This window comes from Vidua macroura, chromosome 4 (assembly GCF_024509145.1).
Source record: "Vidua macroura isolate BioBank_ID:100142 chromosome 4, ASM2450914v1, whole genome shotgun sequence".
NCBI lineage: Eukaryota > Metazoa > Chordata > Aves > Passeriformes > Viduidae > Vidua > Vidua macroura.
In genome coordinates, this window is record NC_071574.1 from 38,962,171 (window position 1) to 39,034,259 (window position 72,089).

The following is a 72,089-nucleotide window of genomic DNA, read 5'->3' on the forward strand; positions in this document are numbered from 1 at the left end:
AAGTAATAAATATATGTATGGAAGGCATCCAGTTTTGTTTAATTCACTGGCATTGTCTGAGGAGCAATGAATCATGTCAGAGATTTAAAGGGATTACTGATAGAGAAGAGTGTAACCTTTCTTCCAATACAACAGCTGTTCTGAAAAATTTCCATAATAACAGTTGCTTTTAATTATATAAAGAATTGCAAAGCCTTTTTAGCTTCATATCAATAATGCAGCTTTGATTCAAAAGTTGCTAAAGAGATAATCCCCAGCCTTTTTTGTCAGGGCCAGTTTGTGAATAGTAATGATTTAAATCCCAATGTCATCTTTTTTTTTTTTTTTTTTTTTTCAAAAGAAGGAAAGAATGGTCTTTATTTCCTTGGAACTTGGACTGAAAAATTGCAAACAATGCTTGGAAAACATTATTCTCATAAGAGTTCTTCAAGAAATGCTACTGATGCATAAATAGACATATGTAAAATAAAAAGATCAAACGTATGGCACAGATATGAGAAAAAAAATATTCTAAAATATCTAGTCTAATATTTCTGGTAAGAATAAATCATAAATCTCTATATCTAGTATTGGTGTGTTTTACTAAAGAAGGATTATTTTTAGTAATTTTCAGGGCCCTGCAAAATCAGTAAAAATTGCATTTCTTTATCTTCCACTCTTCCTGCTTCTCTCTGTGATTAAGTACTGGCCTCTGACTGCTTAATGCTTATTCATTCCTCATTTTCTGGGCAGATCACTAGTTTGTGAAGATAATTAGAGACCCCTGCTATTCTTTCTAAGCCTTGAATCTTCAGACTAATTAAAATGGAGTGCTGCATATACACATGCAGCTGATGAAGGCTATAGCAAGGTACTAAAAATCATACTATTTGTGTCACAAAAAAAAGTAAAAACTCATTGCATCTGCTGAGATAGAGCAACATTTTTGCTATGGTTCTCTTTTGTGGTTTAAGAATAGTATCCTCTAATTTAGTACTCTCACTGAGACACTCCAGACCACATGCTACTCCCTCACTTTCCCTTGCCCTCCCTTCCTACTTTGCAGAGGGCTGGAGAGGAGAACTGGAGGCACAAAAGGCAAAGATCATGAATGGATTGAGATAACAATTTACTGGAAACAGCAATGAGATAAGAAAAAAAAAAATAAAAGCAACATTATTAAAAGCTTACAAGAAAGTGATTCACATGTAAAAATGCTCACTGTGGTGCTCAACTGACTGAAGCCATGCCACCTCCAACACTCCCTCTGGCTCGGGACTAGCGGCTCCCAACTGCTTCCTCCAGGAGGGACTGGCACCATGCTTACCCGAGCAGCGAGGGCACTTCTCCCTGGAAGAGTCCTTTTCTCCCACCCTTGGCAATGACCTGAGGTGGTACAGAATTGGTCCTAGCCATGCCACCTTTCAGCTACTGCAAAAATTAACCCTGTCCTGGCCAGAACGAGGACACTCTCACTGTATTTTGCCCAACTACTTCTCACTTTTTTTATTCTGTTATTACAGCTTCATGAACGTTCTGATGAGTCAAGGGGTTAAGTTAGAAATGGAGTTAGCAAAGATCATATACTGTGATTAGAGCTTAACAAGGAAATCAACTGATACCAGGTGGGGATAACTGAAACAAGGCTGGGAATGAGAGGTGATAATATGAAGTATTGTAAGAGTGCAAGAGCCATAAATACCACTGACTTCTAAGAATGAGAGGGGATTTGGACTGTGACCCGCAAGTCAAGGAGCCCTGCCATCTTGACACAGGTGAAGAGTTTACCATGAATAAGACATCTTACTTCCTCCCCAGAAGCCCACTGAAAGAAGGACAATTGCACAGCTGTAATGGATAGTCAGCGAATTATAATACCAGGCAAGAGCTAATACTTATGTAATAAGCATTGTAGAAACCATCCTGGAAACCATCTGAATATGTAAAACCTTTTTGGACAAATAGAGAGCAGGAGTTTGTGACTTTTTTGCACATGCTTTTGGAAATAATTCTGCTTGTGTCCGGTGCTGTAATAAACATATCACTTTTCAACTTTAATTAGTTGAAGAGTTTTCTGTCCGTGCTTCAATAACATCACCTATGCTTTTGAACGAATATTATAGTAATATTTTCCAATATGGCATTAAAGTATAACATTTAACACTGAAAAAAATATGGTAAATTCTTCATCAGGATCATATTCTCCTAACTTCTTTTGTTTTTCCTTGAGGTGTTAATCTTTCATGTAAAACATACACCATAAGTGAATACACTTCAGAGCAGTGCACACAAAATTGCAATATAGGCAAGAAGGCTACAAAGAATTTTTCTGCCTCTCTCCAGGTACCGATTTTCTCCTTTCATCTGTTTTAGCATGTAGATAGCCCACAGGCACTGGTGGACACTTTATCTTAAAGATCTTAAAGATTTTACCATTTGAATAAACTACTGCAAGTTCTAAATGTTTCTTTTTTCTCCTCCAGACAAGTGAAGTAACTTTTATTTAATTTGGGACAACCAATATCCATCAACAAAACAAGGGAAACTACTGGCCCTGAATTATGTCTCAAGATGCAGTAAAGTTATGAGCAGTGTTCATAAATTGCCAAGAAGGTTGTCTGTACTCATCCCATGAATATCCAGCTTCAGTAAGATCTGCTGTCCCCACCCTGAGGCAGTTGCACATTGCTGTCATATGGTTTCTTCAAATGAAGTTAAACTATGACTGTAAATTAGATTATGCAGTTCTGAATGGGTAGAGGCATCTACGCTGACAGACTTGAGTATCTAAAAGCAACAAGAGTATGTATCTGGGAAGGGAGTAAGAACCTTTAAGATACAAACTTATAAAGTAACGTTTTTCTTTTCAATTTTCCCCCAGACTTCTAAATTTAAGTAGGGTCTAAGTCAATTCTACTCCAATACTAATCTATAATTTAAGAATTGTAAAATATCTTTTCTCCTTTGGGTATAATATTCTGAGAAGAAATATTCAGGGAAGAAATTTGAAATGCATCATCTGTGTACTACAGCAAGCATCTTTGAACAAATTAATATATTTTTGGACCTTTCTTTTTCTCCAGTTTTGCTTTCTACCACAAAAAACCCTCACTTAACTAAACTCCCAGCTTCATATCATCAGTGAACTTGCTGAGGAGACATTCTAATTCTTCTGCCAAGTCTTTTCCTAGGAAGCTAACTGCTTTAGCCAATCATCTCCACCTAGAATGTGCTCACAAATCAAGAACTGATACCATTTTGTCTATACCTCATACATAGGTGGAATTGTTTAACTACCACTACACATCTTGTTTTTGGAGTGTGCTTCAAGAGATGTAGTTTCCTGTAATGGTCATGTGGTCAGCTCAAACAAAAACACGGTGAGGAGTGTAGTCTCACTTGGAGTGGTCTCTGTAAGTCTCTCTCCTGCTGGCTTAAAACAGTCATACAACAAGGAATATATCTAGGTTCAAAGTACTCCATATGATTTGAAGCAGCCTATGGACTGTTGATCTGCTGTCAACAAAGGAACTGTCATTTTCACTGGATTACTAGGTACACTGATGGAGAAAAGATGAGGAATCTTTTAGTAAAACATTTCAATAAAAAATAATAAAAAAGTAGATGGATACTGAATACTTAAGACTATAATTTATTAATAACACCATTAAGACACAGATTCACTTCCAACAAGCCAAAATTAAATTCATAATCTCAAAAGCCCCAGTCACAAATAATGGCAAGATCACAGCCTTAGATCAGAATATCCTTCCAGAGGTAATTCTATTACAAAACATGAAGTTTGAGGTGGCTACATTCAGAAGTCATATGTTGAAAATTATATTTGGTAATTCCAGGCTAAGGTAAATGATTAAATCAAATCTATCACCTTGGTGATAGTCATAGCTCTTGTGAAAACCAAAGCATGTTATGCAAAGAAAAAGCATTCTGATAGGAGGAACAGCTCAGAACAGTGTCTTTTCTAATCTACTGCATACTTTCCCAGGAATGCTCTAGGATCAATTTTCTCCACTTGCCAGGGGAAGTAGACACTACTGATTGGATTGCTCCAGCAGCTTGAAGCTGCCACATTCTCTTTTTTGAAAAAAAAAAAAAAAAAAAAAATTACTTTCCTGGGATTTCTAACCAAAGGAGCTGTTTCACTGCTATGAATCCAGACTGCAGAGGCATCTAGGAAATTCCATTGGCACTTCCTGGCTCAGCATACAACTGAGTCATATTCTCTGACATAACTCTCCCCTTACACTCTATAAGGGAAATAGGTGACTGCTTGAAGGTTCACAGCAGGGTATCCAACAGAAGGAACTGCTATTGTTCCCTGTGTGGCTAATGGAGAGAGAGACCTAATGAAGCCCCTGCTCTAAATCACTGTCTGGTGGGGTGTCTACCTATTGCCACTGATTACTTAGAGAGTTCACAGTTTCCATTACCTTAGATATATAGTATAGTTGATGGACCTCGATTATTATTGAATTTTAGGGAGTGTGAATAGCTTGCCTGTCTCTTTTTAATCCTAACTCCCTCTAGTGGATTTAACCCTTTGGTCTGAGCAGCAGAAAAAATCAAATTTAAGAGAGATTATTTCTGCTCCTGTGCCCCCCCCCCCCCAAGCAAAGTCCATGAAATTAATACAGTATGAAGATCTCTTTGGAAAGAAGTATGATCTTCGGTGCTTGAAAGCCATCCATATCTAATTCCTGACTGAAAATGGCAAAATTACTCTGCTGAAAACTAGCACATCAAACTAGCCCAGATTTTCAAAGGTGCTGCATTTTTTCTCTCTAGGGAAATCAAGGATTGCTATAGAGATAAAAAGCTATCGTTTCTAAAAGAGTGGTGTCTTGTTTACAGCCAAACAGTCATTGACATACTCTGAAACTGTCATACTCTTAATCACTACCCAAGGAAATTCTGGTAATATTGTGACAATATTGGAAAATAGTTATTTAAAAAAATATAATTGCACATGTAACTAAGCAGTTTAGGTTTTTTTGCATCCTCTATCTGTCTAATTTGAAAACATGTCCTCTCTGGAACTTCCGAGTACAATATATACTTCTATAATATTTTTCTTTCTTCTTTCTTCTTTCGTATATTAGTTGGAACCCTAAGAATATGCTTGTCTGTGACCAGTTTTCAATAAGTAGAAATTAGGACAGAACTACTAAGTTTCAACTATCCCTTTTACTTCCAAACCATTAATCCATTAATTACTCCATTTTGAACACATACCCATTGTTTAGTGAGAATGGTATGTATGCTGTAGCATTTTAGTATGGCTGCAACAATGAAATAAATGCAAAACTCTCATACTAAAGGTGATATTCACAATTGGGTTAATAATATTATATTGATACTTCACTGCAGTTCCCAAAGAACCTCCTTGATCTATATCTTTACAATAACTGCAGCTGTAAAAACAAAGCTATAATAGTGTAGGGTTTTTTTGTAAAGGAAAGTAAGACTTCTCTACTAATAAAAGAATCCAAACACTCAAGGCATTATTTATTTTCAGATAACTGACAAAAAAAAAATTGACTATGTGTCTGTATCAACTATGCGTGACCCTCAAAAATCACTGGCAGACCAGGAATTTATAACCAGAACACATTCCCTGGACAGTGCAACTATTTGGATTAATTGCATTAAGAGACTTAATTTTGAAGTACTTGGGAATGTTTTTACAAGGTTTAGGAAGGATTTCATTGGGATTACATGATGAAAAATTTTGAGTGTGCTTAACTGTTCACATTAACTCTCTAAGCAACCATGCAACGGATCAGTCATCACCGATTATTAATTCTTATCCAAGATTTTGTCACCATAAAGGGAATATCTTTGTATTTCAGTGTTTACTTCAACCAGCCAGTAGAAAAAAAAAAACCCTATGCTTTAGCAAGGATCTCAGTGCTGATGTTCTACGTACTGCTGGATTTGATGAGAGTGTACTTGTACTCTGCATATTTCTGTTCTCGTGTTGCCTTCAGAAAAAATGTAATTTTATTATTTGATCTAAAATGATATATAAGTTGGTCTTCATTTAAATTGATCTATATTTGGAATATGATAATATTACTTGCCAACACAACTTTCAAAGCTCAATTAATTGCAAATTTAACTTTTACCTAAAAACTATCCTGATTTAGAGTTCGGCACCGGTCATTTGCTACAGAATATAGAACAGTCAGACTGGTACATTACAGTGTTATTACCTCTCTTCCCTTTGTTTCAAAAATATTATTAAATGTTTTTATTATAGCAAAGAAATTCCCAAATGTTTGCCACCACCAAACACTTTAATATGAATCTTACCAACAACAGATTGTGCATACCTGCAATTCAGCTTTTAGTGGAATAAAAGTGCATGCAAAAGGTGAGTTAATGCAGAATCTCTGGTTAAAATTCATGTACGTAAGTGAAAAATAGCTAGAGAGCCTAATTAATAGTTACTATTGGAACTTCTGATTAATCTGCAGAATTAGATGTGGAATTGAAAATCCAATCTGCTGTAACATTCTGCAGAAACCATTGACTGAAAAATATCCAGCTATGAAATGAAATCCCTTATTATGAAAAACATTATATTTGACTGCCAAATGACAGGAAATATTGTCTGTGCTTTTAAAGTACTTCAAACATTAATATAGAAACCTGAGTTATGTATCAATTTCTAACTGCTTGAAAGAATAGTAAGGCAAAATTCTACAGCAGCAGAAAAATCACTTTTGCATGCCATTTTTTAACACTGCTGATTTCTGACTTGTGAGCTTAAGTCTCTGACTAAAAGTTGCCTTATTGTCTTGATATTAAAAGATCACAGCAAAAATGCCACCGAGAAAAAGAAAAAAGGCATTTGCAACAAGGGTAGAACACCCTAGCTTCAACCAAAAATGTGAATTATATTTTATTTCAACAAACATCATTTAGCCTGATTTATCCACTTCCCTTCATGTAAAAAAAAAAAATATATATATATATATATATATATATATATAAACACAATTTGATTGAACCAAGATAGAAGAGTGTATATGGACTGTGTATGTAAGAGATGACACTGAGAGTTTTTAACCAGGGTGAGTATTGACTCACGAGCTGGGCATTGGGAAATGGTGTCCAATGTTCTACCTTGCAATGCAAATTACCCCAATTTTCTTACAGCTCGCAGAGTTTATTATGCCTGATCGTACTTCAAATGTGGCGGGTAAAAAGAGCATTTTACTTCTGTAAACCTGGGCTGACTGCAGAAACCTAATAAATATCGACTTTTTAAAGCTGATATTAATTTCTGATTGTGCATTAAGTCTTGAAAGAAGATGCACTCGCGCGTGTTTTAGATAATACCAAGGAGCTTCCAGGAGCCAGCACGGCGGGAACAGCCACTCAGGAGGAAACAAACAGGAACTAGCGGGGCGGCGCCGGCCGCGGCCGCACCGCCCTCAGGCGAGCGGCACATTCGAAAGGCGGCGGCGGCTGCGGCCATGGTGGAGGGCCCGGGCTGCGCGCTCTGCGCCGAGCGCCTGCGGGCGCGCCTGCGCCGGGGACAGCGCGTGCGGGCCGCGCGGGGCGGCGGCGGCGCGGTGAGGGCACAGGGACAGGGACAGGGCGGGGAGCGGCGCTGCCGGCCCGGCCGCAGGGACAGGGCGGGGCAGCTGCCTGGGGCAGCGGGGCCCAGCGGTTTTGCTGGTGGGTGTCCGCGGTGGTAAATGCCGCCCGGTGTGGGTGAGCGCAAGCGGGCGGGCAGGAGCCACTGGGCTGCCAGGACACGGGGCTGACGGCAGGAGTCCGAGAGGGGTGGTGGGTGCCCCCTGTGCCGCGGCTGCCGTCGTCCGTGGGTGATGGTGGGTGTCATCCGCGAATACTGTCTTTATTCTTCCTTGAAGTTGTGAAATATTTCTTTCAGCAACATAATAGGTCTCGGCAGGTCAGATGTGTAAAGGCAATGCTGAAGCTGTAGCAACAGGAGATTTGAGAAGTAATGCGGGAAAGCTTTTAGAATTGCTCGTGTTCACTTAAGATAAATTTCAAAATAACATGTTGCTCGAGGAAACGTTAAGTACAAGGGAAATTATTGTTAATCTTCCTTCTTCATAATCTCCTCAGTCTAGGCATATTCTAGATGCTCTTTAGGGTCCCTTCTAAACCAAACCATGCTATGATTCTAATCTGTGAAACATGGGAAAGGTACACGTTGACCTTCTAAGGGGGTTTTTACTTCTATAATTATTTTTTAAGCAATTTTAATTAGACCAAGTATTTAAATCGTGAGTGAGTGAATGACTTTTGCTTTCAGTGTACACAGTATGTAATTTCCCTACTAGTTTGTAGCCTTTCATTGACAGCATAAAATAATTCACTAGTGTGAAGCTGCTGGGACTCATGAGACCTTGTAGGAGATGTGTCAGTAAGCAGGCCTTGGCTGATGAGTGTGTTGCTTCTGGCCTCTCTGGTTTTGATTACAGAGCTAGCTAAGGTATCTTTTTTTCCATGCCTCATTTTTGCTCATCTTTAAGAGATTATGTGTTGCTTGTATCACAAGTAAGTATATTGGATATCTCTAGGCAGAAAGTTGGGTAATTTTTACCCATTTTTAGTGTGTATAAAGCTGTGTAGGCGTTTGTGATTAAGGCACAGTGAGATAGTACTTCAGTGAAACAATTTAGGAAAGAATGTGGTTGAAAATACATCTGAGATATGTCTTAAGACTAGTCTTTATAGGTTAATATCTTTCAGGACAGATTTTTGAAGAAATGAGTTATTCTTTCAAAAAGAAATCTCACTCCCTCAAATAGATTTGTTACCATCATTTTGTGCAGTAAAAGGCACCTCAGGGCAGCCTCTATTCATTGGAAAATGACCAACCTAAGGGTCTTGGACTTTTTAGATTTCATAGAGGCTGCTAACCATGGCCAAAGCCTTACCCACTACTGAAGATTACAGTGTTTAGGAGAGTTTCTACTATGACAACTGTAAGGGTTTGCCTGATACCAAAGAGGTATGAATTTAACTTAAAATATTTGAAAAGACAAGTTAGTTTTCCATCTCAGTCATTTCTTATTCTGGTTTATTTTAAACAAACCTGAATAGCTTAAAGTTAAAATAAACTGTTGCACAGCAACAGACTCCAATACTTTTATTGGAAAGCATGAACTGCTTACATGGGAGCAAAATTTTGCTTTCTTCATATTTTGATAACAGACAAAATAAGTGATGTTATGCAAGAAATGTTTTTATTTTCTTACTTGACAGAATAATAACCATAAAACTCTCTAAATGTATATCATTTCAAGGTTATAATGCAGTGGGAAATTGCATAGAGAGTAGCTCTGAAATGTCACTAACTAGCAAAAGCCTGGCTGATTTGCCAGAGTTGCTTTCATACATATTTGCATTGAAATTGAGTGCTGCAATTGAAACACTGATATGTGTATCTGCCTTGCGGTCAGGGCTATGAGGACAGTGAATCTGCTGCTCGCAGATTCTCGTGCTAGTCAGGGGGACCTTCACAGGCTGAGAAGAATGGGCTGGTATAAAGTCAAGTTCAGCATTTGGAAAACTTGCAGAATCCTGCACTTGGAACAGAAGAGTGTCATGGAATAGCACAGTCCTGGCTGCTGCTCAGGTGGGAAATGGCTCTGCATCAAAAAAGGATTTTAGGGTCCTGTAAAAGCTGAGTCCATGTTGCAAGAAGAGGGACAGCCCCATGCTGAGCTCTGCAGGTTGAGGAGAGTGATGCTTACCTCTGAGCAGCAATTGCAAGGCTGCACCTGAGTTTCCAACTCCCCAGCAATAACAAGATAATAATATGCTAGAGTGAGTCCTCTGGTATGATTAGCAGGGTGAAGCACATGGTGCTCAAGGAGAAGTTGGCAGAACTGGGGTTTTATTGCTCTCCTCAGGTACCTGTAAGGAGGATATGGAGAAGACAGAGCTAGTCTCCTGTTGGCCGTGCACAGCAGATGTAGGTGACAACAGGAGAAGTTCTCATTAGGTATTAAAATTTTCTCATTAGGTGGAAAAATTTCCACCACAACAATAGTCAAGCCATGGAACAAGGGCCCAAAGAGGCTGGAGTGTCCATCCCTGGAGCTGCTCTGAATCTGACTGGACAAGGCCCTGAGCTCCCTGTCCTAAGTGTATTCTGCTTTGACCAGGCGTTTGGACTAGATCACCTGTAGGCATCTCTTATAATTTCAATGTATTTTCATGTGCTAAGCAAGAAAATATGACTGCTTTAATTTCACATTTATCTTGTCCTCTAGTAATGTCCTACCTGCTGCTCACCTGCTTCTGAGATTAGACTTTAAACTAGTAGGAAGAGAGATATCTCTGTGGGCTCAGTGGAGACTTTTCTGTAATACACAATGCACTATGCAAAATACTGAAAGGCTATTATTAACATTTGAAAAAGGATATAGATCTGCAAATGGCAGAATTGACACTGACATGTTTTTAATATTCGAACTGTACCTGTTTATTTTACACCAGTCTGAAACTCTTATTATAAATTCATGACTCGAAGCAAAAGGGATAAAATTCTCTGATAAAAAAAGATGTATTGTTTCAGTTAGGAAAAAATTGAGGTAAGTTATGATATGCTTCCTGGGTTAATAGTCCCATTGTTTTTGGTAGAATGCTTAAGGAGAAAATAGTTAATTTTGTCCGTGCTGGAAAATTAGTTTGTACAGCTGCTTGCTGAATATGTACTGGTGCTAGAATTTAAGCAGTATAAATTCTCTTTAATCTTTGTGTGTGTACTTATTTTTCAGACTGATGCAAATAGAGAGAGAATCTCTGGTCATGATTTCCTTGTTGGACATGTTTACAGGGGTGTGGAGACATTGGGAAAGGAACTTTTTATGTATTTTGATCAGAAAGCTTTGAGGTAAGTGAGAAAAAGACTTCCTATGCATTCAGACTGAATGTATTTGTGGGGGGGTCATCTTGATCTTGTTAATGGCACTTTCAGACATTTGAAAGTGTTAGAGAGAAACTTCTCATCAGCCTCTCTGCAGTACAGGTGTACTGGATATAGTCACATGTTTAGATAATTTACTGCTTTATTCCAAGATTCAGTGTAAAGGTATCTGAAAAGGACAGTTTTTTACTGACCTGCTTTTTTTCAAACAGGAAGTTGCATTTTCTGGAGACAAAACAGTTATGATACATGCAGTGCATTCAGATCCCTGCAATATTGTGTAGCACAAAATAATTCCAAAGTCTCACCTTTTTACTTTAAAACAAGAAATCATCAACTCTTCACTACTGCTTCTCATTGAATAACATTTCCTAGGTTTAATTAGCATGCCTTTTCTAGCTGTAATTAAAAAAATTTCTATTTTGCCGTATTTCAGGACATCAAAGGTAATGAGACACTTTAGAATTGAATTTTATAAGTTTCTTAATGCTTTTGAATGTAAACGTGTAGTGATGATTCATTTTTTTTTTCTAGTCATGAACTGAGAAGGCACTAGAATAGCTAATAGTTGTGATTCTTAAAGTTTCTTTCAAACACTATACTGGAGCTTGGTAAATGAAACCATCAGCTATTAAATTGAATGAAAAATAATTTTCTGGAAGCATTTAGTGCATCACCATTTGTTAGCGAGACACAAGAGTTTGGTTTAAAAATAAATTTGCCTAGGTTTAAAAATAAGTTTCACTAGTTAAGCCTGTGCAGTACTACTCATGGTACTTGAGAACTGAAAATGGCTTTTGAAGATAAAAGTGATTGAAACAATTATATCACCTCATCTGACTTGTAAGAAGACTTTTGGAAAGACACAGGTTTTTAAGTAATTCATGGCATTAATTTTTTCATGTTTTAAAGAGATAACTTTAAGAATAGGCTTAATGACATATTGTCTTAGCCCATCTGTAAATATTTAAAATGCTTGTCCTTCCTGAAATGTAAGAAGTCTGGGCTTACTGGAAATAGAGACATTGCATTTTTTGGTCATTTATGTAGCTTAATCTGTTAAATCTTCTTGTAACTACAAAATAATCCTCTTTTTCTGATATACTGTATATAGTAATAGGCATTCCTGCTATCTGATGGGTTTTAGGACCTGATTGTACCAGGTGAATTTGTAATAAATGTATGAGATAATATTCAGACTTGTCCTTTGCTCAAGCATAACTCCTTGCAGAATATTTGATAAAACTTAAGACCTCTTAGAGCATTACTAATCTGTAAAATGAATGCTTGAAAGGGTCTGTTCTTCTACTTTGCCATCTGTGCATTTTTCAGTTTATTTCTTTTATTAATTTTTAATTGACTTGCAGGTTTGGCTGTGGTTGTAGGCAAAGAAAAGCAGAAAACAACATATGGCAAATACTAATTACGTTTTTTGTGACGTTACTGGATTTAGCTGCAATGTGATAACAGTGGTGAGAATATGGGGACTAAATTATTTCTTTTCATACCAGGTGACTTCTGCCTGATTTAATAGAAAAATTTCTGGTCAAGTGGCCTCATTTTGTTCAGCCTTCCTGAAAATTTAAGAATGTGTTGGAAGATCAGCATGTCAAGTGAAGAAAAATTCTAAGTGCACCAGAAAATGGTGCTTCTTAATGATGAGGTTTGATTTCTATATAATGTATTATGAAGACTACAAAAAACCAGCTATGTTTTGGAGGTATTTTTTACTTGGGGAGAATTCTTTCTTCTTTGGGAACTGAGCATTCTGTAAGCTAAGTTTGTTGCTGTGTTGCTGGTAATGTCTAGAATTTATGTACACACATACTGACTTGGTTAGGTAAGGTTCACAGCTCTAAAAATAGACTGGTGTAGTGCTTGGAAATGATATTGAACTTAAAATACCTAAAAAATCTCTCTTTCTTTCCAAGGATTCACTTTGGTATGAATGGTTCCATGCACATTAATCCTGATGGAAGAAAAGACAGAAACGGAGCACAACCAATTTTGGAGATACAGCTTGTGGAGGATACTGTTTGTTTTTGGGATGTGACAGTAGAGTATAGGTAAAGCAGAAACTAATGAAACCATTTATTTCTTTTTATAACATTCTTTTAAGCTAAATGAAGAATCATGTGCAAATTAAGTGCTTGGATTCTATCAAGAAAAAACTTTTTAAACATATCATATTTATTGGTATGGTAATTTGAGTTTGTTACTTTTGTATCAGAGCTTACATACAGTTAAAATAGTTCTATGCTGTAGTGTCTTTAGGTAGTGTCAAGACTGGGAATGAAAGTTGGATTTAATTCTATCCTTAGATCTGTATGCTTAAACCCATTGCTCTGTTAATTTCTATCCAAGTCTCATTTCTTAACAAGAGTAACAAACAACCTGTCACAATTACTGGTTTCAAGTTTTTATGATCCCAAAGTTTGGGTTTAATTTTTTTCTTTTTGGAAGCAAATTTTTATAATTGTTCTAATTTACATTAAGCAGATGTTTATGCCCATTAGCACTGTACTTCACACTGCTAAAAAAAAAACCCCACCAGTAAGCTTGATTTTAAAGTGATTGAGGCTCTTGAGTGGAAATGGGCATGTAAATTCATGCAACATATATAAGTGTGCGTAAAATTACAAACCACAAAATCTCATGTAAGCCAAGACTTCTTGTATGGTATTATTTTCAAATGAATATGCTTATCCTAATAATACATATCTTAAGATATGAATATATATTTTTCTAAATTTTGTAACTACTGTTAATAATCTACTACTACATACATCTATTACATAATTATAATTTACTTGGTTGGTTAGAGCATGGTGCTAATAATGCCAGGATTGTGGGTTTGGTCCCCATTTGGAACATTTACTTAAGAACTGGACTTCATGATCCTTATGGGATCCTTCCAACTCAGAATATTCTATGATTCTTTGAAATATAATATATAAATATACTTTACATATATATTATATACACACGTATAAATGTCATGTTGTAACTAGTGGACCATGTAACCATACAATTAGGTATATTTGAGGGTCTAAACACATGGGCTTTCCATCTTGGAAGTAGTTTTAAAGAAAGGAGCTAGCAAATATTTTTCAAACTAATAGGACCAAAATGAGATTATTTCTTATATGTTGGCCTAGATGCATGTTCCATGCACATGTCATTGACCTGTTTTTGGAAGAGGTGTTTAATGGAATTTCTGTGCCACTTCTTGTCATTGTTATTTTCGTGGTTTCTGTTATCTGCATATAATGTTCTAATTTGTTGTGTTGGTTTTTTAAAACCACACTGCAGTATTATAATATATTTAAAATAAAAATTAATCAGCGTATTTTTCTCTTCCAGAAATGCAGCTGAGTGTGAGCAGAAAGTGAGGTTGATGGAAAGTTTGGATGTCTGTTCTCCAAAGTTTAGCTTCTCAAGAGCAGAACATGAGATTAAGCAGCAGAACACCCGTATGTTGTGTGATGTGTTACTGGATCAAGCAGTATTACCTGGAGTGGGAAATATCATAAAGAATGAAGCACTGTTTGATAGTGGCCTTCATCCAGCTCTTAAGGTGGGTGAATGTCTCAGATGGTTTTTAAGGACACCAAAATATTAAGAATTTAAATACATATTGATTTAATATTTTGCTATCTTCTTACCTTTGTCATCTGTAATTTCTTAAGTTATTCTTGGACACTAAATTAATGTTTTATCATTATAACAGGAGGTTTTTGTCTTGGCACTCCTTGGAGCTGATTAGCTTTCATATTTTAAGTCTGGCATCTTGTTACGGTACCATTAAACTGACATTCCATAAATAGGGGAAAGTGAAAAGAGCTCAGGTTTTTTTGTTCATTTACTACCCCAAAATAGTTTATGTGGTAGAGTTGATAATTTTTGCAGCTGCTTCTTCCACTTCTTATCCTGCTAGCTGGCATCAGTTGTTTTTTCTACCATTGCTTATCATACTTTTTCTGTTTTAAGATCCTCAGGCATGTGTTTTCAAACTTTGGTTGAGAAGATGATATTTGCAAAACAGAGATTACATAGGATGTAAATGGAAATTGGAGAAGATTAGTAACTGAAAAATTTTTTAAACATAGTATTTTGAAAATTGTGCATAGGATCAATCTGAATTTTAGTTTTATGTGATATGGCAAAGAAAAACAAAAATGTGATTTAAAAATTTGGATTATTAAAAAAAATAAATTTAGTTGATACGTCTCTCTAATTGTGATGCCTTTGACTTGCTTATTCTTCCTGACTACCTCTCAGAGCAAAGAGCCTCAGATGATAGATCCTATTATGATACATGAGGAAATTAGGAGGGATATGAGACTTGCTAGCTCTGTTATTCATGTGATCATGAACTCTTTGGTCAATATAGGGCAAGACAACTGAATTTTCTACCACATATTTTACGTGGTTGAGGCAAAGCATGCTATTTGGTATGCAAGCAGTGAGTTTTTGTATTATAGAATGTAAACGGGTACCGTTTTACTGAGATTATATGTATAATACAGCATCAGGGAATTATCACAACATGGAGAAAAGCAACTCCACATCAGTGTTCAAAGTGCATCTACCTCATATGTCTTTTTTTGCCATTGTCCCTTAGCATTCTTTTATTTCTTACAGGTTTGCCAGCTGACAGATGAGCATATACATCACTTGGTGAAAATGACACGTGATTTTACCCTGCTTTTTTATAAGGTATTGGCACACATTTCTGGAAAACTTTCAAAATGTTACACTGGCATTTTAGCTATGTGTGATCATCTGGTGAAAAAAGTATAAAGATGCAACAAAGCAAGTGTTCCCATAAATAGGAATGTTGGTTTGTGTGCTCTTTATTAATTGTGAATTGTCAGATGATGGAAAGGTAGGGAGAGTCAAGATTGTCAAAATATGCAGAGCTTGGCCCAAAAGACTTTCACAGATGCTGCCTGAGGGCCAGTTCAGTCTATCTGTGCATGTTCTGTTATGCCAGTCTGAACATGTCAGAATTGATGTAGGCTAAGGACAAAGTTACATGTAAGGTAACATAAAGATTGCTCTTCAAACTGGGAAATAGAGATTGTCCCAGGGAAGTATGAAGGTAGTTGATGTGGCTTCCTATATAAAACTTGAACTAGCAATTAAATTTATTTGACTAAATAGTTTGCAACTCCTAATAACTTTTTTTTCTCAACTGAAATAATGGTTTTGGTTGATAACGTGAAATAAATTACAATTTCTCCCTACTGCTATAACTTCAGTACGACTTGATTTCTTCCCATATAAACTCCATAATTCATGGTGCTCTTTAACTTTCCACCATAGAAAAAGAGTGAATTTTACCTAATTCTTCTATGTTTTGTTTCTTTAAGCTGCATACAAAAAAAATAACCAGCAGTAGTGACATTTTTGTCTTTTTCTCTTGATGTTCATGAAAGGCAAGGAGCTAGCAGTGCTAAAAAAGAATTTTTTTGGTAGGTGAGGGCACCTAACATTTCTAAAATCATAAAGGCTAAAACTAATTTAAGCCTGCTTAAATGTCTACTTTCCCTCAAACCACTAAAGAGTACTTTGGTTTGTTGGTAGGGAAATGTTTTCATTTCTCTGAACTTCATAGTGAAGTCTGCCAGTAAAGAGACACCTTCTAGTTCTGCAACAATGCTAATACTCAGAAATGTAAAGGCTTTTGGACTGATAATAAACAAGTTATACTTTCTGTCTAGCCAATTTGAAAACTTCTGTAGTCCACACTTAGCAAGTACTCACCAGTCAAGTACTTTTAAGAGGGCTAGCCTCTCCTTCCATCTTAAAGAGACATAATGAAAATATGTTAATGAGGGATAGTGCTTGAATTTTTTTAATAGACTGTTATAGATTGTTTGCCGTCATCATATTGTATCATTGCAGATGCAAAGATGAAGAATCTTTTTTGTGTAAAAAGCTGTTGCTTTTGTTTGTTTTTTGCATAATAGAATGGGAAAAAAGCTACTTATGAGAAACTGACTGAAAATCTTGAGGAGGCAGCTGTGAATATTTATGCAAATATATATTAGTAATTCGTTCTGATTGAATTAGTCCTTTGCACTGGCACAAGAATTCTCTTTCAGCAAGACTAATGAATAAGAGCACAGTAGAAGCAAATATACTGTGCTCAAAGACACCTGTGTTTTGGGAGAACTCCAAGGGTTTTCATATGTTACGGAGCTAGAGCTAGTGAACTCTGCCAGAGCTGTGCTGGTATTACTTGGCCAGCTGTGGTGTCATTTGAACTGAGCCCAAGGATTTGCAATTGTAGGGCAGAAACTTGGGTGGCTCTGTAGAGTTGGCTGCATCTCTACTGGGCAATTCTTGTTTGGCTTTTTTTTTTTTTTTTGCCACTTTTAGCTGTAGTGTGTCTATGCTGACTTCATGGGTGTTTTGGGAATTGTCTCATGAAATGTGCCTGCCAGCTGTCTGGAGGCTTTTCAGGTCACTGCCCCTGGGCTTGTACTATACTTAATTTAATACAGTTTTCTGCCAGAATCTGGGGTGCCCACCATAGTGCCAAGTGGCTTTTCATGAGCCAAGTTGTCTGGCATGGCCCGGGCCACAATGAAGCTGAGCAACTTTACTGGGCGCTATTCAACATTTACAAAATCTTGGGAATATTTCTGCATTGCACAGTTCTTTAGGTTTTGGGAAGGCTTATTAACCCAGATTGTAGCATCACATCTGGGCAGTGCTGTGTTTTTCGCTCTTTTGGGGGTGAGAGAAGGTGGTGTTTGTTTTGTGGTTTATGTTTGTTTTGTTTTCTGTGCTGCATTGATTGGAGCTCATTAGCTCTTCAAGAAGACTCCTGCAGGTGTCAGGTCAAAGACTACTGGTGCTGAATCAGAGCTAGCTGGTCCAGCTGAACTCAGAGTTTCCAGCATGTATTTTCTTGCGCCTTGCGCTTTTTTTTTCTGCCTTTTATTTCATTATGTGGAGAATTACAGACACTGTTATACCTGATTTGTCAATTCTTTACATAAAATAATGTGAAATAGAGGGATAGCCTTTATTAGTGTCTCTCTTAAATATCTTCATCTAGTCATTGAGTTGACAGTTTATGTAGGGGTTTTTATTTTCAGACTCTCGTAGAATTGATCCTGAGTCTCTAACTTGGATTTTAAACATGTTCTGTTTCAGTGCCGCAAAACGGGGTCTCCGCTATACCGACACTACAAAGTGTACAAGCGCCCAGCCTGCAGGGAGTGCAGTGGCAGCATCACTGTGTGTCGTTTGGGAGACCATAACAGGATGACTTACTTCTGCTCTCGATGTCAAAAGGCGGATCCCCAGCTTGTCAATCTTAGGTATGATGGTAACATGGTGACATTTCTAAGCACCTCAAACGGCTGTTACAGTAAGAGGACACCCCCTTTAAAATAGAATGGATCTCTGTGCATTTTATAACTAAATTAACTATGCCAGACAAAACCAGAACATCTTGCAAAAAAAAAAAAAAGTTTTGGCTATTGGTATTTAAAAATGGTTAGAAGCTTTGATTCTTTGCTACTATTCTTTTCAAAGGTGTCATCTATTATGAAGCAGCTATTACTCTAATCAAATGTAGGAATTACAAAACAATTCAGAGTACTGAGATTTATTCACTGAAACTAAGTCACTGGAAAAGTTGCCCTTTGTTGTTGATGTTATCAATATAAAGGGCATGGATGTTTCCACACAACTGAGTTGAATATCATGAAGTAGGTATTCATCTTTCTTTTTGCAGGATAGCCCCATCAGTCCTGGCATATCTAGATAGCTGTGCATCTGTGCAATTTTCTTCTGGATATAGACTTACACTGAGGATAAGTAAAACTTCAGTAAATTCAGAGTGCAGCAAATATTTTAGGGGCTTGGTACTTTTTCTTCCTCCTCATTGGATTTTAAAAGCTTTTGCTATAGGTGTGCTACAGAGGCACTTTCAGTTCCGCATAAATTGTGCTAGCAGCAGCTTTCCTCCTTTTATTTCAGGAAAACAGAAAGTGCATTTGATATCACAAAGGGTCAAAAGGTAAAAGTTGCAAAAGTACCTTATTCAGACTTAGGCATATGTTATTCTTGAAAATTTTCATCTGAGGCTTCAGAATTCTGCCTTTATACTCTGTCAGTCTAATGTAAGATGCTGTTTCACTTTGCTACTTTGCCTCGTTAGTGTGTATATATATATATAGATTAGATAAGATTTACAGAACACACGAATCCCTCTCCTACCTCCAAGCTTCTTTCAAGACTCAGATGGCTGAAGGGATTTTGCTTAAAGCTTAAAAAATTGCCTTTGAGTACAGATCAAATATCAAAATTTCCAGCATGGAAGATAAATATTTCACAAGCTGATAACCCAAATCTGCTGTATTTTCAGAAAGTAATAATGAGAAATATTTTGCAGAAGTGTAGGAAGACAGCATTCTTCTGTTGAGTCAGATAACTAGAAAACAATGTCAGGAAAAAATCTTTCTCTTTTCTAGAACAAGTAGTGATTTAGCATTTTGTTGTTGTACTTTTAAATAAACAATTAAAGAGTGCTGTATTTAAGTGAAAAACATGGTAATGGTAGCTATAAAATAAAAAGATGGTTTCTTGTCTTATCCTTATCCTAATGGTCAGTTGTTTGTTTTCTACTGCTCTCTTTTCAATTTTACAGTAACTGTTACCATATAAAATTATGTATAGCTCAAGTAATTTATTTGCCATTCCAGGCTTTTCACATTTAAGGACTGGAAGATTGCTACAGATCATAAACTGTAGAATTCAACCCAGTGGTTCTTGGGTCAAGTCAAATAGCTTATGATTTTGCTCAACTGAAAAAAAAATTAGAAAATACCCCATTACAAACTTAGCCCATCAAATTCAAATGTACCTTGAATTAAAAAAATAGACCTTTCCCTACATATTTCATAAATTGGGAAAGGGTGTGGAGGGTATAATGACAGGAGAGATGACACAGGGGAACAATGTAGAATTAAATTCCCAAACATGACACACTGAATATATTCACTCTAGTAATGCATTTTTTGATAACTGAGTAGAACAATTGATCTAATAATGTGAAAATACCCATTTTAACACTTGCAGTTCAGCTGTTTTGTTTGCTAGCCACAGTATTTTGGTGAATGCTGCTGTAATGTCTGTTCTACCTCTTAACAGCACAGACTCTTTGGTGTGTCAGCGGTTCTCATTATCCTCCTTAATTTTCGTGTTGTGGAAGATGTGGTAGGTAGTGGATATCTCTACCATCATCTTAGAACTCTAGCCTCTTACAGAAAGTGATCATTATGGAAAAAGTGATGGGTCAAAGGAGTGTCACAACAGTGCCCAACTACAGCATTTGCATTATTGATTGAAGTGCTTAAATTCTTAGGATTAATAAAAGCCTCAAAAAGTCCACAGTTCCACAACAACCATATAAAAAAACCACTTGACAACTTATCAACCATAAGTTGGATAATATCATAGCTCTTGGAAATATACATACATAACTTACTGAACAGGTAAGTTCAAGTTACATTTAACATGCTGTCAGTGTTTGGATACAATGACAGGAGTAGCCCCTGGTAACAGGAAGCTGTAAAAGGAGTAACTATGATTCTAAATGAGTCTATCAACATATGAGGTTATAATTTACAGGAAAATAAAAAAAACTAAATCTTTAGTGGTGTCTGGAGTACCTTTGTCTCAGAAGTCACAGCTAGGTTCCTTAATTCTGAACAGGTTCCTACATTTTAAAAGACTTTCCAGCAAATGGTGACTTTCTAACTTTTAAAGCTTTCAGTGCTTCTGGCTGTTACAATAAAAAAGTGAACTTATGTGTAGCATTCAAATGAGAACAAAAAAAAATTATTTGTTAGACTGTGTGATTTCTTCAGTTCATCTTCTAAACAGTTCTTCATCCAGTAATGCATTTGTTAGCAAGTGTTGTGTACAAGAGATGGGGGAAAGCTTTGAAACAGTCTCCCTTTCTCACCAAGCTTTTTGCTGCAGTACTTGGAAATAATAGGGGATCTGAGAGACTGGGGCATTGTCCTGGAGAGTACATCAGTTAATTATTAACTTTCTGTCAATTTCTGGTTTAAATATTTTTATTTGTATTACTTCTGCTACATTTGGAAAGATTTGCCCTTGAGGTAAAGAAAAGAAAATTCAAACTTGAACAGTGACATGATGTCCAAGCTCTGATAGGAGGCTTAACACTGCATACTGCTTGTTCTCTAGCCCCTGCCTCCCTGCACAGAGTGGTGTAAGGCAATTTGTAGAGGGAACGTCACAAAACACTAACATCATTCTTTTGTTTCACAGCAAACTGCCAGCTAGAAACAGCCTAATTGGCTGGGCATATGGCAGGGGGTCATGTTCTAATGAACATGTAGCTCAGAAATCTGAAGAGGAGTGGACATGTATGTGCTGCACCCTAATAAACAAGCCTTCTGCTGAGATTTGTGATGCTTGTTTGACTTCAAGACCTGAAGGTATTGAAGGGTTGTCTGGCATCTGTACTGGGAAAGAGGGGAGGTCTATGATTTCGGTGTAGTTTTTTGTAGAAGTGTCTCATTGTGAATCATATATATATAACTAGCTAACCTGAAGTCAGGTTTTGAGGAAATCTTACACAGACAATATGGAAACTGTCTTGTCTTAAACCCTATAAGTGTCATCTTCCAACCTGGTGTGCAGGTGGGATTCTATAGATAAGTGTCTTCAGTGACCTTTGTTTTTACTGGGGCAGTGAGAAAAATCTCCATTCTTTCAACTTTTCTTAAAATCCTTCAAAGTTTGCAATGTAACTCTGAATTAGAAATCACCAAAGGTCAGAAAATTAACTGTCATTCTTTCATGTGAACAAAAGCAGTATATTTTAGTACCCTTTTCTAAAAGGATGCCAGGTTTCTCTGGGGCTACTTTTTTCCCTTCAAGTTCAGAGTAAAAATGATTCTGAACTTCTTACCTCAATTTGTTGTTTGTCTCTTGTTGGAGCTTTTAATGCTGCTATCTACATGAAATATTACTTCATTGCATAATCATTTAATGACTGGTGTGATGTGAGGAAAACCCTTATTTGGCACTAGCTATAGTTCATTTTCTCAGGTCAGGAATCAATAAAAGTATGTCTTCATGCCTTACATGACAGTTGTTGGCAACACAGGCTAATCTTGCATAATTCTTCTGCCAAATCAGCACCAGAAACCTGAAAATTTTGATCTGTTCACAGAATAAGATTTACCAACTAACATTTATTGTGGAATTAATTCTGTCAGCTGGCCTTTATAATATATCATAATATATTATAAAGGCCAGCTGACAGTATGTGTACAAAGGTTTTAAGCTTTGAAACAAATTGTTCCTTCTCCAGTACTTCTGAGTTTTACTTATTTAGTTATATGCAATTACTGAAATCAGGTGTGGAATTTGAAGTTGTCTTGGACTTGATGGAATACTGTTGGGAAATATTTTTTTAAAAAAATAAGACTTTATTTCTGCATAGGAGTGGTATTTGAGATTTTTTTTTTTTCAAATATAGGTTTGCTTATCTCTTTTTTTTAATCCTTAAGAGTCTTTCCCCTCTCACTTGGTTCAGTGTTTGTTTTTTATGTTGTTTCTAAAATTACCTACTGTCAGCAGAAAAGTTTGAATTTTTGAGGATGGAATACTTTGTCTGTAAAATTAGCTGCTGGCTTTACAGCGAAATAATTCAGTCTGTAGACAGATAATTATTTACCATTACATTGCCATTTCTATGCTCCTTTGCTAAGTACAAGGCCAAGCTACTACTATTCTTTCTTAAAAAGTCTGAATGAAACGAGTATGTTTCACTGTGCAGTAGTAGCAAAATGGAAGTTGCTTGGAAACAAATAATGTTCCAAGTCAAATGTAGAGATTCTTATTTTGTTTTTGAGTGAGAATGCCTTTGGAGTGAGTGTGCCCTTGTGCATGTCTCATCTACCCATGTTCTGCTTAATTCCCTCTTCTTTGTATGGAATACACTGGATATAATAGAAAAGGAAGGACTCTCTCCTGGAACACTATGGTTTCACAGCTACCTAAAAAGACTGCAGATAAGATGCCATTAGGTTTTCACCCTTTTCTCATGAAAGGGATTACCTACAGACTGCTTATGTATTAAATTGGCATTAATAAAATATTCCCATTCTTTTGAAATTATTATTGCCCACTAGGAGGGCCTTTGATTCTGTGAAGAAACTGTTGTTTATACCACAAAGCAAATGTCTGAACTGCTTTCTTCTGAAAAGCCTCTTACAGTAACTAAATTTGGATGAACACAAAGTTGGGAAAGGATGGGAACTTTGAAAACATTGGAAACCCCAAAGTCTGAATATTCCTTTTTGTATCAATAGTAAGGTAATACTTCAAAAATGGATAATGTATTGCTGTTTGGATGTACTATACTCTGTGATCTCTCATTAATGGGGTTATGAAAGGTTATTTTGAATATTTTAAATACTTTAATCCTTATGTTTGGGCCAAATTAAATTTTTAATGGTTAATTGTCCAATAGCTTTCATTTGCGTAGTACTATTAACTGATCCTACTCAAGCAATAGTAATGCTATCTTGATACACGTTTTACATGATTCTAAGAGTGCATAATTTTTTTTATTGTAAGAAATCTTGTACTCTTGTCTAATTTGTGACAGGTTTTGAGATGGTACTGTAAATTTACTCTTTCATTCTCCACATGACAAATTACAAAGACATATCAGAAATATAATGTAGCATTCTATGCAGATGGATTATGACTAATAACTTTTTTTCCTCAGTTCCAAAGAAGGAGAGTTTTGAAGATTCTGCAGCCTTTAACACAAACTTAATGAAGTACCCTTGTAATGATTTCAGAAAACCAAGCACAGAAATAAAGATCAATAGGAAAACTGCATTTGGAACTACAACTCTTGTCTTAACAGATCTTGGTAACAAAACTGTTTTGAGAAATGATATCCAGGTATCTGGTGGACACTCTCAGTGTGTTTTTCCAAAAAGCAATTGTAAACAGATCCAAAGCAATGCCTGCCAGTCAGGGGGAAGAAAAGACAAGGACTGCTCATCACCTGTAACTGCCCTGGCTTTGTCCTCCTGTCAGCAGCCTGTCTCTTTCAAACACATACAGAAGAAACAGAAAACTGATCATGTACCTTCAGTTCACCCATATAATACAGCAATCAGGTATGTATTCTAAAATGAAAGCAAGTCTTTATAATCCCATAAACCAACTTTATCCTTAAAGATTAATTGAATACTGTGCTGTTTGGCTCAGACAGTGTTGTCTTTGGATTTCTGCCAGAGGTAACTTATTCTAGACTAACTATAATTTAATTCAGATTTCAAAAGCACTGAATTACCTAGGCTGTCACTAGAAAAGTCCTGATTTTGGCATCTAGCTGGTACTGCTGTAAGCTAAACAGCTGTTCATAGCTCAGCTATTCCCATTGAATAGGCCAGTCTTAATTTTAGTCTTAGTTTTAATAGGTCAAGCACATTTCTGCCTAAGGAGTTGTCTGATCTTAGCAATGTAGTTGCTATTTGCTTAGAGAAATCTTGAAATCAGTGTGAAAGATTACAAAAGGAAGCTATCTGGATGAATATATTCTAATTAAAGTTATTTGTCAACTACCAGGTTTCTGCATTCTTCCATGAGAGGAAGCTCTGTACAGTTACCTTGATGAGCTTCCCATCACTGTTTTTATTCTTAACTTTCCTCCTCATTCTGTATATAACCACTTAAATGCTCTACCCATACTTTTATTTACAGAGCCCTGTTCAGACACATCCATTGCCTAGTTAAGAGAAATGTGAGAATCTATGAGGGTTGTCACAGAAAAGTTGGGCATAGTAACAGCAGTAATGGGAGTGCAAGGTAGATGTCACTTACAATGGCAAATTATGCAGGCTGAATGTGAAATATTGATGATATGTTACAAAATTCTTCGTCATGTGTCTGTTCTGAAATACAGAAATTACTTCTTACATTGCTGAAACACCAGTTTTGAAATGATCTCGCTGACTAGCCAGGCTAGACAGAATGAATACAATTCCTCCTCATGCTTTCAGTACAGACTGAGGAACTGAGGCTGTGGGCAGGATAATTGAGAATACAGAGGACTGTGAACAGGAAATGAGATAGTATCAATCATGACAACAGGTTGTTGTAGCAAGTCATCAACTAAAATGCTTTTTTTTTTATAGTATTTTCTTAAGCAACCAAAACCAACAAAAAATCTGTTGGTTATTTTTATCTTGTGTTTTAATGAGGTGTTGGAATAAAACTGCTGGTGTCTGCAGGACTGCAGTCTTCCAGACATAGAAGACAACATAAAATTCCTAAGCTGATAACTTCACCAGAATGAATTAATATTTTCTCTTTTCATTAAGGTTCCATTACTGCTTTTCTGCTCTATAAATATATTGGAAAGATACATTTCAGAACATTAATCTTTTTCATGTTACTATTTTTAAATGAAACCTTGTGTATTGCAGATAGTCAGAAATAGTCTCAATCATGAAGAAGAAGGAACCTTTATCCCATTCAGAGAATTCTATTCTATCCCATCACCTGGATTATTTCTTGTCCAAATGTGATTTGGAGCATTATTGTAACTTTTCAGTAAAGAGGGTGGGAGTCTTTTCTGTGAAGCATACAAATGTCTTCAGACTGGAGTAATTAGTGGTACTGGTCTTTTTCCCACTGAGAGCAGAATACTATTTTAGAACATGTCAGAATTTGAGGTGGGCAGTATAACATTGGTAGTAATATTTATTTTGTTTCATACATGAATTTGAGTACTTCAAATTAATTTAAGACATGGTGGAGAAAACTGGTATAATACCTCAAGGAAAGCACACAGTTGTGTCTATTCACAACTTGCAATTGCTCAGCTTTAAATGCACAATAGGGTGCATTAGAGAAGCAAGTCCTTTGTCACTGTGTGCAAAAGTACGCTGGGTGAGCTATTGTAATGGTAGAAGAGAGTTCTTTGGCTGGTAATCCCTTTTAAATTACGCAGAAGTCATTTTGTAACCTGTTGTTACAGCGCACCTCAAACTAATGTGACAGATGATACTCGGATGTTGAGTATGGGGCATCCTCGGTGCAGTAAACACGGCCGTCTCTGCAGCCTCAGAGTTGTGAGAAAGGACGGAGAAAACAAGGGAAGGCAGTTTTACTGCTGCCCTCTCTCCAGGGAAACTCGGTGTGAATACTTTCAAGTATGTGTAAGACTTCAGGGTCTGTTTTTATAATCAGTGCTTGTTCCTGCAACTTCCTTGGCCCAGTGACCTGTCAGTCATGGACAGATATATTCCGTTTAAAGTTTGACATAAATACTCTTGCACACTGAATTGAAACTAAGAGCATAATAATAGCTTATTGAACTTAACAGTTTTAGTTACGTCTCTTAGTGTTGAAATGGCACCTGCTTGTGCAAATGCTCTTAATCTACTTCTGAGTGATGTGAAACACATGTATAAGAGAAATACGGGTTTGAGGGTACCTGTACAAGTTGTTTAGATCAACTTCTTCCTAAAAGGACTATAACAAACTAGATCAAATTGTCAGCCTTGTTTCTGGCTAACCACAATCCTGACAGCCTCTTAGGATGATGATTCTGTAATCTGCTTGGGCAAAGCCTCCCACTGCTGCACTAATACCTAACATGACCTTCCTAGCTGCAATTGGTGGCCTCTGCTCCTTGCTATGGATGTAGATGTCTTAAAAGAGTTTGACCTGAAAAGTGACTTGACAGTCATGACTGTGGTTAATAGATGAACTCAAGACAGTAATGCCTAAATTTGAAAAAAACCTACGTGCTAACATAATTTCAAGTTACACCAGTCAAAGTGCGTGCAGTTGCAGTTGATGTTAAAGAAAAATCTAAAAAGTGTTCACAAAAGAGATAAAATTAATCTAAGTACTAGGAAGAATTTCTTCCATAGCATCCCCTATAGATCTTTTTCTATTGTCAATTTTAAAATAAGGAATTTATAGCCATCACATGTGCCTGAAACCTGTTTCTTTGGCAGTGGGCTGACTTGGATTTTCCATTTTGTAACCATGGCAAGCGATGTGTTATGAAGACTGTGTTGAAGATCGGTCCCAATAATGGAAAGAACTTTTTTGTGTGCCCTCTTGGGAAGGAAAAACAGTGTGACTTCTTCCAATGGGCAGAAAATGGGCCAGGTATGCAGATTCTTCCATGATGCTCGTGTTACAATTACCTGTTCTTCAGGATGTCTTAAGTGCACACAACATTCGTAGTAATTTCAGTTTTGTTCTTTTTCCCTGTTCACTCATTAACTAGTAAAAGAGCTCCAATGTAAAGAACATATCTAGAAAAAGTAATTTTACACAGTCCTGTTAAAAATTAAACACTGCTTGTATGCAGCTTACAATTTTGAAATAAACATTTAGCTTTAAACATACTGTGACATACTATTGTATTTCTAATAAAAAATTGCACAGTTTCCTTTTCTCATGTATTGTTTTAAATTTTCATATATTGTTTAAAATTTTCTTAAGTGTAAACATGTATTTAACAAAAGTGAATAAAAATAATATACTTTATTAAATACCACTTTGTGCTTAAGATGCTACAGCAATGAACTGTAAAATTCAAATGTTACAACTGTTGATTGACCTTGCTTAGATTTGGAAAATGACAAAAAACTTCCCTAAAACAAATAATGTGACTCTTTGGTTTTCTAAATTATATATTCTAAATCCATGTCTTAATGTTTTCTTCTGGTTGCTACTGAACATTTTTTCACCCACTCCATATGTAATAGATAATAAAATCTTACCTCCAAGATACTTAAAACTCAGTTTATATTTGTTGGTTTTACCACGATTTGCTGAAGCAAGGGCTAAACAGAATACGCTAAGCTATCAAATCAGAAACAGAATTCTTCTAATCTTTAGAAAGTGTACTATAGATACCAAGGAAAATGAGACTAATGAAATGGTCATACATCATTCAGTTGCAACTAGTTTTTAATTGAAAATAATGGGAAATAGTTTTGCTTCCCAGCAAAGTATGTGGGATGAAGCACATTTAAAAGCACCTTACAAATGGTTCTTTCATCTGTGCAAATACTTGTGGTGTTATGTTTTGTGGAGGACTCCTTGATTTTCTTGAGAGCATTGTATAACTTTATTCCAGTTAAATCTTCCATTCCATCATGCAAGGGAAACTGTTTAATTCTTTTCCTAAGCAGCACAAATTCAGAGGCTTTTATTCTTCCTCTTTTCAGTAGCCTTTGATACCTTTTTGGAATCTTTCAAAACTTTCCTTACATGAAGGAAATGTTTTTTAATCAGATTGTAGAAACTATAATATTTATGTTGCTCAATGGCCTCTTTCCAAGTAACATATCTCTTTCATGGGGTACAGAACTCCACCTGAGAACAAAACAATCTCCTTCACATGGTGAGGACTTATTTTTCCATTACTGTCTCTTTCTATGATGCTTCTTGTTGCAATGATATGTTGCTGCTAGCTTGTGCTTATACATCTAAATCTTTAAAATTGCAATCTAACTTGTTCCTCACTTGTATTTGTACAATTCATTGTGGTGATAAAGTGCTTGATTATTTTTAAATTGTACACGCTTTTGGATGTTTGGCACAGGGATTAATCTTCAGCAGTTCAGTTAAACTTGAAAAATAAAAAAGAAATACAACCATTTCTTATTACTTGCCTTCTATGAATGTTAAGATTTCTCTGAAGCTGGAAGTTAAATGAATTTTTCAAACTTTAACACATGAAAAATAACAGTTGGGCTCTTACTTTTTTTTAGCTTAATAGCAAGACAAGAAGTGAATATCTGTTTAAATAAAATACATAAAAGTTTTAAAGGATTAAGTGCTTTTGTTAGCTACTGCAATCACTTTTTCTGTTCTTGTATTTCTTGAATATGTTGTATATGGTATATTTGTACCAGCCTAATTTTACTATATGCTGTTCCTCACCTTGTGACATTACAGAACTAGAGTAGACAGGGGAATCAAAGGGCAAGGACACCCTGAGTTTATCACAGTGAACTAGCATATGAAGGAATCTCACATGTTTACACTTAAAGAAAGTAGGAAACGAAACGAGAGACAATGAATTCTAGTTCATTAGATGCCTCTGCAAACCTTACTGCTTTTGCCAACGCTGCTTTTTAAATTTTTCTTTTTCCTTTTTTTCTTTTTTTTCCCCTTGGAGATGATGGCACTTTGTAGCTTGTTTAACAAGGTCTGGCTGATAGCTGGTTATAACAAGTTTTGTTGCCAGCTTTTTTTGGGGAAAACTTATCTTGGAATTGAACCTCACTCAACCTTTCAAAAAGAAACTGCAACCAAGGGTGCAAAACCAGATAGAAGTCCTGATTTTCAGCTTTTATTCTAGTAGTTTACAAATGTGTTTTTATTTTTTCACATTGATTCATCTATCAAAGTGCAAGTGATGGAACCCACTTCTTTCAGATTTGTATGTGGCTTACACATTTTAATGGCTTGTGTAGCACACAATGAACTGTGAAGGATAAAAAGAATAACAAGTTCTAAGTTAAAAGAGGGAGCTGTTTTTCACAAAGATTTTCTGTAATTTCTATTCCTAATGAAAGCAAATGTAAATCTTTTAGAAAAGAAATGTAAAGCTTTTAGAAAAATACAGCCCTTTCTAAAGGCCTTAGGGTTCTGACACCGTTTTGTTACTTTGGCCTTTACCCAAACACAACCAAGAGAAATGGGAGCATTACCTAACAGCCTACAGGAGGCTGTTAGGAATGACAGGCTCACATAAGCTCCTTTGACTGGATGATTTCTAAAATGAGGTGCTGATGACAGTTCTGTAATAAAAAGGAGACTTCCAGTAAAGCTGACTTCTAAGTACTCTTGTGTACAACTTTTAGAGAGCTTTTTTAGACATTAACACTACATGGTGATAGCATGACTCATAATAGAAACTGTCTTTCACCTTAAGCTGAAAACATGTTTTATATACCACAAAATAACCTCAAAAAGCCCCTGAACTCAGCTGAGATACTATACAAAACAGGTTCTAGAGGATCAAATCAAGGTCACACAAGTTGTGGAGTAAAAACTTTAAACTCAGAAAATACTAATGCCATATGCCATAACCAGTTTCTGCTTTATTAGTAGCACTTTCATTACTATTACAGTTTAAGTAAGTTTAGGCAGAGTATTCCCTTCAGACTGAAATTAATATTTATTTTCCAATTGGTCCCATTCAGTTTAGAATCCAACAGATTCTATGCCTGGTTTCATGCCTTTAAGCCCTTATTTAAAATACTTTTTTATCTAGGTACTTGTTAAAGACAGGCATGCCATTTGATGTCCGTACAAATTCAGCAAATAAATGAATAGAATACTACTTATTAATTCACTGAGGAACAATTAAATTTACACTGAAAATATGCACTCAAGTTTTGGGACATGACTATGTCACAACTGTGACTACAGACCTTTACAATTATACAGCTATTCTGTATCCACCTTCCTACATAAAAAGGTGTTAGTTCTCAATTGTTTTTCTGGAATGCTAACTTACATAAGAGTCATTTAGCTCAATGATGGAAAGAGACTTTCAGAGAAGCAGAGGATGCCTTCCTTAATATCTGTATGAATGCTGATCATTAGTGGCTAAGCATCTTTCACATGAAATCAAAAGATATTGTAAAGTCTCTAAGAGACTTCACAGCAACTGTGAACATTCTAGAAGATTTAAAATTCTTTGCAATGCCTCTTCTCATACCTTTTTGCACTTTCTGTAATTCAGCTTGCTGATGATAGGCAGAGTTCATCATCTAGTATAACTTAATATTCTGCATGTCTGTTTTTTATTTCTCTGATACCTGAAAGGTTGTTTATTATGTCAAATTTTTACTTGAATATTCAAAACATACAATCAAAATTAATTTAGAAGTGTGTGGGAATGCACTCTAATTTATATTAGTGGAACAAAAAAATAAAACCCAATCTAAGGAGAGAACCCAACAAATTATTTTCCATATTAAGCTTATTAAAAATGCATCAAGCACATTTATGGGTGAGCAGAATTCAGAGTGTACACAGTATTGTCTAAACATAGTTAGTGCTTTAGTTACTTAACTTACTGAATTGCCACTGCTACAGAAAGTGTGGGTCCCTGCAGAGTTTGTATGCTTTATAATTTTTTATTATAAAATCAATTTCAAACAACATTACTGTCTTTCAGTGATAGGGTTATACTATGAAAAGGTGGTAACACATCTTTTAATACTAAGGTTTTAGGTGAATCTTCTTAACAGAGAGATGGCAGAGTAATGAGCAGAGTCTCGACTCTGAGCAGCTGAGCCTGACTTAAAGGTGGGATGAACTGTGTAGTTAGGAACACTGAAGGGGAAATTGAAGCAAGATTTCCTCTGTTTTGGCAGAGGAGAAAGCCCATTTGACTGGTTCAACTACTTATGGAGCTGAAATCTAAGTCAACACTAAAAGCCTATGTGGTCTAAATAATCATCTACCCTAGACTTCTGTAGCAGACGAGGATTTAGAATTTTTTTATGGCTGTTTTCTTTACACATAACTTCTTTTGTTCTATCACAGTACTCATGCTGACAGTGACAGTAATCATTTGATGTGAAAAAAATCCTGCATCTTTTATTAGAAACAAGGACACTGCAGTACGGAAGAGACCACCTGAAATGGGGTAAACTGAGAAACAGATTTTAAGCTTTATTTAAAAAACAATGCAGCACAACACAGGGATCATCAGCTTTGTTACTCACCCCCAGTTATGCAGCATTTGCAAGGTGCTTTTGCTCCAGCTAAGTGACTTTTGAAAAGTACAATACTGGCTTAGGCTAACATGATTTCAAACCTAAGGCTATATCCATTAAGAACAACTAGAGAAAAAAATAATGCATAACCTCTCATAAAAATAATTCAGACTACATTTCTCAACTATAAATAATTCAATACCAGCAAAACTGCAAAGATTGACCTAAACATAAAAATGAAAATTTTGAAATGTCTTTAGAAAAACACTAAAGTTACAAGATCTCTATAAACAAACTAAAATTTAAATTTCAATTTTAAATCTAGACTACATTTGAAGAGCAACTCTGCAATATAAAAGTTAAACTCATTACAATAGCAATACTGCTGAGCCTATGGAAGTGAAAAATACATTTAACCAAAGTTCCACTCAAGGCAAAGATGGTGGGCTGTTGGGAAATTTCTTAAGGACTGTACTTGCACGTGAAGTGGTCTTGAATATAACAATGTAACTTGCTTTGATTATAACTGAGAAATAACATCTAAATCAATACTTGGCCTTGTAGAAGATAAAAGTAAAAAATACACTCAACACTAGAATGTACAAACAAGCTTAAAATCCATTTGTATGAACAAGAAATTAGAAAAACAATGCACTTGCTTTTTTCCTGACTGTACACATGGAATATATAATTTATCCTTTGCTTCTCAGGCAGCTTTTATTAGTTGCACTGTATTTGCCACTTCTCAGCTTCTTTCCAAGGTTCAATCATCACCTAGTGTTTTAATACCGTACAGTTTCATCTAGAAATCCAAGCAATGTCTCATGCTACACTTCACTAGGAAAACAGAATATACTTATTTTTAGTCAGTCCAAAGTCATTTAATGAGACAAGGCTTTACAATAAAAAAAAAAAAAAAAAAAAAACCCAAAAAATAAAGCAAAACAAAAAAACTTATATAAAAGTAGGCTTTCAGCAAATGCATTTCTTAAAAACATGAACTGACTTCAAGCAGACCAGAACAAATATATCTAATATTATCATATCCCATTCTTTTGTCATAAATTACTCAGGATTACTGTAAGTAATTTAAACCAGTGTCAGATGCTAAAAGTAGCAACAATGTTACACAAGAAGTTCTCAATAAGGACAGGAGGTTTCAGAAAGTTACCTTTGAAACTTTTATATCCTTGGGAGACATGGAACCACTGAAAAGGAATTAAAAGTCAAAAAAACCCCACCATCACATAAACACATCAGAAAATATGTTTTCCTTTTGCAGGAGAAATGCACCAAACACAAGGTCTTGACATTAGCTACTAAAGGTTCTTGGATTCCCACATTGCCCAACCCTGACAAAGATCAGGGGATCAAAGCAAGGTGTAATCACACAAAGTATCCCTCTACAGCCTGACTTGGCATTTTTGGACAGAGCAATGCAGAATGAGACATAAACATAGAAAAAACTTTTGCCATAAAACTATTCAGATATGCAGATATTACAGCACATACAGATGTTTCAACTATTTATATTTTACTAATTATAATTTGTTTTGATAAACGAGAACAGGATTGAAACAGAAGGAGAAAAGCAGTTACAGGACAAAATAGAAGGTGGAATTCAGGTGAGGGGAATAAACCCCTGAAACTATAATGCATACAAGGACTTTCCCCTCACCCCCAAAAAATTGGCATGATTACTAACCTAAAACTTTATTTAGCAGATCTCAGGTGATGCTAGTTTGAATGTAATACATTAGATACTACTGAATTCAGTCCCTGATAACAATTACCAGCTGCAATTCAAACAACTTTTTTTTCCTCCTCATTGCTCTGCACAAGCTACATTTGGGTGCTGCCTAAAACATATTACTTTCAAATTCAGTTTAAAGCCTTATTGATTGCACATGGTGGATTAACTTATTGTTATACTAACACATGAAGCACATGGAAAAATTCAAGCACTTTAACTTTGTTTCTAAAATCTCTGGAAGCCATATAAAGCCTATTTTTCATATATCCATTTAGCTGTATCTGTTGTGAAGTCTTAAAATATGGTATGCAGGACTGACAGCTTTAATGGTAATAAATATTAGAAAAAAAAAACATTCCTGAGATAGCACTATTAATCAAGTTACACTTTTTTATTTTGCCAAAAATACTAGTCGTGTTAATTGCAAGGTTTCAGGTGACAATCAGCTAACAGGCTCTGCTGATTGAGAGGCGTCTTTTAATGACAGTTAGGTGATTATATTCACGCTATATTTAGAGCTTGTTTGGGCTGCTGGATTGAAAAAATAACAGAAAAAAAACCCCTTGCAGCTGAGGTTGGAATTGTCTCCTAGGAGCAAGAATGCCGGGGGGGGGACATACAAAATCTGCAGCTCTTGGATTCTACTCCTTTAGTAGCAGAACTGCAGGCTCAGCCACCAACTGGCTGCAGGCTGCATTTGCTCATGATGAGTGAGTCAAGAACCAGCCATACTCAGTGTTAAGTGCTAAAAAAAGCACAACTACATCAACTTTGAAAATGAAAGTCTACCCAACTGAAACTATTTATTTAACATCAAGTGTATGTGTAATTACCTTGCTTTACTGAAAGCTGCTAAGTTAGAGAATACTGTACATATCCAGTGAAAATATTATTTCCTAGCTGTTGCAAATAATAAAAGGATTTTGCATTGCAAAAAACCAGGAAGGTCTGTTCCCGCCTTGGTGCCTTGTCCATCACTCGGCTCCCCATCCCTCTCTTCCAGATTCTTCCATCTTGTTAGTCGAGTGATTGGATGAGGGCCAGGGGCCCCCTCCCTTATTCCTCCCCCATTGGTTTTTGTACCCGTCTATTCCCCTTATCTTTCACTCCCCCAAATCCTCCCATTGGTCAATGGGCGTTCCCTTTTCCTGGTTACCACCCCCAGATTTAAACTGTTGCCAGAGTGCAGAGAGGGCTCTCGGCTATTGGATCACCTGGTGTTCGGAGCTCCTCGGAGCCTGGATTAAAACCAAATTTGCTTCCTTAGCCTTGAGTTGGCTCCTTTCTTCTCTCCTTGGATGCTGTGTCTCCTCCATACTGGACTGACAGCGAAGCGCTCAGTCCAAGCTGCTCCCTGACTCTCCCAGAGATACAGGGGAGTGTCCCCTGCAGCTGTCTGTGTCACAACTGGGCAGGTGAACCCAGGGGGCTTCAGGTGGACACGACAGCAAAGGTCAAAAGAAATCACCTTCAATGTCCATTCACATACGATTTTGCCACCATGGTAAATACATTATAGTAATGGTAATTTATTCTATAATTTCTTTGCAGGCCTGCCAGATGACCGTAACTCTCTTCTCTGGTACAAGAGCAAGTCCAGCAATTTGTTTGGGTCAGCTAGAACTATAATTTTTCCAGAAGTTTTGGAAGACTTAATAAAGGTGTGAGTTTGAGGCAGTCAAGATGCAGGAAAATATGTATTCAGATTGCAGAAGAAAATAAAATGATTCCCACTTAATTCCCTGCAATAAGAATTAATGAATGAATGAATGAATGAATGAATGTTGCTGTTTCAGTTATAAAATATCCTGAAACATAAATTTAATGTGCTTGGCCATATGATTTAAGACAGATGGCAGTCACAATCTCTCACGTAAATCAGTGTGCACTTTTCACTTCAGGCTGTAACACTGCTTTACCAGACTGCTCACCCTGAAGCATTGTTTCCAAACATGTTTCTGTAACCCTGTTAAGTAAGGCTGAAGTAAACATTCTTGGATGTAGGAAAGATATACTGATCTTTAATTAATTACTGAGATTACAGTGATAAATTGTTCTCCTGTGGACAGGCTGCTAACATTGCTAGAACATCATTACAAATACTGAAATTTGTTACCTGTAAATTTCACATATGGGATGGCAGACCTGAAACTGTAACTGTATAAAGAAAACGGTTGTGCTGGTAGTCTCACATATTTGGTTTGAGAATAAAATATACTCATTCTGGGAGGAAAGACACCAAGCTTGTAATTCTGAGGTGTGAGATATGAATGCTGTTAGTTGTTCACTATTAAGTCATAACATTATTGGGAACAGACACTTGTTAAAATGAAAATGTTGTAAGTGGGAAGTTAAAAGAACCACACTGACAGCAAATTCCTGTATTCAGAAGTTTTGCCAGAAAGTTGCCTTAATGCCTTATTATTGAACCATTCAGGAATTTGGTCTGTTTACTGAGCTCTGCAGGAATTCAAGGAATGCTTACCAGATGCTTACCACATACTGGTAAGGAATGGGAGGAAAGGGTTAAAGCCAGAAGATGTGGTGAGGAGGAGGGAATAGTTTTGCTCAAGGTGACCTTGCAGCTGGGATTGCTAAAAATGTCAGTGTGGGGAAAACTATGTTCATTATTATGTCTAGTGTGGTTTATCCTCTCCCTGTTTTAAGTGGAATTCCTGTGAACGTAACACACTCCCACAGAGATGCATAAAGCCTTCTGTAGTATTAAGGCAGGCAGAGACCCTCCCGGTGCCCACTAGGGTGAGCTAAGCCCAAGGAGCCTGTGCCCCATGTGTCTCTGCAGCCCTGTGTTGTGAACAATGTTCACAGTTAAATAAATCTACTCTGCATTTTAGATGTGGCTTGGCGGTTGCCTTTGTTACCGGTATGTGTTGATTCACACATTACCTAACCAGCACTGACAAGAACAGATAGGGGTCACGCTGTGTACCCTTACGGAATCACATGCTGTCTTCCTCATCATCTCATGTTTCTTACTGAGGCTGTTCCACCTAGTATAAATGAATTGCTACTTATTAAAGGAAAATGAGGAGAAAAAGATTCTTTGGCCTCAGCATTCTAGGATAATTAGGCAGGTTATTATTTGAACATGGATTTTCATGTTCCACACATAATAGCATGGTCATTAGGAAAAAATGCAACAAGCCACAGATGTACAAACTCCCGGCCTGCTGAACAGCACTCAGTGTGGTGCATCAGCAGGTCCATCCAACAAGGCCCTGGGGTTGAGCTTGAGGGCCTGTTATCTTAGTAGCAGTGGGAGCTACCAGTTTTATGCAATCTCACTAACAAAATCACATACAGATCTGGGATACTTACAAAGACAGAAAGCAGCAGCCGCTACGAAGTACTAAGGTCTTCACAGAGCTTAAAATGCTGGACTCCGGTGTCTAGGTCTCTTTTGGAATTTCCCAAGAAGAGGGAACTTTTCCCTTTTTGGAGCACTCTCAATGAATACTGAGACTAAAGGCTTCAGTAATACTGTATTATCCAGGGATTTTGGTATTTGCTGTGAGAAATAGTTCATATGTGTGAGAAATACTTTAGAGGCACTTACATGAGATAGTCTATTGGATGACCACATTATCTGAACTTCTAGTATGCATTTGAATTTTTTCCCAAATGCCAAACCTGGAAAAATTGTAGGTACAAAGCAGAACATAATGGATAAGTTCAACACTGGCATATTATGAATAGCTGCCTGACCAAAGTGCAAAAATTATAATTAAAAAAAATGACAGTTGGAATATTTATCTAGCATTAGCACTTGTATTTCTCATAGTGAGGCACAACATTATTGTTATAAAAGTACAACTTTATGCACGATCAAACTTCTATTCCCAAGTCTGAAAGAGTCTTGATTTTTCAAATTAAGTTACAGGGTTATGGCTCTATTCTTGAGTGTGCCTGCAGATGTTATCATAGCTCCACTGAGCATACTGGTGATTGTCTCTTCCCTAAAACTCTTTGTGATTCAGTAACCAGACATCCCCATGACAGAACTCCCCAAGAATCCAATCTCACAGTCTGTCCAAACACAGCCGTGTTAACACAAAGCACATCTCACAGTGACTTTCAATTAAATAGCCAGTCAAGGAGACTGAATTCATAGTGCTCACATTTTCATAAAGCATTGTAGTAGCAGCAGCTGTTCTGAAGTTGTAAAGCCTCCTCAGTCAGCAGAAATTCAAATTCATATTTTAACAAAGAGAAGGTGATCCGAAAGTTATATGGGACTCTGTACTTTCCCATCCTGAAAATGGGAAACCTATGGTAGATAATTAAGTATTTACATGACAGAAGAGAGAATAAGGAAAACATGACAACAGCCTGTTGATTAAAAAAAAAAAAAAAAAAAAAAAAAAAAAAAAAAAAAAAAAAAGAATAAAAGAATAGTAGATGCCCATCCAGATTTTTTGTATCTTTTCCTAAATTGTATTGGGGGAAAAAGAGTGGATGGGCCTCTAGCATGAGGGTTGAATCATGAAACCTGCAGAGAGACAGGCACCTTACTTCAATCTGCAGGAAAATTCAAGAGTCTTCCTTTGCCAAACTAAGAATGTGCTGTCACCAGCTGGATAGTTGCCTGTGCCTTACTGCGTATTCCTGCATTCTACCTTTTGTTAGTATTAGCAACTGAGTGGCCCTAAAGTAAAACAGAACAGCTTGCTTACATTCTGAAAAAGAAAAAATTACTTTTTTTTAGCCAGACAGCAAGCTGATCCATTTTGTGGAGCTGCACAGTTAGCAGAACCAACTGCATAACAAAAGAGAGAACACATACTCCCACATGTGGGTAGTATCCTACTCCTTTTGAGCAGCAAAATCTTTCTTCAGCTGAAACTACCCTTGAGAGATGGACAAATAAAACCTTGTCTTCAGCCCTTCATTATTAATTGTTAATTGTTATTAACACTTAATTCTTCCTTGTCCAATACAGCTGCTTTTGGTGGATTTTATTAGCACTGTTGTAACTATGATTCCTGGAGCTCAAAACAGGAATGATGATGGTATAATATACATACTTGATGCATGCTCCCCCAGCAAGCCCTGCAGCCTTTCCTTGCAGCTCCTAGATGGGAATTTAAGAGTTGATGGAATGGGGTGCAGGCAACTGCTATTCTCAGTGCAAAGTGCAGAGGGAGGTCAGAGAGGCTAAACTGTGGATCTGGAATGAAGCATCCACCAGTCTGCCAGTCCTGGTATATGAACAGTAACCTCCAGTGAAGAGACACAGTAAGCAAGGAGAAGTAGCACTGGAAAAATCAATTAAAGGCTGGTAACATTCTTAAGCTCAAGCAGCAAAGTGATGTTATCCCTAAAGACCCATTTTTGGGGCTAGCACTTTCACTAAGCACTAACAAGATCTGTCATAACCCTAGCTGAGAAGTGAGATCACAGGACTTTTCATGTTGGCAGATTTGTAAGAATGGATACAGACGGAATGTCAAAAGCTACAGTTCATTAACACTGTAGCTACTCCAGTGTAATTTATTTTATACCCTATAACATACAAATTAGTCTTCAGTAACAACTAGATTAACAAAACACACTAGACTGAATATTAATTAAACTTGTTTATAATATCTTTTACATCCACCCTTTTAAACTATAATATTTTGCTACATCTGTTACTATAAATCCTTCAGAAAAACCCCCACATATCTAAAGAAATGATTACACAAGGAAAGTAGGAAATTGTCAGTTCTACATTGCTACCCAATGCTCAGGAAAAATGCTGCAGATAAAAATACTAATTTATGGGAAGTTTCAGTTCCTTTGTACTTCTCTATGTATCAGCCTGCCAACCCAACCACAAATCTCACAGATGATCCATGATAATTTGTCCTGGAATTTTTCTTGTAACAATGTCTATCCAGGAGCAGCATTAAGCTAGCAGCATAACGGTTTTTGTTTTCAAAAAGCCTGTCACAATGTATTTAATAAATAACCACATATGCCATCAAGCATCTACTTATGAACAATAAGCATTCATGATCTTGCTAAGTATAATTCTAAACCTGTACTGCTGCAATACTGTAATCTACTGCTTCAGGAATTATGCCACCTTTAAAAGGTCATATCATATAGAACTGAATTCTCCCTGCCAAATACTGCATGACAAAATTATACTACAACACAGTCTACATCATGCATGAAATACACTTCAAAAAGCAAACTGAGCAACAGTTGAACCTGGATGGGTATAGGCAGAATGTGTCAAGAAAGCTGTTATGACAGGTCTGCTGGCAGCAAAGAAAGCAAAATTAATAAAGAGAAAACATTTATAAACTGACAAAATAGAGATCTGAAGAAAATATAAAGTACCAATAATGTCAGAACTGGAAAAACACCACTGGGATTCTTCTGATTATAGGAGAAAAAGCCTTTCTCCTATTTGGGAGGGTCAGGTCTATAACAATCTTTCTATACCTGTATTGAAAAAATAACAAGTTTGGGTCTTCCCATCTGTACATAAGAATATTCAAAAAAACAATGCCACAGGATTTCTCGCTTAATCAAATTTCTTGTTTCACCAGATCTTTAAATGAGAAATCTTTAGAAATATAAAACATAACCCAACTTTCCAACTACATTCAAGTGGCAAAGTCCACTGCTTTCTATGTAATTACACACCAGAAATCAAAATCATAACATAGCAACAAACAGAATTAGGGCTAAAATGTATTTGAGAGTCCAGCTGGCAAGTATGCAAAGGGTGAAAATATGAAACTTCTTGTTCATCTAACACATGACAGTTTTTTTTTTTTTTCTATGCAGCACACCAAAATCACAATTTCTAACCAATAAATCCCCCTGACATTTAGAATACAATTGCTTTTATAAAGCTCTACCTGGAAAAAGTATAATCAAAACTTCTTGTAAAGATTTTTCTCTATCATATTAGGAAAAAGGGGGAAAAAAAAAGTCACCAGTAGCAGGGATTCCCTGAACTGGCACCCTTTGAAGTTGCTATTGCTTTTATTTCACAGACCACCACCTGTCACTGTAAAGGTATGAGCTAATCACACCAAGACAGCACTGTAGCAGCAGCTGTATTTACTTACATTGATTCCAACTGCCAGGGGAAAAAAAGAAAATGAAAACATAGCTAAGGTTGTTAAATGCACAAACGTAAATGTTTGCTTCCGACTCAGCAGCTTAAACAGTAACAATATTAGTCACAAAATCCTGAGATTCATTCATTTCTGCTCCATGAACATTTCAGTTTTTGCTGTAAATTTAATGGAATTTATATGGAGGAATGAACACACCCTCCAGTGAAAACATTTATACTTCAGTGCTTAATATATAACATACCTGCTGTATATTAGAGCTGGAGCAAATTTAACAGTATTACTGATATTTCTTCATGCACAGACTATAGATAATAGCACAGAAATCCTGCACACATTCAGCATTCAGTGTTTCAAAACAAGAATGAACAGCACTGTTAATGAGTTACAACAGTCACGTGATAAACTGAACATTAGCAACAAATGGTAATAGATTCAATTCAGTTTATATAGCATTGTACATTCCATCTAAAAATCAATCTTGAAATCTCTAAAACTCTGAATTATTCCTAACTGAGGCAGGTCCAAATGAAAGAACGTGTTTCAGTGGTAACCTACAAATGGTGAAGTGACAGGGAAGCTTTATTCAGTAAGTGCATACAAAACATTGCCAGGGTACACAGAGATTGCTTTATTAAGGAACAATTTGATGCCATGCAGAAACAGAGCATTTCACTTTTAGTCAAACCGTTGAGCAAAGATTCTTTTTCTGTCCTTAGAAAAAAAATGGCTAAAAATAAGATAATGTACTTAAGAAAGCCACACAGCTCTACAGACAGATGCATTCAATTGAACCACTAAATCACAAACCCTCATATTCTGTGTTGTAAAAGCTAGATAGTAAAAACTGAAATCGAAAACAGTAAAATACTTTTTTGCAACCCCAAAAGAGATTGTCATAATTTTTGCTTACTTTTGACAGAAGTCTGTACTTGATATCTTTCCTAAAAGAATTGGTGTGTCTGCTAAGCATAACAGAACATCATTATCTGTTGTATTGTGTTTGTTTGTACCGATGTTGGTACCTGTGTTTGATGGATGGTTTATCCCTGTACTCCCTCTTTACCCCTATGGTCCAACCCATGTCACTCCTCACTAAGCCTGCCCCTTGACGCAGCATAACTGCTGAGTCATTCCTGTGTCCCCTCCCTGGTGCCTTGTCCATCACCCGGCATCCCATCCCAACAGTCTGGAAGCTTCCATCGAGGATGTTGAGTGATTGGATGAGGACCAGGGACCCCTTGTGGCGTTGTGTTCTTCTCCTTGGTCCCAAGTGGCTCGGGGAGCCCGGCTAGGCTCTGCATATCGTCCGGGAGTCCAGGGCTGCTGCTGCTTTGGAGGCTCTAGCGCTGAGCCTTCGCGTGGGCTGCCACGTTGTGTAACCGGTGCTGGGAGGAGGTGAAGAGGCGAAGGAAAGCACACCCAGCCTTGCGGTTGGCTGAAGAAGGTTTATTGGTTCATGGTTGCCGTGGTGGAGAGCAGCAACCGCTCTGAGCGTCCGCGCGGACAAGATGGCAAGGAAACAAAGGGCGCATGGGGTTTTATAGGGGGCGGGCAGATAAGGGCAGAAGCCCCCTCGCCCAACCAATGGGAACACGACAGGGGTGTGTACAGGATTCCAGGACGAACAGGGATACAGGGATGGGGTAACAGACACAGAACTCTCAGGAATGGACAGGGGGGTGGCCACAAGACTGGCATGGGAAGGCTGCAATGGTAAGTGACCCGGAGCGAACCATCACGGGGGATATGGGGGCACATAGAACCGGCTAACAAACATTTATCAGAACCCCTAACTAAACCAACCGGAATGCAACAGACCCCTCCCCTGACCTTCCCTAATATGTTAATACCCCCATCGGTCATCCCAAGAACCACTCCCCAAGCTTATCCCATTGGTTGTTAAGCCTTCCCCTCCCCTTTCCACTCCCCCGTTTATAAACTGCTGTCAAGTCCCCCTCGGGGCTCTTGCTGGTCAGTGTTACTGGAAGTAATTTGGGCTCGTAAGAGTTCCAAATAAACCTCTGGATTTTTACCCCCAACAAGAGTCAGCCTCTTTCTTTCTGTGGGTCTGTTGTCTGTCACTCCTCCGGAAGCATTCCTGGAAAAAACCTGAGGGATCCCAAAGGAGTGCCTTCCGCCACTGTCGTGCCTATCTAGCCGGGTCACTCAGGTGGACACTGAGTGGACATGACAACAATTATCAACCTTTAAAGAAATATTTTAAGACAAAATATCAAGCACATTATTTTTCTAATTCTGAATTTTGTCCACAATATCAGAATGGTACATTCTTAATATTATGATTTAATATATTTTCAAGTTAATGATTTATCAAAATAATTTACACAAACTAACTCATTTATAACTAATGCATCACCACAAAGCAATTCACATTATCAAGTCACATGTATTAGTGCCTATGTCTCATGGACACAAGTAATTTTCATAGAATAACAGACTCTGTGAGGTTGGAAAAGATTTCCAGGATCACCAAGTCCAACCTTTCACCAAACATCACCATACCAACAAAACCATATCACAAAGTGCCGTGTCCAGTCTTTTATGGAACACTTCCAGAGACAGTGACTTCACCATCTCCCTGGGCAGCCCATTCCTATGCTTGACTACCCTTCCATTGAAGAAATTCCTCCTGATATCCAGCCTGAACTTTCCTTGGCACAGCTTGAGGCCATTTCCCCTTGTCCTGTCACGGTAGTCTGTGTAAAAAGACTGTCTCCCACCGTTATACACCCTCCTTTCAGGCAGGTGTAAAGAGCAATAAGATCTGAGCCTCCTTTTCTCCAGGCTGAACAACTGCACTCCCTCACCTACTCCTAGGATTTACCCTCTAGAGCCTTCAATAGCTCCAATGCCCTTCTCTGGACTCACTCCAGCCCCTCAATGTCCCTTGTGTTGTGAGGAGCCCAGAACTGGACACAGGACTCAAAAGTGTGGTTTCACCAGTGCCGAGCACAGAGGGACAATCCCTGCCTTGGTCTCACTGACTACACTATTGCTGATACAGGCCAGGATGCCATTGCTGTCTTGGCCACCTGGACACAGCTGCTGGACACGTTCAGCTGCTGTCAGCCAGCAGAGATAAGCTGACTATGTAGGAAGTTAGCACTGTAACAGTGACTTTAAGATACTCTGCTATAGGGCACTCCTAAGGTTTACTGGCAAAGACTAGCTAGTACAGAGTGACAGAAGCACTCTAAAAAGCAAGCTATGGATGTTCCCAAACCTCTTTCAGAAATGAATCCTGGAGGATTCAGCTGCAACAATTTGAGACATTACTGCTCAGCTCCCAGTACAGAACCTTCTACATTCATAATCCATAATGCAGTCTTCGAAGTAGCAATCACTAGGATTTTATTAATCTATTTGCACTTGCCTGCCTGAGTTATCTGAAGATAGAGCAGCCATGGAAGTAGGATTGTAGGTAGCACAGGTAAAAAACTTATCTAAATCCATTACAGATGTATTCACTAGCAGCGTCTCTGACAAAAGCTTTCCGTGGCCTGCAGTGAATACTGCTTCAACAGGCTCTGAGGATCCAGTGACAGAAGTGAGTAAATCACTTTGTTGATGAAGTTCAATAGTAGGCCATTAAAGATAGCCATTCTAGTTTGAATGGTTTATTTCCAGCTTTTAAAGACACCAACTTGAAACAGAAAGCAACAATTAATCTAAGGCACAGTATGTTGTGGGTTGGTTTTATTTAGTCAGGTGTTTTATTAATGTTAGTTAGGTTTGTTCCTTGTACTCCCCCATTTTTCCCCTCACAGTGGTTTGCTCCAAGTTGTTCACCCCAAGAGTTCCCACCACTCAGATCTACAGTTACCTGTCAATCTCCTCACCTCTCCCAGTTTTCTCCTTGTTTGGTCCCATCAGTCAGGGTTTGTTCACTCCCTGTTGGTTGTCAATCCTGTAACAACCCCCAGCTTCTTCAAGAAAGTTCTGTATCAATCACCCCACCTTAGCCTTTCTATTTGTCCCCGGACTTTGTGCCCACCTCTGTTATGTTACCACTGGTTGTTATACCATCTCTCGTTTGTCCCCATTGGGCGAAACAGGTTTCCACCCCTGTCTGCCCACTCCCTATTTAATCTGCTGCCATCTTCTGTTTCACTGGCATTTGTCACTGCACCCACCCCGAGAGCACCTTTATTCCTGCCCCGCCTGGGGGAATAAAGACTCTTTGGGCTCACAAACAAGTGTCCTTCTCTTGTCTCTTCATCTCCTCTCAGCGTATGAAGCTACCAAATCTGCGTTACCCACGCCACAGCACTCAGCGCTACCAGGCTGGCAGATGCCATTACCCTGGAGTGCCCACCACACACATGGCGGCCACCCGGCCTCACACAGGCAGTGCTAGCCAGCGCTTCTCGACTGCTTGAGGTCATGGCAGAGGTAGCCGCCACAACAGTACACAAGCATCTAAACAACTTTACTAATACATTAATGTGTGCTTTTATTACCCAATGATTTTATTACCCAATGATTTTATTTTATTTAAATAGACAGAGAATAATTAAAGTGACAAGACACACTCTTTTTACTCACTTCCCCTTCTGCCATTTCCTAGCTCAAGTTTAGCAAAGATTCCATCAGATCAGCAAGCCAATAATTTAAGAGAATGATCAAACAGATCTTCAAATACCCGTGGAATAATCCTCATGATGCTAAAGTTCCATTACAAATGAATCCTGGTGTCTCTAGACACAGAAAGTGACAAAACCCAAAGCTGTAGATAACTGTCACACTCTAGGCATTCAACTGCTCCTCTGCAGAGGTTAATGTGCTGTAGGGCAGGGTGAGTGCACAGCCTTTTACTGACAAGGAAATCACCGTGGTTATGGTTCATAACTTAACTTTCACTATAAAAAACAGGCGTCAGGATGATTTCCAATTGTCTTCACATCCAGTCAGTCAACCAAAATTTTTTGAAGGTTTGTACTACCAGGGATGCTTGCATGTAATTTCTATTCAAATGTATTCCCAGCTGTTGTAGAACAAGTTAGAATGGTCCATAAGGACTTCTTATCTCTTCATTAAACCTTTGAAATAGTCTCCACTACTCCTCATGCCCCTTTCCTTGCATGCCAGCATTTTCATGCAATTTTCAAGAAAAAAGAAAACCTGGACTAAATCTTAGACAATTAAACATTTTCAACATAAGTTTTATGGAACTATGACTCTACAATTATATGTAGAGTCAAAGTTCCACTTCCAGCCTCTTATTCCAGATGTATGACAAATATATTTTTAAATGGCAAGCCAAAGGGCCTGTTCAATGGTTACTATTCATCACTTGTAGCTACTCACTTCTTAGGAAAACAAGCAGACCATAACAGCCATTAAATGCTAGAAACAACCATTTTTAAGAAGTAATAACTGGGGGAACTTAGCACCGTCCTCTTCTAAGTTGAGCTGCTAATAGGACAAAAGAAATTAAATGCAGTCTACTACTTGCTCAGTTGGTCGACTTAGCAAAGGGCTTGAAACCATGAAGTGAAACTTAGTGAATCCTGGAATTTTATTACATGCAGCACCTAGGAAAAAAAGAAAAAAATATTCTAATTTACTACATTTGGGATTAATCTCTCTGTCATTGTATTTTATCATCTAAAGATCCAGTTACTAATTCTACTACAGTGGTATGATTATTCTTTTACAAGCTGTTTAACCCAAGACATCTTGAAAGTATTTAATTTTTAAGTTAAAATACAATACAACTGGCTGTTGTAGTGCAATTAATGCCCTTATAGTACAATTCAAAACAGTAACACAAGTCAAGAAAATCACTCTCTCTTTCAATCCTGATTAATTTAATAAGTTCCTTCAATACTAATCTCAAACACAGAACTATAGGAAGTAAGAGATCAAAGAATAAGCAAAGCAGTCTAACTAAATAATCCACATTGATTAGTAAATTGTACTTCCTACTGATCACTAATTAGTTCACTAATGAGATGCCTGGCAAAATGACTATTCTTAGATCACTTTGAAGCTATGCTTAACATTCATATTCTCCCTTATGCCATGTCTAGGGAAGGCAAAACAGTCTTTTTTTTAAACCTTCAAATTAATCATATACAGTCCAGGAAACAAATGAAGGTTGTAAATATTTTTGGGTTTTGCTAAGACTTCCATAAATTTTGTCAAAGTCTAAGACATCAAAATGCAAAATTAAATTATCTCCAGTCTGCACTAGGACGCAGCTGCCCTGCTACCCAGCATTCCATACTGTGAATGGCCACTACTGCTGCAGTCTCCAAAGAATAATTAAAGACGTCTTTAAAATTTATGTTCAGTTTTGTACATCTGTGACCTAGTTAGGGTCAAGGACCTTTGTTTGCAAAACAAAATACATACCATAACTTCCAGTTGTATTGGCACAAATGATAGCACCAAAGAACTTAGGAGCATACTTCTGGATTCTGGAAATAACTTTTTGACAGGCTACTGTTGGGTCTGTTCCCATCCTCATATATTCCACAGCTTGATAACTAAAAAAAAAAAAAAACAAACCCCATACCCAGAAAATCAGTCATATTTAGGTTATATAACTTAAAATACCACAGAAGAGACCCTGGTTTCTTTGAATAATGGAAACACTTGATAATTTTTTAGAACAACTTCATATTGGCAATTATTACTCAAATTGTACACAAAAAGCAATTAAAAACAAGACTAAAAGTGACTACAAGATGACGTCTATACCATGGATCATTCTATGGCAGGCCAAACCAAGACAGAACTCTGATAATTTGCAGTAGAAGAGGCTAAGCAAAAGATAGTTTAGAACTGCAAGGAACAGTGGCTTAGAAGACTTAATGGCTTTTACTTTTCATCATATGATTGGGTTTAACATTAGAAGTAATTGCTGCTCTTCAGAAGGGCTAATGTCAAGATAATTTTTTGAGGAAAACTCAATATTACATTACTGATAAATTTTTGAGTTCAGTAAGCATTAAAAAAGTCTTCCAGAAAAAAAATTAAGTTTCTGAAAACATCAAAATTGACAGATTTGCTTTGCTTTATGAATATGAAGGTACCATGTTTTGATCAAGACTTTGAGCCACTTTCAAACTTTTTGCAAAGTGATTTAAAAAAACCCCTTATTCTAAGAGTAATCAAAATTAATTTCCTTTATATTTAAAGAAATTGCTTGAGATGAACCAGTTGCATTTCCAAAATGTCCTGAGGTAAAAAATTACTTATGTTGCCATTTTCTCTCAGAACCTGAAGATTAAATGATAACTCATGACATAAATTACAAGTAAACAACATTTTATCGCTTAGATGAAAGATGCATATACCAAGACAAACTCGTTACACTAACACATCTACAGATTGCATTAATTACAGATGTTATCAAAGTACCACAGAAAAGAAGAACTCTTGCATTTCGAGACTCCCTATTATCTTCATTTATTCTAACAATCAAATAGGTACAAGCTATCTAAAGATAACTATCTGAATATACAGCTGTATTTCACTCTTGACTAATCAAAAACTCAACAAGAAGTTACCACCTCAACAAAGGCATACGGAAAATATTAACAATTTTGCCCTTTATTTGACACTTCCTTCGCTTCCGGGAGGTTAATTCTTGTCTTTGTTTTCATGTGGGAATATATAAATATCATGGAATTAGTAAAAATCTTTATCTATAAGGAACCAGTAATTAACCACCTAGTCTGGTGATTAACCCACTGGTGCCAACATTAAATGTTTTAGGCATTACAGACAAACACTTCAGACTGCTTAAGTGCAATCTAAGCTTTTACTGACTAACCTTATGGTGGAGATCAACTCACTACTCATCTTGGTATCTTGTATGACAAGACAGATAATTCATGAAGTTGTCAACTGCCTTGTATTTGAAAGACCAACTCAGAACAGCTTGAAATTCACTGACAACATCTGTAAATATGCAACAGCTAGCAGGCTTTCTTGGCTGCCAGAATTTCAGAAAAGTTGCCTGAGCAATATGAAGGCCACTTTTGTATTATCCTTCAAGCATCAGTGCCCATTATGTTCAGCATGGACTTCCATAATTGATTCCAGCTGAGACCAACCCACGAGGATGCTCATGAAGAGAGCCATTTCTTACACAGTTTATGCAACCACTGTGACAACACTAGAACACCTCTTTCAGTTTCAAATTAGATGCAATTACAAAGGATTGCTGCAGTGATACCTCCTGAGTGAGCTGAGACCCACAACTCATCCTTTCTACAATTTATGATACTTTCCCACACAACAAAATGCTTTTGAGAAGAAAGCTAATCAGTTCTGCTAAAAAGCATACAGGTTGGACATATACTCATTACCTGCTGCCTGCTTGCTCACAGCTTGGCAGTATTAAAGGATCTGTCATCAAGATATTTAAGTCTCTTCTTTTAAGACAGATCATAAGGGTAACTTGGTTTCTGCTACTATTCTTTCCCCTTCCACTCCTTCCTTTACTCCCACTTCAGCAGCCACTAAGTCAGATCATATTTTTAATCAATTTCTTCATTTGCTGAGTCCACATTTTTCTCCAGAAATCTAGCAAAGTCTGTCCTAAGGACAAACCTGGGTAAGAAGCGCATCATGATGTCACCATCCCCAGTGGCTGCAGCTCCTCCGGCTGTACTATCTGCGTAGGATCCCGCTCCAGCTATCGGAGAATCTCCCACACGGCTGTAGTGAACAATGGAAAATAAAAACCAAACTTTGTCAGCCTTACTGCCTCCAGCTGACTTAGTATTAAACCCACAGGAGAGCAGAACAGGTAAAGAGGTCAATCCACTGCAGTCAAAAGTCTTGTCTTAAAACTATCTGTAAAAATGATCTGTGATAACCTGACTGACCTGAGGCTTAATCCACCACCAATGCATAACTGTCTGTTTTTATACTGACTATAGTTAAGCCAGTGAGCTTTAGCCTGTGGGCAACAGTAAGCAGCTAGGGACATTAATATGTTCAATAACTTGTTGCTAAATCCAGAAGTTGTCTGACTTGGTTGACAAATAATCCTAACAGTGTGGAAAAAGTATCTCAAAGACAAAACACAAGCCCGAGGCTCTGATTTTACGTACATTTCTTAGGAGACCATGCGCCTCTCCAAAATGCTTATTTGTCCCTGGTGCCTTGCCTTACAAGTTGTCTCACAACTGTGCCAGTTGTTTGTGTCTATATATGGTGAATTAAGCAAGTTGAAAAACAAGCATTCCCTCAAATGCAACATGTAGTTTTGCAACTGAATCAGTTTCTCAATATTAGGATTTATGGCAAGTGGACAAAAGAAAAAAACAAAGCCATTTTGTGATCTACAAGTTAACATTTTAAGCCCCAATGACAAGTTTAACATAGGAAACAAGGTGGGGAAAAAAAGCTTTTTTGTAAAATCAGAGATACTAACCCTGGAAGTTTGTGTATTGCACCATTAGTAGATGTCCCAGAAGCAACGGTTCCACTCTCACCAATTACAACCATACCTAAGATTTTTAACAGGGACAAAACATATTCAGGAACACTACTAGCATTATTTATTTAGTTGGGACTGCACTTATCAAACAGAACCACAATTCCCAGACTATTCAAATTACTGATATCCTGAAATACAAGAATTGTACTCTTTAGGAAAACAAGTTCTTTTTAAAAGATATTTGAAAATTTTTATGATCTATTACAAGAGCTCAAAAAAGAATGTGAAACAGTTGAGTGCCACACCGTTCAGAGCTATATATTACTGCTGCCCAAGCAGCCACTGCCTCCCGATACACACCTTTGTTAACCAGTAGAGAACAAATACCTGGTGTCACCACATCAAGCACCAATACCATCAGAGCAACGAAGCTTAGAAATTATAAATGGTACTTGAAGGCAATTAAAAAAAAGTCAGAAGCATGAGCTTAAATTTGGCAGAAGATGACATACTGCCTAACAAAGTAACTAGAATTACACGACGGACAACCAAATGTATGGACGAGCCTACCCCTTGCTAATTTTGTGCTGGTAAGAAAGCCACTGCCTCATACTAAAGAAGTTTAGACTGTCACTTGGAATCAGATTTGGGATCAGTTGCTTCTCCATAGAGCAAAAATTTACCTCCATAAAGCAGGAGGGGCATGAATTGCTGCTAGCATAAACTGAGAGCCGAGAAGCAGAATTTGATGAGCTGAATTCTTTTTCTCTGAACTCACTAAGCAGTATGTTCTTCTCACAGAAAAGCTTCCTAACCAGTAGGGGCTAAAGTCATAAAGGCACAGACCCAATGGCCTCTGCAAAAAGACTGGAAAGGCATCAGTTCCTACCAATGTCCTAAATGCATGCTGAATGAAGAGTCGTCTCAAAATGTGCTACTCACAGAATTATTTCATATGTAAAACAATGGGGTGGGAGAACTTGAAATACTAATACAAAATACCATAATTTACTACAAAACAGCTTAGGACTACTTAATGATAGATTAATTCTTGAATTGTATTTAGCAGATTCCTCTCACCTGATACTCCATAATTTCTAACTTTTCCAGCACTTACTGAATTATCCCAGTAAGTAAGCCAGCTATCAACTTAAGAATTTGGTAAGTCACCTCACTTCTGTAGGCAATTAATTGATTAGGATGAACTAGAAACAAAGAAGAAAGATTAACACTCGAAACAACTTGTTAATTCTTGATATTGTAAAGACCATCAGACAAAAAGTTATTGCTAAACTGAGAAAAATTCAAACTAAACCAAAAAGTGCAAGTTTCAAGACTACAAAGTATAGATATGAAAGACATGAACCTGTAACTGCTCTAGTGCTTTGTCTGATCTGCTCATTAATGAACTTATAGTCTTAGCAATTAACAATCCTCAATCAGTAAACTCTTAGAAGTTTTTGGGACTACTACTGCTAACTTGTTTTAATGTTAGTTTCTGTAGAAATTTACTTATTTAGAAAAAAGCCAGAATAGAAGAAAAATGAAAGCAAACTTTATTTTATAAGCTTAAAGAGCATGAAAAAGACTGCCTTTAGTTGGCAACAGCACTAATGGTATACTCATTTCTTCTACTACTGCAAGGCCTTTTAAGTTGGTCTGACAGGGCACTATAATCAAGACAAACATAATTATTTTTAACTTGTCAGTTTCCTAAGCATCCACAGCTGCCCAAGCAATTATGCCAAGGTATCTGTGGGAAAAGCAGCAGGGCAATGAACAAGAGTTAATGGCAAAAAAAGAAGCGTCTGTGCAGCCAGTGAACTTGAAAAAAACCAAAAACAAATCCTACTTTTATGCACTCCATCCTAGCACATAAGTAACCAAATCTTGAAACACTATAAACAGGAAATAATTCCTATATGAAATACTCTTCTTTAAATAAATATGATTTAATCCTTAGAGGAATGAGAAAAAAAAAAATATCAGCATCAGAGTTACCAAAAGTTGTTACCAATAGTATCATGGTTATGAATACTTCTTTGTGAGCTGGTGTGTTCTTCTTTGTAAGTTACTTCTTCACGCCGTTTATATGGTCCACAGGATTTTGAAGAGTCTGGCACCACATTCTGTAATCAGTTTGTGATTTGCATGAATAATATAACATATTCAAGACACATAAATTAAAAAATATGCCAATCAATACCTATAATCTACAATAAAGGCATTAGATGCCCAGTACTTAAACCACAGAGATGTACTGAGATCCCACAAATTGTTTTGCTTAATGAATGAAGACTGATTTCTGGTATTATACAGTAAAAAGGTTTTCCTGGAAAAGTTACATTGTTCACATTAAAGACTCTCTTTTGCTCAACTGACTGTTCAAAAAAGACCCCAAACCAGTGTACAAACACATAGAAATCTGTAAGACCCAAAGCAAAAAAAAAAGCCCCATTCAAACAACAAGCCAAGCTCACCACAACAAGCAAGTTTAACAGACATCTACACTAACCTGATGTACTCATAGGTCTGCATAAAGCCTCTCAACTAACTATTTAAAGACCTTAATTACTACTCTAAGATTTTCTTTCAGAAATTTATACATGCATCAAAAAATACATGCACTGCTTTGTTTATTTTGATAAGTCCTGTCCCTGTTAAGAACTAAAGAATAACTCCCACACCAAAACACTACTGCAGCAAGATCAAAAGAAGCAGGATCTAAGAAATAATAACTAGACATATACACTCCCAAGTCTAGCGAGTGCTTAGTAATACCAAGTTTTTTCTGTCTAATAAGCAAAACTTCTTTTTCTTCACAAGTAAAGTGTAACTTCAATATAAGCTGAAAGGAAGAGGCACGGCTGACTTTCTAAATCCCCCCTTCACTGCCATCAATGCACTGTACCTTCCAGTAGTTTGGCTGACAGCTTTGATTAAGCCACTCTGAATACAGCGAAAGGGATTTCTGGGTAGTTAAATCTTCATAAGGAAACCCCATTCTTACAGCAAACAGGGAGGCTTGAAAAGCAAGAATAATAAAGAAACATTGAATTATTCACAGTTTTCTGGGTTTTATGATAATGTATTAATGTTTTGTTTTTTTAGAAATCAAGAAATTCTACATCCTTTTTGGGGATGAGAAATACATCTTCAGGGAGCAGTATCAGCCATTAGAGTACTGTACAACTGCAGTAGCCAACTCTCACTTTCACAGGCAGTGACATAAAAGTTTTCCCATTGAAAGAGAAACAAATTCAACACTGTTAATCAACTGGACACAATTAAGAGTGTGAAGCAAGAATGGCCTAGGCTGTGTGGGTCACAGAAATAAATAAGTCCTACAAATATAAGTGTGTTTTCCTTAAAAAACAAGTTTTAATCAAATATAAATAACATAACAATATGTTTGCCCTTAAAACTGATACCGGAAGAAAGCAATCCACCAGCTTACATCACATTACACTTCGTCCTTGCAGCTTTAGAAGTGACTGCTTCCTTGTTTTGAAAATTAATAGAGTATATGGCAAGAGAGCAAAAGAAATACCAACACAAGCAATGAAAGAATGCGACACTTCTAAGAATGACTTATCATTAGGCAAAGGGAAAAGAAAAAAGATCACCTCTTCTGTCATCTTTTAGCTGTAGATACCTTTGATATTACCCAGTAACAGGTACTGTTGCTAGGTTCAGATGCTTGAATTTATATTATCAATCCTTGATAATAATATCACTATAGTACACAGCTGAACAAACTTATCCAGTCCAAAAATTAAGAGAAGCCTTCAATTATTTCTGGACTGCTTTTCTATGTTTTTCTTAAAAACTGACACAGGTATCAGCACTCAGAGGAAAAGAAAACGGACAGCTTGAATTAGATAAATATTTTCCCACTTATAGAACAAACAGGCAGAATTTGGTTGGTTTTTTTTTGTTTGTTTTTGTTTGTTTGTTTTTAAGATAAAATTGTGCTTGTGCATGTTTGTTAGGAATTCTTTCATATTTTTTGAAACATTGTTTCTATTCCAGGAAGCAGAGTTCCTAATTTTGCATCTTGAATAAAAAATGCCTGCAGAGATTAAATGCATTTATATGAAAAGATACTACTGTTCTAGCTATCTTTTCTGTAATATAAGTATTTCTATTTAGAAATACAAGCATTTCTATTTAGCTCTCTCACATGCCAGTTTGAAGGTTCATATGGATTTTCTTTTTATTCATCTTCATCTGGTGAAGACAATTAAGAGTTTCTCTTATCCAAGTTCCGATTTCCACAAAAAATACATTTCTTCAAAAGAAATAGTCTTTCTCAATTTCTCCACTGCTTTCATTAATTCATTAACATTAAATACCTTCTCAAATTTTTACTCAGATGAATGTTTAGCTTTCACATCTTTCTTTTGCCATTACTGCTAGATGCTTTCTTCTGACCAAGCTATCACTGACAGTAAGTATTCAACATAATAAACTTGTACACATGCCTCCACTAGGCAAATAGGTATGTTCTTAGGTTGGAAGATATATTTTAAATCAGCACTTTAATCCTTGTGTTTCTTCATTTTCCTTATCCTTTCTTTTATTCTCCTGATTAAAATTTAAAAATAATATGGTAACTAGCAATGAGGGGCCAATGAGTATTAGGAGTATTTTTCCCTCCACTATTCAACACCTGACCAATTTCTTTTTCTGCACTACATGTGAAATTTCTCTTAGAAAAGCCACTTATCATCATGGTCAATTGCCTTAAATTAAATAGGTTTTTCTGTTCAGACCTTGAGTCAAATTGTATCCTCACCTCCCAAAATTGTTCCACTTTACTCCATCAAAAAATTGCTTGTGCACTTACTTATTACTTCAAGAATATTTTATCTTTTCTTATCAATTTCAAAGCACTTGAATCAGCATTAATGCTCAGATGTCATTTTCCACACTAATCTGCATATTTCTTTCTGAGCAGCTACAGGCTCAGAGCAGGCTTCTTAAAAGCCAAGAAACCTGTTCACCACTCACACTCCTCTGGGGAATGAACAGCTCTTTTTGAAACTGGTACTATTCTACCAACATCAGCCTGTATTTAAAAAGCTCAACTAATCCTCCAATTTGCTATTGCTCTTTTGTTGTGCTTGGGAGCACAGTCTTTAATGAGCTTTTTTTACATTTAAGCTCTCACTAATACTTTTAAACTATGAAATACTCTAATCACACTCAATATATACCAAAATATTAGAATTTAACTCCAGTGTCTATAAATTCTGTCATTCCTTAGAATAAGTTACTTAATGGTTTAAATGCAACATTTACATCTAACCGTTTCTATAGTGTCTTTTAATAAATCATCTTTGGTAACTTGGGTATCAGTGATATTAGCCTTGAGATTACAAGTCAATATTTGCAGTTAAGCTGATGGAAAAAAAAACCATACAACTATTTTTTCTGTCTAAAAATAAACCTATTTCATGGACACAGAATGAAAGAATAAACACTTTTGAACTATTTGAGTAGATTGATTTGATTGTCAAGGAATTCTTCCACCTACATTACCATACATGGCAATTTTATTATGAACTGTTTTAAAATGAGGGTTTGACTTGGAAACAGTTAGAGGTATAATTACCTGACTCTCCCACTAGTAATGTATGCTTAGTGTATTCAATGACCTTTCGTGCTACACCAATTGCATTTTTCACACGCCTGAGATCCGCAACAGCCCCAACTTCCATAGTGTTGCTGGAAATAAGGAATATTTAAAACTTATTATAACTACAAGAATAATTGCACATTTTTTACTGGACAAAATCTGTTCTCATCTAAATCAAAAAGATTGCTCCTTTAACATAATGCTTTAACAGTTCTGTGCCACAGACAGATATCACTACATTTGTAGGGAAAGACTTCCTATATATATTGTTTCCTTTCACAGGCATGGAGTTGTTGCTCAAGAAATAGTACTTCCATTCACAGTAATATTTTCAGTAGAGTAACTATTTTGTTACATAAACTCATAACATGAGCCACACGTTTGCAATTACTTTTTAATCATGAAAGCTTTAAACAGCAAATAAATTATTGAAGACAATTGCTCCAGAAGTTAAATATTTATGGACTGAATGTAAAGGGAAAGCTAACAATGCTACAAACCATCTGTTTCAACTGCTATACCTAGAACTGGATTAATGCACTACAATTGAAGAGTCATTTCCTATTCTTCCAACAATCAGGTATGTTATTTTTCCTTGTTCCACAAGTTAGCTTGTCCCATAATCAGCCCCAAAGTACCAAGATCCTGTAACAACCCTTAAGTGTAATAAAAATGGCAGATGTGAGAAACAAGTTAATGGAAGTTGGCTTTCACTGGGTGTTGTATGAATTGATATTATTAATTATATTGGTGATTAAATATTATGATGTTGTCAATATTGATATAGTGATATGTGCTTTGGAGCGGCTGATGTTGTTGAAGTGGCCTAGTTGTCAGGTTAGTTTTCGTGAGGATGGTTTTGTGTGCTGTGGTGTGGGTTTGTGGGTTTACACTGGATGGACTGTTGCTGGCCAAACCTTTGAGACACAACCTTAAAAGGAGCGGAACTCATCCAGTGATGGCCCTGAGGACCACAGTGACGAAACTGTGTCGGCGCCCAGGAGAGTGACATGGGGCAAGACTATGTAAAATAAAAATAAATATGCAGCAAGCTGATGGAACATCAGGGGTATAAATCATGGAGCTGCCATTTTGTGGATGAGCCTCTGGCATTCAGCCACGCTCCCAATGCTATCCCTTTTGCCTTGTGAACTTTTTTATTGTTCTCAATTAAACTCATATAATGCATTCCCACTTGGGGTCTGAGTCACTTATAACAGAAGGGATCATTCTTTTCTCCATACAGTTTCCTTACCCATCCATAATCATTGCATCCAGAGTTGTTTCTCCACTTTCATCTGGGCTTCCTCCATATCCCACGCTTCCATCGCACTGATCGATCTCACACTGACTGCAGCCTCTCTCAACTGCATCCAGCTCTGAACCTCCCGACTCTAGTACTTTCCAAGCTGTAATCAACACAAATAATTAAAATGTCACCAGGGAAAAGAGTTTCCACTGCTCCTTAAAGATGGACATGATGCAGGTGCACTACATAAGTGGATAAAAACCAGTAAACTATAAATTACAGATTATGAAGTAAAAATATAAATAGAACCAGAAGAATTGGTTATATTTTCTAAATTCACTATTCACTTTTCTAAATATTCTTTTCCTTGTGTATCTAATTAGTGTTTCTGACTGAGAAACAGAGCTTTTCTTTTGACTGAGGTATTATTTATTAACAATTATCACAAGTTCTCTATATCAAATACCCTTCTCTGTCCAGAACCAATCATTACTTTATCACCACTTGTTAAAAGCCTTCTGGGAGAAGAAAGAGGGAAAAAAAAAAATCCTCCAACTCAAAAAATTAAAAAAAGGGCCAAAAAAAAAAGCTGCCCTCAAAAGCTTTGTATGAGAATATTAAGTGTCCAACTGCAGAATAAAAAGGTATAAACTTACATCAGTAACTATGTAAACACAAAAGCAAAGTGAAAATTACAGATAAGAACTTAAGTCTCCACATCCTCCTGTTCAACCCTAGGTGTTCCATTCATCAGAATCTAGATCATGGTGCAGCTTTGTAAGACATTGCAGACCTGTCAAACGACATGACTTGAATACACTGAGCCTGAAGGCATTGCACATAGGAGATTTCACAAGGATGGACCTCAGGCAAGATCTTCTAAGGTGCTCGAGCTTGCTGCCACTGACAATCACAGTCCTGCATACTCCTATTTGTGCTGGCACTGGCGCTCCATCACCTGACAGACCCAGCACAGGGGAAGCAGCATATGTCAAGAAGCCTAATCATCACAGATGCCTCACAACTACTACATGAAGGTGTCTGCACCAGGGAAAAAATAAGACTTAATACCATGCATCCAACTCCACATATGCTTGCCGCTATTACAAACTTCAGTATGAGAAGTATTGTCTGATTCCTATTACCTTTACTGCCGTGAGTAGCCTTAGCAGAGGTTTTCAGAAGCTGCAAAGCAAGGGCCTTGCAATTTTTATGAGTGTATTTCACTTCTGACCATTACAAGGGTTTACTGATAACTCATTTCACAGGCAAGCATTCTGTAGTAAGGGGTTATTTACAACTTGGCAGTAATAAAATAATCTGCAAGTCTTTTAAAATTACTATTCACAGCTAGTGTATGTAAGGAAAGCCTGCTCTGACTGTCAATAACACATCACAAAACAACAGAGTTTCAAAGAAATAATATAACTACCTAATTCTTTAGAGGAATCTCAAAACAAAGAAACAAACAAACCCAAACCGTTAAATAACACTGCACAAGAGTGCAAACCACACCATTAACAAAAGCATGTCTTTGATCTAGCTTTCCCGCAGTTCATAACTCCCTTCTTTAGTTTCTGTGGGTTTTGGTCGGGTTTTTTAGCGTTATTGCCCATCGTGGAAAGTGAAACCATTTGCTTGCAGGCTCCCAGCGGCAGAGAGGACGGGCAAGCTCCGGCGCGGGGCCCTTCCATAGGAAGGGTAAACCCTTTCTAAGCCGTCCCAGGCACCTCCCGCCGCCTCCCCGCCGGCAGCGGGGCTGCCTCTGAGCTGTGACGGGGCAGCGCGGCGAGCAGAGCCCGGGCCCTCCGCAGCCAGCGCCGCATGGCAGCCGGGTCACAGCCCGCTCCTTCTGGCCACCTTGAGCCCAGTGACGGCTCAGAGACTCGTTTTTCCTTAGCCAGCACCAACACCCAGGTCCGCCCAGCGGCCCCACAGCAGCAGGCTCTCCCGAATGGCACCGAGCGGCACGGCACGGCACGGCACGGCACGGCCGCACCCGCCCCGCTGCAGCCCAGGCCCCCGCCGGGACACCTGTCTCTGCGGCCGTCCTAAACGCCCAGGTGTTGATGACTAAAGGCAGAGCGGCAGCTGAGGCGGCGCTCGCCGGCGTCAGCGCAGCGAGCAAGAGAAGCGCGACCATCACTCCGTGCCGGCCCCCGCCGCGTCCCGCCGCCATCGCCGCCCGGCCCGGCCCCGCTCTGCCGCCTCCAAGCAGGCGGCGCAGGCGCGCATGGCCCGGCCGTGGCCGCGCTGGTCGCGGGCGGTGCGAACGTGGCTGGGCTCGGCGCTGACCGCCGCCCGGCGCTGACTAGAGGAACGGAATCACCTCCCTTAACCTGCTGGCCATGCTGCTTTCGATGCAGCTTTTTTATTGAGTCTGGATATGTGTTACAGCCAGCCTGCTTGTGCAGGGCCCCTACCTGCCGAGGAGATTGCCAGTGGTGCTGGAGTGCGGGAGCTGAGCTGTAGTGGTGTGGGAAGGCTGTGCTCTGGGAGCAATCTCCCCCTAAGCTCATGAGATCCACTTGCAGCATCTTCATGTGCTACCTACGGATGCTAACATGGACGTCTTTCTTTGTCAAAAGTGCCTTATGGCACAGAGACCTTTCTAAGAAGGGCTGTTTTGGGACCTACTACAACCAAATAGTTTATTAAAAAATTGTGAAAAACTTTGCTTTACAGAAATCATAAAACTTAGAAAAGTAATTTCTTAATTCTGCCCCTGCTATTCAAGCTTTTCATGATAAACAATTAGCACTTGTTTAAAGCCATTTGACCTATTGCCATAGCACTCTGATAGTTTGAGGTCTGAAAGCTTACCTGCTGTAAGCAGAATTCCGTGGCTTGTGTTCAAGGCTGATTAGGTTCAAGGAGTCACTCCTCATCAACCAGCTATTATATCTGAACAAAATGAAAAAAGGTGACTTTTGCTTCTATGTTGATATAAAATCAACTTTTTTTTTTTTTTTTTTTTTTTTTTTTTTATACTCTTAGCTGGTTCTCGTTGCTCCTTTTCAATATATAATGGGCCAAACTCAATTACACTTTAGCATCAATGTTGTTCGTCTTGTGTTTGTGCTAAGAGGGGATGCTTGGACTTCATGTGTGACAATCTTATGGCATATATAAATTGTGAGTGCACCCAAGCTGGTTTAAGAAGCCCAAAGCAATGTTATTTTTATTGTAACAAAACGTTCCACAGCCTTTGGAATTAAATGGTTACCACAAATGAATGTATTCTCCTTTATAACAGAAGTTGCAAAATAATGAAATATTTAAGTAATGGGTTTGACTTCAGTGATAGTCTGGCCTTGGTTTCAGCCATTTCCCAAAAGCAAAACTACAAGTAATCTAGAGAAACCTTTACTCAGGTAAATAATGTTAGCTGATTTATTTCTGCTATTACTGTTCTTATTTAATACTGTCTGCATTTCTGCGTAAAGCTGTTAGGCAAGGGAGATGGGCCAAAACACAGATCCAAATTAATGTTAGCTGAAGGGAAATAAAACAAAATATTTTCAGGAAATAACTTTAGTAATAAGTAAAAATAAAAATATAATCCAACATATTAATAAACTAGATACATTAATGATATTTTTCAAACACAGTTTTCTTTTAGTGAGATAAAATGAACTATTATGAAAGAAAACTACTTTAACATGGGTGTCATTCAAGTAAGTATTGACTGTGATGGTTTCATCTGCAGGCTGAGCCTGCACAGCTATGGAGAGAATGTTTTATATTACTTGAAACAGCATAACATTATGCTTTGAGGCTCATGCAGAAATTCAGTTGGTTTGATTTCTGTGGTATGCTTTCTAACTGGCATTCAAATGTGAATGACTCCTGCTAAAAATAAATGCAATCTTGAATCCTTGCTTTACTGTATACAATGCTATTTAATATATTTTTATACTGTATGTGAGCAAACAAAACAAACACTGCTTTCAGTTACAGTGTATAAAACCAACAGCAAGGTCAATAAAACTGTTCTACATGCTGAAAGCTAAGGAGAATTTGTGCAGTGTCTGTCCAAAAAAGCTCTGCAAGTCTGTTCTGCTACATCCACAGGCTCCTGATTTATGTTCAGTTTCTCACATAAAGTATTTTAAAATTTGTCTTATGATTTAAAAATTCTTTGTATTTTCTTAAAAGTTACCTGTTGTTTTATATCAGTCCTTGCTACATCAGCAGTGGAAATGCCCCTTTATCTGTTTGTCCCCAATACTTACTGTTATCTTAGAGACTGTAGCTAAGATAAATGGTGATACTAACAAGCTTTTGTCTCTGCTGCTAAAAAGCAAATCAGTGCTTCTACAAGGAGAAATTTTGTTCATATGTATAATGAAAGAATATTCTAGAGAAATGCTTGTCTGGACAAGGAATTAGTGAGAGGATCTACAGCAGACAACACTGTGACTGGATGGCACCGAGTAATTAATGAAAAACACAGGAAGAAATTCACCTCTTTCACTGAGAGGGTCTGTTCCTACAGTGGCCAAATTCTGACCTCAATTATATCTATGTGACCTAATCTAGCACCATCTGTTAAAAAATGCATGCCTAGCTCCTTTTTGCTGTCTCAAATTTTCTGTAAGTGTGCTTTGAAATCTAATTAAGTTTTGTAGTTATATATTTATATAATTTGTTTACATTTTTGTCTTCATTTTAGTTACATTTTCTAACACTAACATAAACACATGAACAGCAAATATGAGAATAATTTCCTTAATAAAAGTAATCAAGTTTGATTACCACTTGCTAATTAAAATATATTTTAAATAACTGTGTGTTGTCGTTTTCTCTTTCGAGTAGATTTGTAGAACACTGTACTCCTGAGTTTTAAAATTCTTTTTTTTTTTTCCTCTTTCAATCCTTTTTTTTTGGCTTCTTATAATACACATATTCACTCATTCACTTAACAACACTGTAAAGAATGAACAAATTTATTCATAGTGAATGTCTCCATCAACTACCTCTCAAATCTCCTAAGAAAGAGCTTTATGCCTTCCCTCATACTTGAGAAGAGCTATGTGTAAACATTTTCAAAGCTACTTCGTTATCTTCACCCGAATCGCCCATAAAACTCTTCATGAGTGTGTGATCTGTCAAAGTGTATAAAATTTGAATCACATGATTATCCAGACCTCTGCTTTCCTTACTGCTTTCATTTCTTTCCCAACCGTCTTTTAGCTTGTGTTACATGTTCTCTTTCACTTCTGCTGCCAGGTCTTTTGGGTATGAATTGTTATTCCATTAAAAGTTTGTACAGTGTGTAGCACCAGTGCTTGCTACCTTAGCATTCTCTAGTCCTTGGCAATAAATTAATGAGCATTAATATTGATAATGAGAAAACAATACAGCTTCTAATTATAAAAACCAAACAGCCATCAATAATAACTAAAAATAATAGCAATGCTTCCATTGCTAAATTTCTTTTTGTTACTTCTTTTTTTTTTTTTTTTAAATCAAATTCTAAGTTATAGTAGTTTTTTTTCTTCCTTTGTAGCCTCAAAATAATTATTGTCACATCATGTCACAGAATAATATGTTCCTATACTATCATTTTGGTCTATTGTTGCATTTTGTCTCAAAACAATTTATGGGTAACATATTTCCTTTTTGATATTTCCTTTTTGTAATTGCTGTATTGGTTCACTGCTGTAATAAAGTTGTCATGTGGAACATATAATGGACCATGGTACATCTCTGTAACTTTTTTTTTTAATTTTTAATTACAATTCTTTGTAACTTTCTGATATCTTCATTAATGTGATCCATGGCAATAATAAACTTCTTGGACAAATACAGCCACTTACTGTTTACGTCACCCAAGTCTGAAAGTTATCTTGACATTGTTAAATGAGCATATTTAAAGTTCTCAGTGTTGGAAAGAAGCTAACCACAAACCTCTATTACACTAATATTAATATAGAAATATGGCAACTTATGATGTCTGTATCTGTTTTAAATGGTTTGAATATGCCTGCTAAGATTTTAACCAGGAGTCTCACCAGGTTAGGGTTATCTAATGCCAGAGTGTATGTCAACACATGCAACACTGTGATATTTTCATGGTTAGACCATGGAAAAGCAATAAGTAGTTGCTTTAGGAGGTAATTTAAAATGTGTGAGCCCAGTCTTTGAAAGGAAAACTGTGTGTTGTCTCACATAGTGCTTTCTCCAAAGTGTTTCTTTGTAGTCTTTGTTAGGACTAATAGCACTAATAGTGTAATTCTGTGTTTTTTCCATGTATTCCGTTGTATTTACCACTCCCCCTTGTTTTATACTGGCTTCCATATCTCCTACTTAAGTTCAGCCATGTAAAGCTTGCTGAGGTATCACATCCCCACAATGTTCAGTGTAAACTCAAACTTCAGTTCAATTATTGTAAAACTTTGAAGGCAAGTTTTACGAATGTGTCTGAGAAGTAGTAAAGAGCAAGTTCCTACTCCATGATGTCTGAACTGGATGTATCCACAGCACTGCAGTGTTTCTTAACCACTAAGAAAAATAGACAAATCAGGTCAAGGTTGTTTCGGGAATCTGTTTCAGCAATGTACCAGCCATTCAGTTACTGTCCTTTGGAAGTTCCACTGAAGTCTGATACCAATCACAGGGGTTATTAAGTGGGAAATTAGTATTTTTTGACTTCAGATGAACAAACTAGAATCTTGAACAAAAATCCTCGAGGTAACATTTTCCTAGCTATATTTTAAGATAAGATGGCTGAGATATAAAAAGCACAGAAATACAAAGTTATGACCTACATTTCTTAGTTAATTTTTGTGCCAGAAATTGATCTTCTCTACTGATTAAATAATAAGATATAATGTCTAGAGACAAGAGGGCAAGCCAATGGTTAGCAGTAGGTGTGAATCTGAATTTACTTACTTTGTGAGTCTTTAGTCTGGTTATATGAGTATAATAATATCAATCTTTTCTGGTCACACAAGTGTATCACCACAGAATGTAAAGGAGACTATGTAGGTTTGAATAAGAGTAGAATTTTGCTTCAGATTTTGTATTTTCATTCTATATAAGTATTTCTCAAATTCTAGAAGCTTTTACTTGAGAGAAAAAAGTTGTTTCATGTATATGCTGTCATCTTTGATTTTCACTTTTGGAATAATCTTGTGACTTAGACTCATAACATATCCTTCATAAATATCAATAAAATATATCTCTTCCTAGTTTTCTTCTCTGAAGGGTTCTGATTTTACAGTTACTTTTTATACTTGAAAGGAGAGGCTACATTATTTTTGTAGCATAAATATTAATTCAGATTTGAATAAGCAACATTTAAATTGACCTTTCAGACCCTTACTGCTATTGGTGGCCCCATTGGCTTTATTGGAAAAGTATCTGGTAAATGACTACTCCCTCATCAACAGCAGCACTCGTTAAGCTACAAGGCACGTAGGGCACTTGCCTGGAGCTCTATGCTGTGCAGGGACATGGCCATATGAGAAAAAAGGGATGCATATCTAACCTACTGACCTTGCAACTCCCTTGGTCTCTAATAACACATGTAATGGTGTGTGAGACACCATTTCTAAATTCATGAATTGCAATAGTCTGTGTCTTGTCTTGACTTTCATGAAAACATTAACATACACCTTTACAGAAATAAAAATCTTAAAATATTAAACTGAAGTGTCACTAAACTAAAATTGCTAAGTTTAATCAAGACCATCAACTTTATTGTCTGTTAATTTTCCCATGTTCTAATTTGGAGAAAATCTAGATTTGGGCCAAAATTTAACAACCTTGTCAATCACTATAGCAATAACATCACTTAGGCTTTACTTAGAGGGGCTGTAAGACTTGATTAAGAGATGGTTATATTGTACTGAAATTATGGTGTTACCATAGACTTCCATTCAAGCAGGACTTAATTTTGAGCTGCTCTGGTACCAAACACCTCTTTTGTGACTTGATAAAAATGATCAAGCTTTTAAATAGAATTAATGCTGTTTGGATTTGGGGTGTAAAGAAAATTTGCCAGAATTTTCACTTAAAATATTTCTGTGCATAAACACCACACATTTCTTATTAAGGTGAATTATGTTACCAGCTACCGTGTGCTCTTTTGTACATGTGTATGAGGGACAGCTGTGTAGCTTGAGGGAATATCTGTTGAGCTGGCTCTTGTTAGCTGTGTTTCACCTGGAGATTCAAATTCATAATCACAAGCAATACAAATATAGGGGTGTCTAATATTCTGCTGGAATTACTCTATGAGCTTGTTTACATGAAATCTATGTTAGGACTAGGACTAATAGATGTATTTTTGCTTGGATTAACTTTTGTACTGACAATTAATTCACCAGAAAATACCCAGGATTTTCATGCTTATGGTGCTTTATGTAATAGCACTAATTTATCATGTCTGATTCTCCTGTAAGCAGAATTACCAGAGATGTAGTATGAAAAGTCATGGTTGATATTTGACTTAAATCAAAGATGTGTCTTTGAAATATTATCCATTGAATAGACAGCAGTGAATTGACATGGTTCTTAAGGACATGGTTTAGTGGTGGACTTGGCAGTCCTGGGTTAATGGCTGGACTTGGTGATCTTAAGGGTCTTTTCCAACCTAAATATTTCTGTGTTCCTGTTAGTCTAAACAGAACACCCTGAACTTAAATAGAGGACAGGCTGACAGAGTCACTAGATCTGCATCTACATTTGAGAGCTGTGCAGAAAAATCTGAGCCCATGTGTCTTTCATGTCAGTAATATCCATGGATAAGTACATTCAGAGGACTGTATCTCCTGCCATGCACCAGTGCCTGCACAGCTACAGAGCATCTCTAGGGGAGACAAATGAAAACTTGAGATTTAGTGTGGCTGTGAGATTGACTAAGGAATAGCAGCACACATTGGAGAAGAGAGAGGATGAAAGAGTTATCTAGAATGAGGTATGGAAGATTTAAGTACCTCCACCCTGCTTCTTAAGAGCCTAGTATTCTTCATTTCTACCTATCAAAGTCACCTTAAATGAACTTCCTTGAAATATTTTTCTCTTCTGTTGTGCCTATCTTTCTTTTCTATGTCTATTTTAAAAATTACTTTCTCAGTGCAAAAAAATGTGTCTAAAATCTTTTGTGCACTATTAAAAATTGCATGCATATAATAATAATAAAATAATAATAGTAATCACACATAACTAACACATAAGATAAAGCATAGTTTCTTCATAAAACAAAAACATATGACAGCTAAAATGTTTTTGAAAATGTACCCATTACTGTATTTTCATCAAACCACAATGTACTACATGTATGGCAGCAGGGTGGACAAGTGTGGAATCCTGAGGTATTTTCCTTGCCCTGTGTTGCAAGAAATGGAACAAAATGTGGCTGATTTTTCCATGTAATTAATTTTGTTAATTTAAGTTTTGTTTTAATCCATAAGTGTGGCATTATTTAATTAAATTTTGTCCAGAAGGCTTATCCCAGCTACTACTTCAGATTAAACTAGTTCCAGATGTTAAGAGAAAATTTATTTAACAATCTCTTCTATCATTTGCTAATTTCAGTAATCCTTGTATTGGGATCATGGGTAAATGTTGTATAACATGGTTGCTGCTTAAATCAGTAAAACCATTCTGGGGACAAAGATGGTTGTTGTCATATGAGTGCCCTCACTTTTTTAACTCACTTTCTAAAATTGTGTACTATGTTTTATTCATTGTTATTACCAGAGTTTACTCTGATCTAACATGCATTCTAATAGTGTATCATTCCCTATCGGTATGAACTTTGTTTACTATACGCAGAAAAAAAAGTAGAGGATTGGGGACTGTGTTATTTTTTAATACCAGAAATACCCTCCAGTGCTTTGTTAAAACTATCTTCATCAAGGCATGCTAGGAATAGGCTGTTCTTTCACGTTTATTGAAAACAAAGGCTTCACCCCATTTAAAAAATGACTGGTGTCATTTTAATTTATATTTATCATCTCAGCAGTTTCAGTTTTCTTTACTGTACATTTTCAAAGTTAAACTGTTGCTATTTTTATCACTGCATTTTTTCTAAAGATGTGTGCACTGTTATGTCGTATATTCTCTGTCTTCTGATACATTCTGTGACATATCTATTAAGTATGTATGGTAAGTAAGTATGTAAAATACATAGAGACTAAGTCTGTACAGTAATTTGATAGAAAATCTGGAATATTAATCAGGCATCAAATGGATCAAATAATGTGTAGTCTGTAGTTTTAGAAGTTTTAACTTTTTTTTTCCCCCTGCAATTAATTTTTGTTTGTTAAAAGACAAACTAACAAAAGTGTCATCTTTGACTGTGTTTACTACCAGAACTATACAAGCTTTAGTTATAAGCAATCCTCTGCTTGTGTTTAAAGAACTTACATTCATTATCTTTGCACATATTTGGCTTTGAAGTAGCAAATATAGACTCCTGCTAGTCTACAGATAGTATGAAATTATGATTCTGTCTACAGTCTTTAAGAACTAGCAGATGAAAGGGTATTTTATTTCAGTGTCTCACTCATAAAACCATATTTCAGTCAAGGAGAAAAACAGATTACAGATCTATCCATGTAATAAACATAATACCCAGAAGCTGAGAAATGTATCTAAAATTTATAATAAAATTCTCTTGGAAACCAGATGGAACATGGAACTTCCTCTCCATTTGGTGTTTTAAGATATGTATGGACTTTCAAGCAGCAATTTTTCATTGTTTAACTCGAGAAACAGAAGCAGCATCTTGTTCTGTACACTGTATGTATTTGACTGTGTTCTGATTATTTTACAAAAAGATGAATTAATCCAGATTAGAAGTTATGCCTCTGAAAATGACTATTGATCATCAAATGACCTAGTAATTAGGCACTGGATCAGCTGCCTTTGGCTCTATTGTCGTCTACTGCTTGAGAGGACAATTAAGATTGTAAATATATACATACATGGAGAAAAACAGTCTTTGAGAACAAGACATTATAAATTGTATCTTAACATTTAGTTGCTCCTTGATGCCTGTATATATCCACTTAAAATGGAGGGCATAATTGCAAGGAACTTCCATTTCCAGCTGCTAGTGAAGCATACTTTACTTTTTTACTACTTCAGTAATGTGAAATCCTAATTTCCTAATCCTCAGCAATACTAGGAAAAACATCAGGGTTCACATTTATGCCATTAGTAATTTACACTTGTTTCATGCTTATTAGGCATTGTATTTTTGTATGGATGTATCCTTCTATTTAGACACAGCTACAAAATATGCCAACAGCGATTTCTCTGTAACAATTCAGAGTTTTCCAAACAGGCGATCTCTGTCATATAAGTAATTTTGTTATCTTTTGCTTAGGAACTGAATGTTTCCTGCTAGAAAAAAATAATGAGAAACTGGTCTTGAACTTCTCAAGTCATGATCTTGCCTGCTTGGTGGAGAGTGCTGGTGAGGAAGATGGTTTCTGATACAAGTTTGTTGGCAGTCAGGGTGATTGAGTACATTCAAAAATTTTCATTACAACACTGCCTTATGCCTTCATAATCTCTGATTAGAACATTTTCATGTAGTCATCTCTTGTCTGGCATTTCTGTGTCCCAGTATAAGTTCTGAAACAGCCTTAAGCCTGACATAAAAGGTAATATGGTGACTGTCAAGATATCACTTGCAATTTGTCAGTCCAGGAGCTTTACCACAGATTTTTTATCCCTACAGTCTATCTTAGAAATCATGGAAAATCTTCTGGTGGGCCAGCTTGTTGGCAGCAGAGCCCAAGTAAACAGCACAGTCTGATGAGTACAATGTGTTCAAGCAGGATTTGGACTGCCTCATCACTCTTAACAAATCAGATTTAATGTTACTTAGGCATAGGTGGTTTGATGGCAATAGTGACAGGCTGCACCACATAAGGTTTCTCTACTTCCTTGACACTGGTGGCAGTGCACAAATATTTTACAGGGTAACACTGATGTCCATCAATTATGTGTATATGCATAGTGATTAGGCAGGGCAATGCACACATGCACAAACACACAGGCACAAGGATTAACATGGTCAGTGAACACCTGAACTATAGATGGCTGTTTTTAAGGCTTTCTGTATCATAAAACTGCTGGTGTATACTCAATTTTCTTTTTAAGTTGAATTTCTGAATTTATTCACTAGGTGGCAATGTCGTATGTCATTTGTCCAAAATTTACAGCAGTATGGAAGTGATCAGAAATAACTGCACTGGGTTGCAATAAAGAAATGTTCATTAATTCCTAGTCTGTTTTTTTTTTTTTTAATATGCTCACAAAATTTATACTTTATTTACAACCTAAGTAGAAAATACATGAGGTTGTTGTAGATTGCAAAGCGCTAAGAGCCACATGCACACAGTGGACTCCATCTCTAGTACTTAGTTTGGAAATGTCAGGGCAGGGCTGGAATGTGATATAAAAAGGAGCACATGTAGCTCAGTTACCTCAGGGGAAAGAGTTAATTTCATTCAGTGGGAGAAAACTTGGTTACAGACAGGAATTAGAAATATTTTATTAGAATGAGTTGCTGAAGTATATCTGCTGTGATCATAACAGAGCTGTAAGCATCAATGTGAAAACTGATTCACAGCAGAAGAAAAATGTGTATAGCTTTGTCTATGAGTTCTTTGGGTTTCTCTCTTGTAACACTGATGCTTTAGAAAATGCCCAGAGGAGTCTCAAAGACGTGGGATAGAAGTAGCTGCATCAACCTAGTGGCACTAGTCAGAACTGTCTCCTGGGGAGACAGTGGCAGAATGAAGTCTGCACTGCGGGGCCAGAAGAGGACACTGCAGAGCTGGAGACCACCGTGAGGATCAGTCGCAATCCCTCTTTTAAGACTCACTGTTCATGGAGTAGATAGGCTGCCTGGGGATAGGATAGCATATAGGACTGCCTGTGCAACGGATAATCTTCACTTCAATATTAAATTTTCCTTTTATAGACATAAATGTGAAGAGTTAAAATAAACCATTCTATTTTATAGAACCAGGTTGTTATTTTTCTCATTTGTCTTGTGAATTAATGAATACTTTATGTCAGTCAGATTTAATCTTTGTTGATTTTCAGAATATTCTCATGCGAGGCTGTTTGCCTTGTTCTCTGTAGGCGGCCTTTTGCTTTCTCCAGTTTCATTATGTGTTTTGACCAGTTAATTTTTTGTCTTTTGAGCTGTCTGTACTTTTGACTCTAGTAAAATTGGCAAAGTTTATATTTAGAAGGTTTTGCTGCCATGATGCTTTATAACCCTGATAGTTTAGTCTGTTTGACCCAGAAATCTTTTGTCCTGAGCACTTGCTCCTGAGTCAAATTGTCTCAATTATGCCTCCATTCATTTGATAGATTGTATTCCTCCTGTAATTCTCAAATAGACAATGATTATTTAGGACATTTAATTATTTTTGGATTAGGCCTGTCATATATCTCAGAATTTCCAGTGCTTTTGATTCATGTATTTTATGGGACGAACTAAGAAATTATTTATTGTTAAAATGCATGTTGCAAATTTAGGAGAATTTGGAATTGATACTATATTTTAGATTTCCTTTTGCTGACCATATTAAAAGTAAACAAATTCGAAAAATGTCAGAAACCTTTTGCAACCAAAAGTGGCTCTCATTTTGGGGATAGTGAGGCCCAACCCCACCAGAACATTATAAACCCTGCTAAAATCTTTCTTTGTTATTCTATTTTAATAGGGACATTCACTGGCAACGTAATGCAGCAGAAATTTAAGAGCTACATATGTTTTTAATTATTAGGGTATAACTAATGATTTGAATTAAATTATTTTTCCCTATTGTTCCTTGTTTTCGATTATGTTGCTGCTGTTAAGTTTACTGTCTGTTGTCATCTTCCTTTGCATTTCTTCTGTACATGGGCAAAGTGGAGACACCAACTACACTATGACATGATCCATCATTACTGCACTGTGAGGCTTGCAATATTTGTTGTTTCTCTTAAAAGCTCACTTTGTGAATCAAGGCATCAAGAAAGAATCTTAGATTTCAGGTAAATAAAAATATAAAGTTTTATCTTCCTAGTATGAGACAAATTTTGATCAAATGACTTGAAAGGCTTTTAAAGACAGTAGGCTAAAGATAATTTTTTTTTTTTAATTATTATGGTATGTAATAAAAAAACTCTGTTTTGGGCTCAGGGTGATTGCTGAATCCTGGGCATTCAGGAGACAAACAAAAGAGATATTAAGCAAAGGAAAAGCATTCAAAAATACTAGCAGGCAAAATTATCCTGTCCATTGCCTATTTCAATGAAGCTGACTTTCCAAGTTGCAGATAAGAAAACATCTGCTTTTTGATAATAATAGAATTAGTGCCCTGCTTGAACATAATATATGCCCCTAAGAAATGCTAGGACTCCTAGGATGTAGAAGCCAATGATATTTACATTATGCATGCTGAGGAATGAAACTGGTCAGAGGTTTCTTGCAGGATTCACAGAGCTTTTGAACATTGATAGCAGAAATTCTTGATGAAGCCTGTAAATGGTAATAGAAAACAATAGCATTTGCTTGGTTTTTTTATCCATTCAAATCTATATTTACTGAGCTAAACAGAACTGCTGTTACCTTTAATCAGCTTTATAACTTTACAGAATGGATGAATTAGGACGGAAAAAAAAACAACTCCCAATTCTGACTTAAGTCAAAGATATAGAAGATAAAGGAGAGCTACAAAATTAATATTTTTGACTGTATTTTTACTACTTCTGTTAGGGAAAAATATGTTTTGCTATATCTGACAGCCCGAGGAAGGTGAGGCTTCTGTAGTGTCCCCTGGTCCAACAAGTACCAAGTCTGAAAATGTTTTCCCAGTATGCACAAGCACATGGAACACCTGGATACTACCTACCTCTATATATACAGGGCCTCAGAAGTTTCTGTTTATTTTAGTGGCAAACATGAAGTGGTATTATGTAGAATATTGAATTTCCTGGTACATACCCCAGTAATGTTGAGTATTTTACAGAATTGTTGCGTATTTTTAAATAGCAGAACAGATTTCCACTCTTCTGAATGCTTGAGAAAACATGGCCCAATATTCTTGCAAGAAATTCTAAGCAGAGGTCCAAAGGGGGAAAATCTTGAGGACCCTAATCTGTTTTCATTTGGGCTTGACTCTGAAAAAAGTCTTACTTGCTCCTGTGTGGGTTTTGCCTGAACAAGCACTGTGCAAGACTTACAA

The 72,089-nt window shown here is 36.9% G+C and overlaps 2 protein-coding genes across 3 annotated transcripts; one reads left to right on the forward strand and one right to left on the reverse strand.

Annotated features, from left to right (window-relative positions):
- The first annotated feature begins 7,706 nt into the window (after nt 1-7,706).
- On the forward strand, nt 7,707-35,562 carry NEIL3 (nei like DNA glycosylase 3). The gene is made up of 13 exons (XM_053976668.1): nt 7,707-7,722; nt 9,564-9,622; nt 10,770-10,885; nt 12,850-12,984; nt 14,282-14,495; nt 15,563-15,637; nt 18,089-18,255; nt 21,242-21,411; nt 23,718-24,120; nt 24,707-24,811; nt 25,986-26,160; nt 26,974-27,130; nt 35,018-35,562. Exons 1-13 carry the CDS (start codon nt 7,707-7,709, stop codon nt 35,131-35,133), a joined length of 1,908 nt encoding a protein of 635 aa, XP_053832643.1. The 3' UTR covers nt 35,134-35,562.
- Nucleotides 35,563-45,015: 9,453 nt separating this feature from the next.
- AGA (aspartylglucosaminidase) lies at nt 45,016-59,066 on the reverse strand. 2 transcript variants are annotated; one of them, XM_053976340.1, is made up of 9 exons: nt 58,912-59,066; nt 56,884-57,037; nt 55,605-55,717; nt 52,899-53,011; nt 52,026-52,116; nt 49,982-50,057; nt 49,153-49,260; nt 46,945-47,078; nt 45,016-46,121 (listed from the first exon to the last, which is right to left on the reverse strand). In XM_053976340.1, exons 1-9 carry the CDS (start codon nt 59,054-59,056, stop codon nt 46,021-46,023), a joined length of 1,035 nt encoding a protein of 344 aa, XP_053832315.1. In that variant the 5' UTR covers nt 59,057-59,066; the 3' UTR covers nt 45,016-46,020. The 2 variants fall into 2 exon arrangements, with proteins under 2 accessions (XP_053832315.1, XP_053832314.1); XM_053976339.1 differs by having other exon boundaries at nt 52,002-52,116.
- Between the last annotated feature and the right edge of the window lie 13,023 nt (nt 59,067-72,089).

Coding starts and splice junctions, on each gene's coding strand:
- NEIL3 (XM_053976668.1), top strand. Junction 24,812..25,985: donor AGCAGTAATGGGAGTGCAAG/GTAGATGTCACT, acceptor CTGTTGTTACAG/CGCACCTCAAACTAATGTGA. Junction 27,131..35,017: donor ATGGGCAGAAAATGGGCCAG/GTATGCAGATTC, acceptor ATTTCTTTGCAG/GCCTGCCAGATGACCGTAAC.
- AGA (XM_053976339.1), bottom strand. CDS start 59,056: ATGGCGGCGGGACGCGGCGGGGGCCGGCACGGAGTGATGGTCGCGCTT. Junction 57,038..58,911: donor TAGGACGGCCGCAGAGACAG/GTGTCCCGGCGG, acceptor TGTTGATTACAG/CTTGGAAAGTACTAGAGTCG. Junction 46,122..46,944: donor CAATACAACTGGAAGTTATG/GTATGTATTTTG, acceptor TTTTTTTCCTAG/GTGCTGCATGTAATAAAATT.